At 44.0% G+C, this 72089-nt stretch overlaps 1 protein-coding gene across 1 annotated transcript; it reads right to left on the bottom strand.

The window, feature by feature from the left end:
* Positions 1–60859: 60859 nt before the first annotated feature.
* Positions 60860–68791, bottom strand: LOC133424383 (endogenous retrovirus group 3 member 1 Env polyprotein-like). The gene is made up of 2 exons (XM_061714943.1): positions 68713–68791; positions 60860–63170 (listed from the first exon to the last, which is right to left on the bottom strand). Exon 2 carries the CDS (start codon positions 62968–62970, stop codon positions 61444–61446), a length of 1527 nt encoding a protein of 508 aa, XP_061570927.1. The 5' UTR covers positions 62971–63170; positions 68713–68791; the 3' UTR covers positions 60860–61443.
* Between the last annotated feature and the right edge of the window lie 3298 nt (positions 68792–72089).

Here is a 72089-nt window from a genome sequence, read left to right as displayed (position 1 = left end):
TTGCCTCATTATAGCCGGAGTCAGTGGCGTCCTCCATTGTTGTTTAATTAGCCAGCTAATGTTGTTAGTCTGTGCTGCAAACCCGTCATTTGTCTTGCTTAAGGATGCTCTCTTTTTCCATTAGAATGAGTAAATTGAGTTTGGTATTTATTATAAGAGGCAGACTGCGCAACAGTTGTGTACATAACCTATTAGATCTTAATAAACTCCTTTTTTTTAATAATGGGATGGTTTTCAGTAGTGACTTTATTATGGCTCCTCATTATTTGTGGTATATGATGAAGGTGCTGCAGCATGCAAAATGCATGTCTGTTTGAAGTCGGTCTGTGAAATAGAAACTACGAAGTCCCACAAGCCTCCTGTGGCATTTCTTATGTGACTTCAGTGATGGTGGACCATACGTGAAGTTACAGACAATTATTGATCTTTCCGATATTCTCCAGCACTTAACCTTTACACTAGCCGAACAGGGTATGAAGTCCCTTATTGAATGTGTACTTTTATGTTCTTCTCTGGTGACAGGTCTAATCAATAGCCTCCCTCCTCACTCTCATTAGAAGCAGGAGATTCCAATACTATCTTTGCCCTGGAAATCTATCTGCATATGTGCCCCAGGACCTTTTTCCTTGGTGGGCTAATCCAGCAATGTGGAGTTGAAGACTTTACACACTGTCCAACTTGAATATGTGAACTCAAAGTATAGTGTTTTAATAAAAACACTTTTTTTTCTATGTTAATGTGAAAGGTTAAACTGTATTGAAGGAAACCAGTTTTTTTCAGAGATATTTACTGAAATATTATGTAAAAAAGAGGTGTTTCTTATTTATTTCTCAGTTTAGTTCTGCTCAGTCTCAAGTATGAGAAGTAGGGACATTTAGCAGAAAATTGTCAGTTTTTTAACACTTTGTGTTTTGTTAATGGCAGAGGTCAGGGAATGTGATAACAATATCTACCATGCGTTTATGAATATTCACAGTACCCCAAATAATACATTTTCTTGCCTGGAAAGTAACACTGTCACTTCGACAAGCCATCCTCCGTTCTGGAGTGAGCATGAAGTAAACATAAAAGATTGGCATTTACTTCACAGACTTCAAGCCAAGAGTATTCTCTGTGGCACCGACTGATGGATAAATGAGATTGATGTCAATATCTGCCCCTTAAGGATGTAATGATGGGGTCCTGCCTCAGTGTCCCGTCCAACCTGGCTGAAGAAGATTGAAGAGAGCCTCCCTCCCACACCGAGGAGCGATCGTTCAGGGTGACTGATAGGCGAGGAGGCCTCCACAGCTCTCTGCTGCTCTTCAAGGGGACAAGGATGGAGGCTTTCGGAAAAGACTTTTAGTCCAATCCAATCAGCTGTAGACTGATTTTTCAACCAGGTCGTCCTTCTTTTGAAACTCCTCTTGTGCAGATTTAGTAAGTGTATGTCACGCATCAGTGGCAAAGTAAAAAGATGCTGTAAAAAGATCTCAGAGGTGAAAAAAATCACTTTTGTCACTTTTGCTGTAACAAACACTTTCCTTGTAGTCTAGAAATGAAAAATAGGAATCAATTGAGCAGCAAAAAATTTGCATGAATATGCGTTTGAGCTCCTGCCACATGACGATGCTCGTCCCGCGGTGTGACTGTGATCTACATGCACTTTGGAGCACCTGTGCTGAGGCGATAGATCTTATCCTGGTCTATATGATAAAGCAGTCACGAAAGACATATACTTTTACCGTCCTGATCTCTATTTCCCCCTATGTCGGCAAGATGTTTCCAGATAAGCACAATTAATCACTCTCCCGCATCTGTTCACTCGCGTACACTTTCACCTGAAAAGTCTTCACACTCGGAAAATAGCGCTTCTCCTCGCAATTGCCTGACCCATTATCTCATTAAAATGTACAAAGAAAACTCCTTCTCTTTATCTCTGATAATCTAATTAGCATCAGCCAGATGGTTTAATAAGGGATATCGGCGCCGTTTAGCCTCCCAAACGGCCCACTGGAGGAGAACAGTGGAGGAGGCTCCTCTCCACTCTCCTCTTCACTCTGAATAGCTCTCCAGGGTTCACATTATTGCTTCCTCTGCCTGAGGCGAACCACTCCAACTCAGGAGTTTAGGGAGGATGAATGCATCCAGGAGAGAGACGTGCTCAAAGTGAATCAAATAGGCAGAGATGTTGGATACTGCTGGGAATGTTTTAAACCAAATAATGGCAGATAACCGACTTCACCTTTAACCCCCCAAAGGAGCGGGATACATTTCTGATTAGACTTTAAATCTTTCGGAGATAAATCACTCTATTTAGCGTGTGTTTAGGTAATATTCTCGTTATAAGATCTTAGATCTAATGACTGCGGTTAGGTGATGTCAATTTTACGTAATAAAAGCCCCCCAAAGTCTTGCAAATAAAGCAGTTTAGGATGAAATCTGTGCAGGGAGAGCCACGGTCCTGTAACTTGGAGCTGTTAGGCCTGACAAGGCACCAGTTCAAATGAAGTCAGGTTTCATATCATTAAGGAGAAGAAAAAAGTTCTGCTTCCAGATTACAGCGGAGGAGTCTTAGCCATCTGCTCCATCCAGTTCTGACACTTCTCTCTCCGTAATGAGCGGATGCTGCCGGAGCCGAGACGTGAATGCTCAAGTGAAGTCCGGCCGACAAGACATCCTCGGCCAGGCCCCTGCATCGGCAATCTAGGCAAATACGTCGAGCAGAAAGAGACTAGCCGGCAAGCCGAGCAGCCAAGACGGGGGAGCCGGCTCGCCGCAGCCCTCAGAGCCAGCAGTTAGAGAGACATGCTCAATTAACTCCCCAACTTCAGCGGGGCTTTTCCCGCTGGCCAGTGGAGAGGAACAATAATGACTGGATTTAGAATAAAAAGATGTGCACATCTACAAAGGAAAGGGGTGTGAGTTGGCGAGAGGGTGAGATAAGGGCCTCCCATTTAGATTGACGGTTGAAAATTGTGGAAGGTCAGTGTGGTCTGTGAAGCGTCGCCCGGGCAACTGCTGTGGCAAAAGAAAGAAAGAAAAATCAGTCCAGCCGGTCCAGCAAAGCCTGATCACGGGAAGAGATTGCTTCATTTTAACCCTCCATTCTTTCTTTTTTAAACTTCCAATTCCTCAGACTTCATAAATGTGGCCTGCAACATACTGTGCATCTCGACAATATAATGTTATTTGTTAAATTCAGGCCTTTGGTGCTGGATAAATGTTGCCTTCAGATCGCAGAGAGACGAGACGAACCGTAGAGCACCAGATTTTGAGATCTTTCAAAAGCGAGACATCTGTCGCGCTTCGTCCTGTAGACAAACAGGAAATCAGAGAATGAAGTGTTTATTACCGAGCTAACGAGGTTCCCGAATTTAAAGACGGTGGCTGAACGGATTGAGACGGATCCTCTCTCAATCAACAACATTTAAAAATTCATTAGGAACAGTTGTGCACAAGTGGCCTTGGGTAAGAGATTCTTAACAGCAAATGCCAAATCTGCACCGGTGCCGCCGCCGCGCGCTAATTGCACTCAGCTGCAAATTGAAAAATATCTAATTGTCGGGTAGATTAATTAGCCACATGTGCAGTTGTGCATTCCTAAACAAGAATCCACATAAATAACACCAGGTAGAGCCCAACAGATGGGAATACTCGAGCCCCTTGAGTTACTTCAGCACCAATTCATGCAGGAAAAATGAAAATGGCTTGTTTTCCCTCAATCTGTGCTTTTTTATTGATTGTTTCCAGCATTTACAGTATATACTTCTTAAAGAATAAAGATTGCTGGATGTGCAAAAAGCAGAAATTAGAGTTTAACTTCCCTTCTTTTGATATTTCCAGCCTCATCCCCGCTGTGTTTACACACAGTGTTTGACAGTTAAAAGAAATTTGTCGAGACAAATCTTTCCTCACATCATAACTAATTAAATCCCGCCAGAACTCGACACAACCTTTCAGTATTTCTGCACTTCAGGCACTTTTTAAACTGTTGTACAATCAATTAAAGCCCGCAGCCCCCTTCTTCATCTTCCCTGCTGATCAGCAGCTTCAAAGACGTTCATAACATTCAGACATACGGCGCGCTTTACAATTTTCCCAATGTGCGAGCGTTCGCTGTTTGTACGCCCCGCACCGGCGCCGCTATGCGTGTGGACTTACCTGTGCTCGAGTATTGAACTTTGCCAAGTGCCGAGCAAAGATCACACGCAGACGGGTCTTATTAAACTTTGAGCTCGCTACAGAACTTTTAGACACAGAACGCAGACGAGTTTGCATTAAGAATATTAATGCCCATGTTAATATTGTGTTGACCTTTTGCCATCCGCGAGGCTCGGAGCTGCAGTCCAAACAGTAAGAGGCTGTTTTTAATTCCTGGATCTCGGGGAGTAAAACACAGGCATTTGCATGCATTTATCAGTAGAGACACTCATTTTTTATTTGAAAATCTTCCTATTCCTACTAATGAGGAGGAAAAACGTGATGCTAGATATGCGTTATACCTCTGCAAAGAAGCAGGTACGTGTGTAAGAAGCAGATGTAGGAATGTTTTGGAAGTCATTTAGCTCAGGATCGCGCTGGAATGCCCCCGGACACAATTTTCCGATTGTTTACGGCTAATTTGCGTCCGTTTTCCACCCGCGTAAACACACCAGCTGAGTAAGCTGCGCCTCGTCACAGGGAGATGCCCCTTTTTTTCTCCCCCCCTCCTCCCGAGAGCGGCCGCGAGCTGGTTTTACCTCCAGGACGTTTGCAGGGTTTGGGGCCATAACAAGCGATAGGCAACGTGACAGGAACAAAGGAAACGCATTAGTCAGCCATGTTGTGTGTTTCTGGGAATCGGCTTCCGTGTAGCGTTCACTCAGGAGAAATTACATTTCTGCTTTGATTTAATTAAAGCTAAATATTGGGCAATCGTCAGGCACTTGGCAGAGTATGCTTGACACTGTAATTATCTCCCGAGGTGCTTTTGTCTTAAAGGCTGCGTTCATGCATGAAACCAATTCCAGCGTCGACTTGTCAGGGGCTCCAGCACTTTTTTAGAGGACTCTTGTTTGCTCGCGGTGCCTTTAGGCCGTGTACGAGTTGTCACGAGCCGACTTGACGGGGTGACTTTCAGATTCCCGCGACAAGAAGCTGTTGAAAACACAGACGTCAGCGTCGTTTCGTGTCGTTGCAAGGCAAGAAAAGTTTCCCCGGAAAAGATACATACGGGTACAGTTTAATGCGTCCATGTCATTTTATGGGTGTGATATTTATGCGATGCTCCACTGGTCTGTTTTGAGGTGTTAAAGCACCCCCCCCCCCCCCCCCCCCCCCCCCCCCTCCCCACCACTGCCGTCTTATTTACTGTATGCATATACGGTATATCAACCATATCTCTCAATTCCTTCTGTTCGTTCGCCGCGCTTCCGCCTTCCGCCTTCACTCACAGTTTTCTCTTGAATTATTCACCAGTGTCATCATGTTGACCTGTTCCTTGTCAGTGCAGTAGCAGTGTGTGTGTAAGCCAGCGGTGCATCCGTGTGTGTGTGTGTGTGTTAGGGCCAAGCGACGCGCTCCTCATGCAGTCCTCCGCTGTAATTTGTGTCACTGACTTGAGTTTGATGGGTGAGCAGCTTCGCGCAACACTGTGTCACAAGGGTGGGGTGTGTGTGTGTGTAAAAGTGTGTGTTCTTGGCTGTGTTTGTGTGTGTTTCCTTGTGCCACGTCTGCATGATTTTGTCTGTCTCCGTCTAGAGATGTGGACATGCAAACCTGCATCTCTGCGTGTGTGTGTGTGTGTGTGTGTGTGTACCTCCGAGGATGAACAACGGTGCGGCGCTCTCCTTCCGCCGCAGTGTCACAGTGAGGAGCCCGGAGGAGACATCCGAGGCCGCGGCGGCGAGGCGCTCACAGCTGCCACTTGTCACATTAGTCAGCTCAAATTTGGAGGAAATCAATTCTGAACCTTAATTTGCTCGACGACTCCCACGCCCGGTGCAGTCGGAGAGCCTCGGCCACCGACGGCAGCCACCACCCCCCTCCTCCTCCTCTTCCCCGGCTCCCTTCTTAAAGATAAGGAAGAGAATCCCGGGGGACACAAGTCATCAATCTTAAATCACCTCCTCCGAACTAATGGCAGTCCCAGCCCGGCCGGTCCTGCTAAATTGAATTATTACTGGATTGACAAAAAACTGCTGAGAATATTTTCGAAGGAAGGCCGGGAGGAGAGTGTGTGTGTCCTAATGACAGGGCGTGGGGGGGAACTGGTCGGAGCGAGTGGCAGGAGGTGGCCGGGTTCGGCTGGGAGTGCCCACTCCGCCGTGCACGCACCAGTCGGCCATTTAAAAACACACTTGCTTTCACCTTTCCCAAACTCTTCGACACGCACACGTATTTCTCCAGCTGCACACGGTATGCTAATGTTCATCATCAGTCAGGATGGATTAACGGGCCAGCTCTCAGCCAGGCAGATACAGTTAGCGCGCGGGCCACCCACTCATTGAGACACAATGCATGGAGACAGGAGTGTGGATAAGGGGATGCAGACCTGCCACTCCGGTGACGGAGCCTCCGGGAAATAGTTTGCGTGCTCGTCTGTCCTTGAGGTGTTGGGTAAGGGCAGAGAGCTCGGGTGGCGCTAAAGGATACCCAATTCGATCAGGTTGCAAAGGACTTAATCAGAGCAATTAAATGAAGATCGTCTCATAATAACCAAATTTAACGGCTTGACTAAAACATTAACTTGGTCACCTTTAGGGCCTCTGAGAATTCCTGCCCTTTGGATCAGAACAAGGGAGTCCAGTGGCTTATGTCTGCAGCGCTTACAGCAGCCACATTTTTATTTATTTATTTATTTTTAATCTTCCTTACCTTCCGTCTTTGGCAAATGTTGAATAGCTCACACAGCTATGCATTTGCAAAAAGCAACAAACCCTTTTGAGGCAGGTTTGTTGGAGCCGTTACATGTTCATTACAGCCGCTGCAGCCGTCCTGCAGGAGTTTTCCTCCTTCAACTCGGCTAATGAGTTTAAGCCGCTCCAATATTGACTCGCGTCTGGATTCTCGTTCAGTCGCTCTCTTTTTCTCTTCTTCTCCAATTCTGACAAAACCCAGTCTGCTTTTGGTTTGGAGGATGCAATGTTACACAGCTTCCTGTCACACGTTAGCTGCCTGATGACTTCACCCACCAGTAAATGTCACGTTTGCAGCAAAGCAAGGCCGAACTTAAGCGGGAAGTCTCGCCGGCGACGCAGACCCGTTCAGACTCAGACGGAAGTGCAGTTAGCCCGATTAAGAGTTGATTTACCACTAAATAAGTTTATAAGTAGGGATGACCCGATATGTTCACGTTGTTTCAGACTTGATCGAAGTCGGACTTTGCTCAGGGATCGGATATGTATTTTATTCTCATTATTTTGACCAGCGCATCAAACAGATGATGGAAAAATATTAACAACTGGTTTATCAACAAGCAACAGGTCCACAACAATGCTGCTAATATGAAGAAAGCTATAGGTGAGGTGGGTGCGGAGATTGTAAGTCACTTCAAACACAAACATTTTATTCTTTAAACCAGAAAAAGGCAGTAAGAACTAAGAGTACAGTCTAAAAAGCACATTACTGGCCTTACTTTATGACACTTTATGGCACTTTTATTTGCTTATTTGTTTACATGCCTGCTGGGTATTTTAAGTTGAGCTGCTGTTTTTATTTAATTCAAATTCATGTTTAAATTTGCACTATTTTTACTAGTTAATAGTTGCACTATTATTACTTGATTGTTCAAGCTACCTTGAAGAAAGACTGCACTGTTTAAATGCTAAATGATAAAATAAGAATAGAATAAAAATGAGGGACAACCTGGATTGTTTGATCATCTTTTTAATGTGTTACGAAAGTATCGGATCAGGATTCTGTATCGGCAGATACTCAAAATCAAATGACTCGTAATCGGATCGGGGCCAAAAAAGCCTGATCGTGACATCCCTATTTATAAGCTTTGTTGGTGTTGCTTTAAACAAATGAGCCACAAAAATGACGCGTACTCTGAAACATCTCTAAACATCAGCAGGAAGTACCTGCGGTTAAATCAACCACGACTCACTTTACTTACCACAACATATGATATAAAGTGTTTAAGCAACTCTTTAAAGCGAGCTCCTACCTCGCTGGCATGCACCTTACCCTTCAGCCGTACACAGGAAGCCGAGAGGCTTGATCATAGCGGGGACGTATCGCCCGGTGGGTGTCGTTTGCTGTCAAGTGCACGCTGCCGTAAACACTCAGGGTGTCAGCGGAGCTGCTTGTTGAGGCATATTTACTATTCCTCGCTGTCACCAACAGCAGCGCGCGCCCAGAGTTACAACTGCCTCGGCAAGGCACATGAAAGTGATGGATGAAAGTTTTCCTCTCCCGGGTCGCAGGGCTGAATTAAATTGAAAGCTACTGTTTATTCCCCCTGTGTGTCGTCGCACAATCAGGTTTGTTTGCAATTGATTTAAGCCGGGGGGGGGGGGGTCTTTTGTGTAGGAAAGGCTAAGGTTTTCCTCTTGATGGAAAAGATGATTGAATTTGTTTTGCCTCGCACGCCTCTCCGCCTGCGCTCTTTCTATCTTTTGCCTGTCGGTAAATCAGATCATTGCTCTCCCCTGTCAACACAGAGCTCCTCGTTGAGCAGTCATAGCCAATTTGCAAACATGTTCTTTGATTTTTCTTTTTTCTTTTTTTTTAGAACGTCTTCTATCATTTCTTTTTCATCCAGCACTTTTTTCAGAAATCCTCACCGACAGTTTGACTCGCGCAATCTCGGCGAGCTCGTCGACCGGATTTCCTTTTGTAGGACTCGTCTGCTGGTCCGCGGGCTTCCTGCGGGGAAATGGCTCCCGAATCATTATTCATCATCCGAAAGGCTTTTTTTTTCTCCTCGGGCCCGACAGGAACTCTCCCTCGGCAGCGGTCCATCTCCACAGCCATTCATCACGGCACAATGTATGTAGCCGAGAGTGGGGAAAAGAGCGAGACACTCAGGCCCTCAACTACTGAGGCCCTAATGAAGGCCCTCACTCTGCTCTCATGCAAACACCTCAGCGATATTAAGCTGGGTCAATTATCGGCGTGCTCTCAGCCAGCCATCAAGGTGCTGGCCCTACATTTGATTGCTAAGCGTTTTCAAGTCAAACTCTCAGAGGACAAGGACATGCATTACACAGAACTTAACACGGCTGCGTTGGACAAATTCCCACACTACCTCACGGAGGTGGCACTTAACCTAAATCAGACTATATGTATGAATTAAGCAGCTCCATATAAAGATTTTCCCTTTCTATGATTTTAAAAGGAGAAATGTGATGCATCTTTTATCATTTGTACATTTAGAGAGAAGTGGTGGCCAGTTAAAAAGGATCTGGCAGCTTTGCATATTTTCCTCAGATAGTTGCAGAAATAACTGGATTTGACCAGATTCAGCATTGTAGCTTGTTGTTTGTGCAGAAATGCCTGGTGTTTAGCCTTCTTTGCTTCAGCTTTGTCTCCACACTGTTCGGTCACAGCTCCAAGCGCAGCCGCAGGTGCATGTAGACTACATGTGTGATTATGCATCTCCTCCAGGCTAATCTGATGAAATGATCCAGTTTTGGGGAAGCATGTGCCTCTGGAAGCTGTTTTTTTCTTGTTTTTTTTTCGTCACCTTTTGTACTTAATTTTTCAACATTTGATGGTCCACAATGAACTTTTCAGCACACCAGAGCGGTATAGGCTGCGGCAGCCTCACTTGAGGGACAACATTTGCCTTGAAGTACCATCTTTCCTCATCTTCAATGTCAGCCCTGCGGCTCCAAGAAAACATATGTTCCCTGCATGTCCCCGAGACACGACAGCCGGCGCGCACCGTACGCTAGCTGGTTGCACAGACGCATCATCGCACGGCTACAGCCTTTCTCACAGCTTCACTTCCTTCTGTCCTCCCTCTCTCTGCTCTGGCACGTAAAAAAAAAAACAGATGGCCGCAAATTGCGCCTTTTAAAGAACTCTTAAGGAACTCGCAGCAGCGTCCCGCCGTCACTTAAAATGACAAAATCATTAATTGCCATTGCATAAGGGCTGACTGTCTTTGCAGCGTCGCGCACAGCGTGATCTCCTCTCTAAAACTCACAGATGTGAAAGATTAATCTTTTTGCCTTCAGGTAGGTGAGCTGAAAAAAAAGGGGGGGTTCAGCCCTGTGAGCTGTTTGGTTAGCAGGGAGAACAGAAAGGAGGGCACATCCACACAACTGCAGGAAGGATTTTATATTTTGTCCTTGAACACACGCCGTGTGACGGTTGCACTCTTCTGAAACAGTTGTGCAAGGAGCAAGAAAGTGAGTCGAATAATAATTCATGCTGGATAATTAACACTTGTTGTGTGGTGAAGGAGGTGTCTGGTCTGAATGGGATTATTTTAGGGTTCAGATATTTCAAAACTTTGGGTTTTTCTACCTTTCTCTGTCCATATGTGTTATTCATGTATTTGCAAGCTAGTGGGCATGTATGGATATGAATGACTTCTTATTGCTGTGGTTCTTGAATCACGCCATTTTGACATGATGAAGATTATAAAGTACTGATAATGTTAAGCGTGGTGTGGTGTGATTTGTCTTTATGTGATATGTTTTTGTCTGTTGATATGTCAATTTCTAAATATCCGACACCTTGAATACAGTATTTCTTCCAAAAGAGAGCAAATAAACACAGAAATGTGCGTGAGATCTCCGTGATCAACTTATCTCACCTCCAGGTCACAGGTCAGGTCATCTCCAAGACTCCATCCAAAAATGTATTCCAGACAAAAGCATTCCAAATGACGTCCACCGTGTTTTCTTACACTATACACTTGCATTGGAATTGAAAGGTTTTTCATGCGTTCCTGTATTCACAGTCAAGACTCAAGATGCCTGGGATAAATTACAGTGTTACATACACCTTAGGGACAAAACTGTTAAACCTGTACAGCCTCTTGAATTTTAAAAATCTTCCACTTTGGGACATACCTCTACCCTGAGTAAAATGATGAGTCCGAACACGACTTTATAGACTGTATAAGACGAACCGCACCAACCTTCAATGGGTTGTTTTTAAACCTGTTTTTCAGAAGTATAAAGGATGCAGTTTTGTCTGGAGTTGACTCTCCCAGCCTACATTCATCCACTAAAGGGCCAATGAGGAGAAACGCCCCTGATAGTCAGCCGGAACACTCACCTTACCTCCATTAACACAAGTTAGATATTTTATCCCAGCTTAGCTGATGCTACCTTACATTCATTCAGATTTGAATTTGTCTATCTGTCCTTGTTCCAGACGTCACCATTGAAATTACTTCTGAAATAAGAACTGTGGGAGTTCTGGCCAACCTTGGCCACCCGTCCCTTGTTGGATCTCTAAGTCTAACCGAGGTCTGGCTGGGTTTGTCTGGATCAGTGGTCAGACTGTTGTCTGTTTCCAAACCGGTGGCTCGCCAGGAGCAGAAGGATCAAAGTCGCTTACCAGTCACGGTGGCGTTGTGGAAGGCTGAGCTCCCATCTACCGATTCAAAGCTTACCCTCCAAACCTTCACCAGCCAGGTCGATCCTGATGGATCTGGAATCTAGACACCACAACTCTTTTTTCTTTTCTCTTTGGTACTGGGTTATTGTGTTACTGTAAAAAAAGACATTTTGACATAGGAAGAATTTTTGGAGCCAACCCCTAGTGGTCAATCATGGAACTGCACACTTAACACCATGGTTGTCAAGCCGGATGTCATCCCTTGCATGACTTGGCTTCTTTGAAAGATAAAATCTTTCAAAGAAATGTTAGGTCATTAACATGTTAGATTTTTTTGTAAGATTATTTGATAACACAGATTCAGACAATACTGTTGCTTCACCATTATATAAAAGATATTACCCTCAGATGGGTACAAGAAAGTAGAAAAACAGCCTTGATAGTATACTAGATTTTGCCATCACCTCAGTGGATTTCTAATTTGCCTTGACGATAAAATAATTCATAAGGTTTCACAAAAGTTGGTTTCAAATAATGGAAACATCTGGTCGACAGTTGTCCTCGCAGTGGCAGCAGATTTCCCTCTTTCCTTCTTTACACTTTTATCATGTTGTCAATCCATCAGTTTCTTCACTGTACACATTCCCTTACATCCCCTTTCTTTTTCAATCTCCCATTTTTCTTTGCCTCTTCTTTTTTGTGTGTGTTTTTATTATCATTAATCTTTTTCGAGGGCACCGTGTAATCCATCTCCCCAGTCGAGAGGTATTCCCAGAGGGTAAATTACTCCAGAGGCCTTCCTGGCCTCGCACCGCATCAGATTGACCCTCAGCTTGTTTGCCATTTTGTATACTGCACTGTTTATTTAACAAGGAGCAGAGTGAGTGTGATTTCCAGGGACGGGTCCCTGTGATAGTAGCTTTGACACCCTGCCTGAGTAATGACCCTCATTATGGAGCCTCTGACAGCTCCCTGAAAGGCCTGATTTATGAATATGCTGGGACTGTAGCCCCACAAGCCTCCACACATCAGCTCCCGAGCACGGTCTCCCCTCTTCCTGGAAACACCCGCGGACTGTACGTACACGAGCGTGGGAGTCCGCGAGCAGATAGTGCCTACACATGCACCAGAAAGTAAATGACATTTACGGTAAATATGTGAAAAGATGTAGCTTCTTCTTCCCTTCTCTGGCCCGGCTTTTTGTTCTCCCTCCTGAAAACACAGAAAAAACACACAAGCTCTCCCTGGTGGTCTCGGAAACATGTAGAGTCTCTGATTTTAGAGCAAATATGAATCCCTGTTTAGCTAATTCCATTCCCTTATTCAGGTTTTTGATATGTAACGCAGGAACAACCTGCAGAGACCGATGTGTGCCACAACTTCCAACTTTCATTTTATTTCATTTCATCTCATCTTATTGGTCAATCCTTCATGAAAATTTCACAACTCTGACTCCTCAAGGATTAACCCTATTCATATTAACCCTTCTTAAATATCACACATATCAAAGGGCAGCATAAATAAGTAATGAGGTATATATATTACTTCTTCTTTTTTTTTTCCCCAGCAGAATCAATTAAACAGACCGAGGAAGGAAAATAGAGTCTTTGGGAGGCTCTGGGCTTGGCCAGGCCTTGGGAAGACCAGGCCTACTGGAGGGGAGAGGAAGGGGGGGACAAGAGAGAGGTGGATGCACAAATACAAAAAGAGGAGATAGGAAGGGAGAGGAGAGAGTGGGAGGGCTATCCGAGGAGAGGAGAGAAGAGGTGGGATGTCCACTGGATCTGCATAAACAGGAGACGGAGCAGGCAGGCGGGCGTGAGCGCCAACAGCAGCAGCAGATAAAGCTATACGGGCTTGTCAGGATCCAGCAGCTAGGCCGGTGATTTATGAGGATCCCCAGTCAAGACTTCCCTTCAAATCCTCCGTCCGGCAGTCTTTTGTTCACAGCGGAGGCACCACCTCCTAGACACGCGCCTCCGTCCGACCCGGCTCTCAGACAAGCGCGTACTCGCTCATTCATTTACATGTGCGTTACTCTGAAGGTGGTGTTGATTCTCGAGACAGATATCGATATTTGACATCTGAAATAGATTTATACTGGTCAGTATTTTGGGAAAGATACTCATGGAGGAACAGCTTTTCAAAGTTAAGAAATATCATTGTTTCTTTTTCTGCTCCAAAAGTAAAGTAATTGTAAATTAAAATCAAAACTTTCAAAACATGACTTGCATCCTCATCTATTATATGTGAAAGTATCGGTGACTGAGAAAATTAGGACATGGTTGTTTCTATATTCTAAGAAAAACTACAGATGAAGATTTAACATCAAGAAAAAAAAGTTAGTTAGATCCTAAACAACAGAAAACAAGCTGTGACTGAGTAAAACTGATACTATAGCAGGGAGAACAGAAAATCAATAATACTATTAAAATTAAACTACATTCTCTCTTAAGACCTTGGCAAAGTTTTTTCTTCTTGTTTTATATGCATATTTTTATCCTTTTGTTTTTATGAACATCTTTAAAATTAGCAAAACAGAAAAGAAATCTCTGTCATGGCCACATGGTTTGTGGATGACATGTTTCAAAGTAAAATTTAGCAACATTATTGCACATTTTTCAAATGATACTGATAGATTTTTATTGATACTGTCTTTTTTTATTTATTTATTTTTTTAAGTTTAAGCACCTGGTATTGACTGTGCTATTAGTGGAAGAAATGAACGTTGTGTTCAGAGCTCCAACTAATGGATAGTGTGTCAAACTAAAAGTCTAAAACTCAAAGATAGTAAAGAGCACAAAGGTTTTTTTCATGTTGATAAAAAGTTTCCTTTTTTTTTTTTTGGAAAGAATACTTTATTATTTCAGTCAGTCAACTTTTGAAACACTTGACTTAAGACATACTTGGCTTTGGTGTTTAGGTCCCGTTCAAGCGTTGTATCAGGCTTACAGAATAATACAAGGGTGTACTGTAGAACTAACCCCTCTTTGAATTGGAGCCCACAGCTGCCGGGGAGGAGCTGGGATTGGCATTTTGAGAGTAACAGCGAGCTTGGTTGGTGAGACATCCGACAGCATCTAAAAACACATACTTCCAGTTCATTTTAGGTCAAAATACAAATGGAGTCATTGGAATGTACCATTCAGAGGTTAAATGTAAGCAGGCGCACGCACTGCACATATTGCCTACCTGAAATATCTCAAATAATTCTTAGAAATGTTTTCTTTAGCTGTTTTTTTTTTGTTAAAAAAAAAAAAAAAAACTGTTATCCCGGTTTTTTCCCCCATTTTATCACCCAGTGCTCCTACCTAGACAGTCCTGGGCATTGCCATCCTCTACCAACCCCGGGAGGGCCCTGCACTGAGCTCAGGTCTCCTCCTTAACCTGAGGAGTGAGCAGGCCACATCTTTTCACCAGACAGGATGGGGTTTCTCTGGCCGGACGTAGCGCGTGGAAGGATCATGTTTTTGTGAGGGTATCTCACATTAGCTACCCAAGGGAACACGGGGAGAACATGCAAACTCCACACAGAAAGGCCCTTTCTCCAACCCCACCCAGGGTGTGGACACTGAAGTCATGGGAGAACTAACACGCACTTCAGCGCCCACAGCGTCCCCGGCGGGAATCAAACCCAGGACCTTCGTCACACTATTAACAATAATCAAACTAGTACACTGATACAACACCGATAAAACTGGCGAGGGAGGAGTCCAGGAGGCATCCTAAGCACATGCCTGAACCACCTCAACTGCTTCCTCTCAGTGTAGAAGAGCAGCAACCATGAGTCCCCCTGAATGGTGGAACTTCTCATCCTATCTTGAAAGGAGAGTCCAGCCATCCTCTGTAGGAAACTCATTTCAGCTGCTTGTATTCACAATCACATTCTTTTGGTCACTACCCTATCGGTGAAGTTTGAAACATGAATCGATAGGTAAACAGAGCCTTGCCTTTTGGCTAAATTCTGTATTGATCTTAACAGATCAGTAAAAAGAGATACTTATCTCCTCCACCTGAGGCAGCAGCTCATCCTAAACCTGAAAACGGCATTTCCACTCTTTTCCAAGAACCATGACCTTCACTGAACTGTTCCTGTTGCCACGTCCACTTATGAACACCCATACATAAAACCCTGCTCACCCATTGGGGACAATGGGCTGTTTTACAACGCGCCTTCATCACACCTTAAACAACAATTGATTGATTTCATTGGTCAGCAGTAGCTCTGTTGCCGTAATTTGATTGGCTGAAATTCACGCTGAGGTGTGACGATTATTCAGTTCAGCAACACTTGACTGCAAAACCAATGACCCCGTCAACATATATGCGTGAGTGAGGGGTAAGAGACCAAACAAGTAAAAGCAATCTGACCTCCATGTCTATTTGAGGAACCTCTGAGGTATATTTAAAAAAAATAGTTCCTTTGTGGTGTTTTAAACTGCACAATGGAGGAATAAAGTCTGTGAGTCACAAGTCAACCACAATTGCTGCTAGTCTATTTATTTTGTCTGTTGAAATGACTCTAAACGCCGTTGTTTTAGATTCCCCACCTATAATTTATGACTAATCATTAATCTGCTTCTAGTGCCACCTCGGCGGCACAGCTTGACTTATTCATGATTTCTCCTTGGACTGGATTTCTCATGGATTCTTTGCACTCTGATGGGTTGTGAGGCCACAAATAGATCACTGCACCTACGCTACGGTTTGTCCCAATTTGCCAAATAACTCCATGTAACCTCGGAGTTTGGGATCAAGGTCATGAAATCACAGAGGAACGGCTACAATTTGTGGTGCTGCTCTCCTGGATCTGATTTGTCTTATGCACAGCTCGGGTCACTAACTGATTTGACACACCGATATATGCGTGCACACACATATACCGCTTTCTGGTTTTATGCCCCGCATTAAAAAGCCCAGGATAAAAGGTAAGGAATGTGCTTTATTAACTTTAAATATGCATGATATTTCAGAGGGAAAGTGCAGCACAGCATCAGGAATGTCCAAAAGCTTGACTACTTATTTCTCTCCTTTTTCCTTCAAAAACTGTAAATAATTAAAAGCGGGGAGAAGGGGAGAGAGAGCAAGTAGAGGAAAGAGAGGAGAAGTCAAAGATACTTGTGCGCTCTCTGCATAAACAGTTTTATCACTGACCTCAGATGCCCCGAGACATCAAATCATAGTTGCAATGTGAAACTTTGTTCAGTTCGTCATTTCTTTTAATCCTCGGTGATTCATCCCGCAGAGACGACAACAGCTGCACAAGGAAAATGGTCCTCGTTGTTATAAAGAAGTGGATTCATCAGTCTTGGTCTCATCACCAGGAGTTCAGGGCCAAACTGTGTATGTATTTTTTTTTATTTTGCTGGACATTGAAAGCAAATTAAGTTCAATCTTGTTTGGACATGCAGCTTTAACCAGAACTATCCCATCCTGAAAACAAAAAATCAACAGAAAAAACATCCTCAGACGCTGACACTGTGAAACCTTCCCATATAAATACATTGATTTCCTTTCAAGTCCATAGTTTCAACCAGAGACTGAAAAAGGCTCTTTGGCTCCAGACTCGCTGGAAAAGGCTTAGCCTTATTAGCACATGAAGAGTCTGTAAACATGACAACCACGCATTCGCCACGGCTCCCTGGGTGATATAAATAGATAAATACATAAACAGGCTGCATAAAGCTGATTTCATTAGTCCCGTCTGATTTAGAGAAATCCGCGTCTGAAAATGAAATAAGTCATGCTTCTGCTGCCGAGCGCCGCCACAACAGTCTGTGTCAAATGATATTTCCCTTTTGTAAATGAGCAACGCAAAATTGTTTTTATATCATTGCATGTTATTTGGGCCCTTTAATCTTTGGCGGCGGCGGCGGCGGCGGCAGTTGTTTGTCATGATTATTTCAGCCAGCTGAATGATATTTAAATGAATAAGCACAGAGTATTTACCCAGCATCATTGCCTTGTCATGTTGCCTGCATCGTGCCTAATGACCTTCTAGACTCCGGCTCTATTTATTGGAGTTATTTCATTCGCTGTTATTTACACCCCCCCCCCCCCCCCCCCCAACCCCTTCCCCAATGCTCTCCACTCTCCTTTTTTTCTTCCTTCCTCCCCTCAACTCCTGCAACTGCTTCACTTCACTGTCCTCTGATGCATCGTCTGTGTGAATTTTAATTTGAAGAATGTGCTATTTGAAGGGGATGTAATCCCATCACTGCCTGTCCTTCATGCCTCTCACACAATGATGTATTAACAGCATCGCCCACTAATGAATGGGAGACACCAAGTCTCTTTAAAAAAGGTATGATTTCTGCTAATTCGTTTCTTTAAGGCTCTGTTGATTTTTTTTTTTCCTTTTAATTGCCTTTTTCCTTTTTTTCCTATCCACACTTAAGCAGTCTAATTTAGGTTTAGCACCATGGCACATTTGAGAATATAATTTTAAATATATTTTCATGATGCAAGCCCTTAAAATAATAAAGAAAAAAAACCCTGTATGGGATAAATTACCCAAATGCAACCTGGGAGAAGGTTTATCGTTTGTGTTTCACGCCATGGCGGCAAAAGAACGTGCTGCCAATCTTTGCTGCTTGACTGGGCAGATTATGCTCAGGTATCAGCCGCAGCCAAGAAATCGGATTACTTGTGTCCAAATAGAGTTGTCAGTTTAGAAACATGAGATGGAATCATTTCCACAGGAACGGTAATTATAGAGGATCAAACCCACCTGACTGTCAGGCGGTGGTGAAGGATGAGACAATCACTCACTAATGAAGGATTTTACACGTATGAGGTGAACAAGGGTAACCTCTCCCAGCTCTGCAACCGTCTCCTTTTTTATTTCACATGGTGTTCTTACAGAATGTGCAGTCTTTTGATTCACCGATCGAAGGAAATTCTATGCTTTCACTTCCAGTTACTCCTTTTTGTAAAGACTTGACTGCCAACTTCAATTTTTTTAAATAAAAAATAAACATAATTCATCAGCTCATGTAAAACACTGTGTCAAATGTCATTCACCTTTCTCAGGGAAGGCTCTTTCAGATAGGAACCAAGTACTTGACTCTCATGTGGAAGTTTAAAGAGGTACCTTTGGAGAAAGAAAGGTCATCAAACCCTGTGTATATATAAGATAATCACTTATCTTAGATATATACACCACATGTTTTGCAAGGTCAATCGGAGATAAAGCCTGAAAATTAAGGTTTGAAAGGAATGCATTTGGAAAATAAATACTTTATCTATGTTAGGGAGCGTATAGTTGTGTGTTTGAAGTGTCTACCAAATCCTAAACTCTCATATAACATGATATACACATAACTCAGTCATGTTGATTTAAAGTATGGCTTTGGGGAGTCATATGTCAATCATTCATTGAGCTGTTCAGATGTTCATGTTTCTGTGACATCACAGAGGAATTCTCCAGCTTCTGCATCGTTTCCTCCACCCAGCTGGAGTCCGTGTATCCTGGAGGTTGATGGCACACATCTGTGACACCAACTCAAAAAGATGCACACCAAACACAACCCTGTTTCCTCCACTTGATTCAGATGTCATTTCAGTGGTGACAGATGCACAAATACAGCTGGATAGATTACATATGAATGAGATTAAGAAAACATTAGTTAGCATCACAGGTTAGGATGACTAAGGTCAATTAGCTGTAGCTTATGGTAACAAGTTAAATGGTTATGCCCCAACGAACAGCCTGGCTTGGTTGTTCTGGAAAGCGTCTAGAGACAACTTTTGTTGTATTAGACGCTATATAAATAAAATTGAATTGAACTGAATTGAATTCTGCCAGGTTTGGGCAGCGCTGGCTCCTGCCAATATGGCTTGGGTCAGAGCTCAGAAAAATGGGCTTCGAAATCACTCTTCGAAAAACGAATGGGTGACATCACAGAGAGTTTTATCCATGATTTTTAATCTTTCATTAAGACTTTCCGTTTCCGTTTGAAACTGAATAAAAACGCATAACGTGTCCTTCCATGCAATCATTCAGTTCAGGTTTTCTGTCTCTTGTGTCCGTATCAACACCAGTTTTATGTACAGTAGATGCCATCATACGTTGCTGCTGTTATTAACCAAAGCGGACATTTCTCAACATGCTGAGTTTCATTTCTGTGTTTGATAATGTTGTGCCACACAGGTAGCTAAGCTGATCAGTTATCGAAGGCTAATGATAATTCTATTAAAGAATTATTAATAATTAATAAAGTCGACTATTTATCAAATTGAATTATCAAAATGATAATAATTCTCGTAGGGGCACCACCCCAGGGCCTTACTCCGGGGAACAATTATAAATAAACAGCAGAAAATCAGTCTCATATGATTTGAATTATCCTGCATATCAGCAAATCTTACTATCACTTACAGAATAACAATTGAAGGCGTGATATCCGAGCACTGGTTCTGCTTAAACAAATCAATTTGTGACCAAATCTTGTATGAAATAACAACAACCACTCAAAACAACCACTTAAAAATCAATCGGAATTTATTTACATACGGGTATCAAAGATGATAAACAAATACCCAATAAATCCCGATGGCAGAACTTAAGTATCATAAAACCATTAACTAACTAGAAAAACAACAATCAATACAAATGAAATGACAGTTAAATGCATGGCATGAAAAGAAGAAATCAAAGCAATAACCAAGATGATAAAGAACATCTACGGTGTAAAACATTGTGGCTGCATAAAGATGGCTGCGGTTTTTAAAGACGGCGGGACTGTAACCACGCCACGTGCAATTAGAACGGATGGTGATCCCGGTGTTTAAACCGTGATCAACTGGCGAAACGGCGCTTTAAAGCATGAATGACTAGCAGAAAGTAGTGACTACAAATTAATGACAACAGTCATGATAATGATGCTGATGTAATCTCAGCTCTGAACACAGATTTAGCTCTGTAACACTCCCAGTTAAACTCATACACCCAGGTCTCAAAACCTCACGCCTCCTCGGGTCTCCGGGTGCCGATCAGGGGTTCCTGCCGGGTCTTTTGGTCGGAGTCCGATCCAAGAGTTCTCCCGCCTCTACCGTTCCTCCTCCTGACTCTGGAATCACAAGGGGACGGTGGTACAGCTTGAAGCAGCCGGCGCTCCCCCCCCGGTCCGGAGGCTATCACGTCGTCTCGGGTGCGCGCGGGGCCGGTCCACTTCTGGGACGTGCGGGTTACCGTCGGGCTGGTGAGCACGTGGCCCCGGGACGGGGCGGCGGGATGCGTCTTGGTTCTGCGCGGGGCGGGCTGGCCACAGGTCCTTTCAGGTGAAGCTCAAGAGCAGAGAGAGAGGTTAGAAAAAGAGGAACGGGTCTCACCCTGAATCGGGGCCGAGCTTCGAAGCGGCTCTCCCCCCCTTTCCAGCTCCCAGGGACCGGGGACACGTGAAGCAGGAGTCGGAGCTCCGGATGAAAAGTTGAGACCGAGAGTTGATGGGAGCGGCTCCGCGCACCGCGGCTTCAACGGGCTGCAGGTCCAACGGAGCGGCCGGATCCGATGGGGGCCTTACACCTCCCCCCAGCCGGGGGGAGAAAAGGAGATGGGACCTTTGGCCCGGAGCCAAAGATCCAGCTGTTCACCGAATGGAAGTTGGAGAGAAGAGAAGTAAAAAGGGAGGGAGGGATGCAGCGCCGTGGATCCTCGCTGATCCTCCGGCCGGACCACGCTGCAGACCTCTCCTCTTATCCCCCCCCTTTGGGGGGGGGGGGAAGGTCGTGGTTCCTTTGGCCCGGAGCCAAAAAGACGTGCTGACCCGCCAGTTGAATGAAGGAAAAAAAAAAAAGATGAACGAGCAGCGCGGCGTTTTGATCCTACGCGCGCTGCGGTGACGTCATCGGTGCCTCGTTGCGGTTGGATGCACGCCGCTTGTAGGCGCCGCCCCCCCCACGCAAGGCATGCTGGGGGTTGTAGTTCATGGCGAGGCGGCCATTTTTGGAGGCAGATTACAGCCGATTTTCAGCTGAGCAGTTTCAAAGTTGAATATACACATTCACAAAATGTTCATATACATTTATAAGTTCAGAGTTCACATGGGCATATGGGCGACCCCAACAATAAACTTGATGACATTGTTTATTATAAACGAGTTCAGTAAATTGTGTAGCTTACAAACAAAGACGTGGAAAAACTTGCTTTCAAAAGGTGCTCTTAAACCTGGATATGAACATTATAAGTCTTCTGACTCTCTTCCATTAAACCTTTTTGTGACGAAACTTGTTTGTTTAGAAGTAACCGCGAATGAATGATGTCTAATGCCTTCGCTGTCTGTGTCTTATGTCGTCAAGACTGATGCCAAAGAGCGGCGTGTTGCTATATCAGATAATACGTTTTTAAAAACTCAGTGGTGTAAAATCATGGTGATGGCCGCCGGTGCAAATATTTTTTTTTTGTGCCTTCCCTAAACAAAAGCGCACACTGCAGGCACACACACACATGCACAGCCACTATAGAAAATCGTTATTGTCGCTATGTAGAATAACGACTGGTCACGACTGGTCACACTCAAGTCTCCTCCTGGCCCCCCGACGGTCGGCTCAATGCCAATTCATGGTGGGACGCTGGCTTTTTTTGGTTGCAGTAAAAAAAACGTATCTAATTTAGTCGTTTTTGCTTCAACATCATCCTGGCTCTTTTTGTCTTTTCCCTTTTGTGCGCTGCTTGTTTTGTTTGGGCTGGCTAAACACGATGCTACGCTATTTTTGTCGTCTATTTTCTTGTTTACTTTTTTTCAAGCTGAAATCTCACGTCATGTCATTGAGTCATCATGCACTTAACATACCTGACAGGTAGCCTATTAAAGTGACTGGACTATTCCATTCACAAAAAACTATTTTTTTTTCTCCCTCCCTCCTTTTTCGCCCCACCTGCACCAGTTGCACCACAGATATTTACGCCTGTTCTGTTACCTCAAAAGATGTAACTGTTTCTAAACTAACACTGAGTCTATTTGATGTAGATTCCTCACCTAGCCTGTTTTGTCCTCGCCATGTGGGATACGTGTCAGCGGCAGTAAAAACCTACAATGAATACTGTTGTTTTGAGTGGAGCATAATGAATGTAATCAGTCCCCTTTTTATCATCCCATTTTCACTAAAAAACTAAAGTTCAACAACTGTACTCTAATGTGCAAAGTTTGTCTTATTGCTCCCATCAGCAGTTTTCCCAGCTGTTCTGGAATTTGCATTTACGTCATCGTGTTAACCCTCAGATTTGCAGCATCCTAGGGAAATGGAAAGGAATTTCCAAAAATAATAGCTCTAATTTTTTATAATTTTTTCTATATCTGTCATATTTGACCAAGTTCCTCCAGGTTCACTGATAAGAGGAATATTCATGTGGTTCACTGATGACTCACGGAGAGAATCCAGCTGCATCAGAACCAAGATGATCATCCGTCATTACGAATGATCCCAGCTGTTGTCTCAGTGACCTCAGGCATCAACCTTGACCGCGAGGGATCCCACACCTTCATAAAAATGTAGCATGAACCCCACGATCAAGCTACCGTAACACCGACTACTCCTCTGCAAACACCGTTTGCATGCACACACACACACACAGCCGTTGCAGAACAAGTGAATGTGTCTTTTTCTCTTTTTCTTTTTATGACGAGCTTGTGCATTGTTCATCCCGCCAATACCCAATCACTCATTTTCCCACTAAATACCTCTCCCTCCCGATGGCTTCACTTGGTGCTCGGTCGAAAAGGTCACACAATTAAATGGCTAAGGCCTTCTGTTCTTGTCAGAGAATGGTGATGTATCACTCCAGGCTGGCTGTACGCATACCTGACACACTGTGTGCATGAATATGATTTCAGAGATCATTAAAAATTTAACAGCGTGACCTAATTACCCGAGCTCCCTATTCAGATTCCGAGCAGTAAGTGAGATGGAGAGGAGAGAAAGGAGGAGGAGTAGGAGGAGGATCTGTGTATGGCAGGCCGAGACTCATCTGGAATCAATTATAATTACTTTATGTTGCTACTTTGTCAATCTATATGAAACGATCCGGGATAGATCGCTCAGGTTTGCCATACTGTAGCCGCGCCGGCCAGGGGACTGTTGTTTGCACGTTTGCATTGGTGGTGGAGGTCTCCGAAGAAATAGCTGTAATTAGAGGGTTAGTTTAGTGTGGTACATTTAAGTGGATAAGGTTTGTGAGCACTATCATTTATCTTGAAGTGGGTTGATTAAAATTTTAAAGTAGCTCTACTGTGCCCCATAAAGGCATTCAGAGAGAACAGCACGCGCATTTCTAATGATTTCGGATCAGTTGAGAAAACAGACTCGGTAGAAAAGAAAAAAAGAAAAAGGGAAAGAAATACTATATTGTTTTCATTCAAATCAACTTCCTCTTAGGCTTCATAACTTTTTTTTCTCCCCCCTTTTTACCATATTGATTTCTCAGTACTGAGTCACAAACAAGGCAGATTACCATTATCTGCTGTTACAAAGCGTTGGGAGAATCTTCGACAGAAGTCATAAAAACCCGGGGCTTTTCATGTCTTTTCTGCATTGATTTAACGCTTGTGAGAATGAATTGCAGATCAATTGGCTTACCTCCAGGCAGACTTAATGAGCAAGCAAAACACCGACGCCTGTTGTTGGCCACTTCTCGCTCCGTGCGTTTCACTTCCAACACAAGAGTGATGAGGAGGGAGAGGAGCGGGAGGAAACAGTGCAATGATTTCCAGTTTCCTGCCCTCTCTGCACTTTCAGATAATGCTCAGCCAGAGTGTCCTTTAACCAATGATGATTTAAAGGCACTAATTTTTCACTCTTGACTTGCATTTGCATGATAACAACAAAGCATCATTGCGAAATTTTGTTCTGTAATGTGTGACTAATAACTTTCTTAGCAATTTTGTGCTCAATGAGCGTGCCTCATTACTCATCTTCTTGAACTGTCTTAAAAAAACTTTTGGCATTTGGAAAGGGACAGCTCTTGCACTCCAGTGATTCCACTGCAAGGAAATCATGTTGTAGTGAAGGCCATTACCGTTTGTTTATCCGATTGCATCATTCCTGTTTCTTCTCCAACTGGTTGTCACTACCACATTGGCTCAGATTTCAACTATAAATCCCACTTTGTCCCTGGCCAGATCTTAATATGTTTAAATCACTTTCCCATGCCTTTCAACCAAGCGATTTTGCGTAAACATTTACCCTCTGCCCACCTGGGATCAATAAAGCTTGTTGCCATGTGGTCATCAGATGGCACAGTGAATCTTCTAATCACTGTCTAGTACCAAGAGAAGAGGCCGGGAGTGTGCGGCTGATGGTTCCCTGACTCTCATCCCTGTCTCGCTGGCTCCCTATCACGAGGCTCTGTTTATATCCATAGGACCTGATCCCGGGACACGGCCTCTGCTTGGCCCTTCCCGGGCCTTCACGTAACTGAAAGTTCACCCAAGAGTCACAAGGGATTGATGGGACTATGGATTTCTGTCAAGTTACTGTTGAGTTTAATGGTCATGGTAAAGCAGTGCCTCATTGTGGCTGGAGAGAAATAGATGCATTGAGTTGTAGGAGTATTTTGGAGGCAGACTGGATTGACATAGAAAAAAATGGGAATAAGTGAAGGAGAGAAGGAGGTTTTGCTTTTTGTTGGTATGTGCTTTAATTAAACCCTAATATTGAAGGCCTGAGGCTGAAAGCACAACAGCAACACAAAAAACAAAAACTAAACATATTTCAGAATAAATAACAGCATTTCAGCAAATATAAGACTTTACAAAATACAAAACTGAAACAAACAACAAACCACAACAACAAAGTCAAAACTACATTTTGCATTAGCATCTTTTGTAGTACCACATTACAACAGAATCAGATGGCAAATCATTTCAGCAATAAAAACAAAGTAGTTCTGAAAACAAATCTGTGAAAACAAACAGGACAAGAAGATTTCAAAGAACAAATCTAAACATAAACATGACATTATAGAATCAAAAAAACGCTCACAAAACAATAATAGAACGCTATAAAAATTGTTTTAACTGTTGTAACATTCTTACAGTTAGAACATAGGAAAATGGTTTAGTGTTTTTTTGTTTTTTTTTTCTATTTTTTTCCGTTATTTGTTTAATTCTCTTCCAAGAAGGTTTTTAGTTTACTCTGTTGGTCCTGAATTTAAACATAATTTGATGTAACCAGTTTACAAATATAAAAAAGAAATCCCCTTGTTAACCTTGGTAATTTCTGTGCAGTAACGATACCTTTGCAGCGCAGGTGAGGTTCTGGATATTGTGTGGATACTCTTAACATGTACAAAATAACAAATGTGTTGACACGTTTTTATTTATTTCATTATTTTTTTGCATCACTTTCTTCTCAATCCTTGTCCCAAACTTTAATCAATCAATTAATCAGTGTAACTTGTGTAGCACTTTTCATACAACTTGTGCAACACAAAGCGCTTTACATAGTAACCAAAGCCCATCAAAAAAACCTCCTGGCTTCGACCACCACAACACATTATCACAATCGTACACATGAAAACAGCAACGCACGTGTAGACCCGTGGTTTTTCCTGGCTATTTCTGTGTCTCGTATCTCAGGGACGCTGGCATTTAGTGACTAAAAACAAGTTCAGCATCAGATCCGTCTTTATTGTCACAAACAGATGAGATGAGCGCCTTCTGTCAACTGCAGTTACATTTAAATATAAGGAGAGTTTCCAGAGTTCACCTTGCCAGGTGCTTATGGACTTGGTTCCATCTTTCTTCTGTCCTTTTGAGATGTTTTCTCAGTCTCCATCCAACCCCTTCCGCGGATCCTTCTTTACCACAGTTCAGCAGTGACCGAGCCTCAGGTCGCTACACCGCATCGCAGCAGGTGCCTACAGGAGTCCGAGAAGCCGTTTCGAGCCTGTTGTCTTCCGGTGGCTCGGACCCGACTCCTGCGAGATGAGAGGTCTGATGTGAAAAGAACCTCACAGCTGGAGCAATGGGAGCAGGGAGCAGAGTCGTGTTGAGCAGGAATAGGCTGAGCTCCTATAATTGCCCCACGATGTTTTAGACCGCGTGGCGAACGCGTTTCTCTATTGTTCATCGAGATTTTATTGAACCTCAGGGCAGGGGGAAGAAAAAAAAAGAAAAAAAGTCATGCTCATTGTACAAATTGCGACCATTCAAAGGCACACGGTTCTGAATATGCAGGAAGCACGTCAACAACTCGCTCATACCCTACCATTAGTCTCGCCATCGCCTGCTCTTATCCTGCTTTTCTCCCTCTTTAGAGAGAATAGAAAGCAGCTCTGGAGGGGATTGCAATTCATCGGTGTTTCATTGTATGTAGTAATATACACTATTAAGTGGCAGCATATAGAAACAAACCTTTGATTAAATGGATTTGAATCACAAAGAAACAGCAAGACCCCATCCTCAAGCTTTCAGTTAATAAGGATAGCTTTTTTGACTTGGTACCTGCACATGCTGACTTTTGACACCCGTGGTTTTCAAGAGGGGCATTTCTGAGGACTCTCGTATGGCAGCAACCCCAGATTAAATCAAGTCGGCTGTAATAAAATATAATGTTATATTCATTTTGTCGTCATTACTGATTCCAGTGCACTAAAAGGCTTGTGGATTATAATGAATTTCAAATAAGTTCAATGCGCTAATGGGAGAAGACGGAGACTTGTGTGGATTACTAATATTAGTTAAGGCTCAGTGTTTCATTAGTTTTTTTAGGGGGTTTTTGTGCAAATGTGAGGCTGTTCTTTGATTGTCAGACATTGTTTTTTCTGGATATTTACTGCCGATGCTGTTGTTGACAATTGACAGTTTGTTCTATATGTGTTTACTTATTGTGTAGCCTGCAGCATAAAGGACTAAAACTACAAATAAAATGTTTGTTTTTTTTTCACCACAGCTCAAAAAGAAACCCTGAATTGAAGCCAAAATAAGATAAATAACAATGGCGCCGACTGCTTAAGAAATCCAGTCATTCTATACATAGAATTCAAGAGCTGTATTTATCTGAGAAAGGCGTGCAAATCTCTGTAAGTATCTCCACTGTTTGCATAATAGATTAGAAATTTGCATTTTTGTTCATTTTCCATGTATCCACAGTGCCTGGAAGAATAACACTCCATGCATATCAGATCAGCCTGCCTACAATTTTGCGCAGTATATTATTTGACAATCTAAAATGTGTAATTTGCATGAAATTGCTTAATTAAAACACAGTCACTGGGGGTATTAATTTCTTTGTCTGACAGTGGAGTGTAGTAAGGGGAGAGCAGGGGAGATGTAAAACGCTGTCAGATAGCGCTGTCACAGAGGCAGGGAGGAAATTCTGCCACTTTTTTTTTTCTTTTTCTTTTTTTTTTTCTCCCACCCTCTCCTAACGGCACTGAGCGATGAGAGAGGATAACGCCTGCCCAGCTAATTTGGGTTACAGTGGTAAACGGAGGCCATTGCACTAGAAAGATACCGAGGGGAGGGAGGGGGTTTGAGTGTTTTGGGAGGAGGAGGGGGGGGGGGGTTGGACTATCATCGGGACTAGCGCGCCTGTCTTTGTGCCGCGGCATCATTCTTGTCCTCAGGGTGGAAATATCCCAGGCAGATGATTCCATCATGTCAGATACTATGGAAGCGTTCCCCAATCCCCGTCCTCGAGGGCGGCTGCCCTTCATGTTTTGAGATGTTTCCCTGCTCCAACACACCTGGTCCAGATGAACGAATCACCTTCAGCTTGTCATCAGGGTCTGTGGAAGACTGTTAATGATAAGTTAAGGAGCAGGGAAACGTCTAAGGCGCGTAAATCCGCGGCCTTCGAGGACCTGGACTGAAAGGTGCACCCCGGTTGTGTTTCCCATGGTTTTGAGCGTGACGTCATCGTTCCACAGGTTTTCCTTTAATATACAACTGTTTAAACGGTTATCTTGGAAGTCTTTCTTCATTTTTTCCTCCTCCTTTTCCTCTGTCACAGAAATGTAACCCCTCTTATTATGGTTTTGTTTCGGAGATTAAATCAATAGCAGATAAAACCACAAAAACCGTTCGCAGCGGATCGAAAGCATCCGCTCATTAATTGTAGCCCAGCCTTTGCTGCTGCTGCTTCTGGTGCTTGCGCTAGTGCCATTACAATTGTGGGAATTGTGGGTTGGAAAAAGGGCAGAGAAGGAAGACGGAGGATGAACCAGAGAGATTCAGAAAAATACACAGGGAGGAGGAAGTCTTTGGAGCGTGACAAAGAGCGAGATTAAAGCTTCTTTTCCCATTTCCAGTTGGCCCCGTGTCTGCGTGCGTGCAGCCTGCGCATCTGTACCCTTTTGTCTTAAATATCAAAGGAAGCAAAGGCACGTTAACATTTCAGTAATTCAGAAGTTACATGAAGAGGACATGGGAGGGCGAACGATGCAACGAGGAAGTTATCACACTCAAAGAGAGGGTGCACGTCTCCTGTTTTCCGGTGATGCTCAGCACCGAGGAGGCGGTTTGGCAGCCCTGCTGCTGCTATGCTGAGAGGTGGCGCTCTACAACAATTACATATAAAGCATTTAACAAAGAGTAATATCGTAGATTCAGATGATTTTAATAAAAAGTAAAAGAAAGAGAACTTCAGAGGAGAAATTAAAGCAAAAGAGCGACTCAAAAAGAGTAAAAGATGCTGCCAAGCCAGGGAGAGAAATGCATACATTAGGTAGGTGGAATTGAGGCCGACAGGCGGGTAGGCAGCCCGGTTCAGTCAGGGGTCCTTGTCACGAGTGTCAGCAGTGAGGCTGAGACAGAGACAGCAGCACCGAGGGCAGCCCAACACTGACAGGACCTCCACTGCAGCCTTGACGGCCGGCATCACTGGGACCTTAATTGGTCCTTTGATGTTGCTGGAAAAGGTGGTGAAGGCAATGGAAATAGAATCGGTCCCTCTGTTGGCATGTCATTATATCACAATGTACTCTGGTGTTTATTTATGAGTCAAAACCTTTTTTTTTGTTTTTTTAGTACTCCTGGAGGGCACTGTATTTACTGTAGCGTTAGCCTTTTTCCCCACTCTATCCATCACTTTGTTTCTTTTTTCATCTGCCTTTCCAAATTCAAACTTTCAGATAAATGACAGTTTTCAAAAATTCGAAAACTCGGCACAAACATGCCGCCGAAAACCGTTCAGACAAATACGAAGCGCATCAGATGCTCCGATGTCCTGTGTTAATTCCAGCATGACATTTAAGTTAAATGTTCCCTTTTCCCACCCTGGTTTTAGTATCACTCAATGTTCAGTTATCTTAAAGTACCAACACCTCTTGGTTATGGTTAAGCAGTTTTAGGAACCAGCACTAATTACAAGCCCAATTCAAACTTTGTAAATAATCACAGAATGCAAAGATGCACATTTGGCATAAACTCAGATTATTTGATTCTTATTATGAAATGTGTAAATTTAAGAATAAAGATGAGACCGTTTTTCAACGTCATGGGTGACCATCAGGGTGATGTTTACCACTGCAGCATCTGCGTATACGTCTGGGAACTGAGGAGACTGGTAGTTGGATATTTGGGAGAGGAATATTGTCCCATTCTCAACAGTCCATGCTCTCTCCGGTGTTATTTATTTGTGTCACGATGCACCACAATGCTTTTTATCGATGAAACGCCCAAGCCTCGCGTCCCCGTACTTTTAAGCCATGCTTTTGGAGTGGGGATTCATTCCATGGTTTAGCATTGTTTTGCTCAAAGATGAAAGCCCTACCCTGAAAAACACGCCGTCCAGGTGGGAGCATGTTTCTCTAAAAATAAGAGCACAGATTCCAATAAATCTTGCTTTTTGTACATGTAAGGATTTCCTATTGCTAAACCATGTCTGCTTGTAATGCAGTGACACCTGAAGACCCAAACATCACTGGCAAATTGTTTTTTTTTTGCCTTGTCCTGAGTGCACAGAGATTTCTCCAGATTCTCCAGACTCTACCCCTTGAATGATCTTTTTTACCCAATTAATCAAGTTAAAAGTTAAATATTCATCGAGTTTCTTCTTTGTAGTAGTCTTTTCTTGTCCACATCCATTTGTGTATGAAATAGTACAATGTCTCATGACACATCTGCTGTGCATAAAATATGTGTTTATGAGGTTTACAAATGATTGCATTCTGTTTTTATATATAATAAATACACTGTCCCATCTGCTTTTGGAATTGGGAATAGAAAATAAGGGTTTGGTTTTAACATTGTAACTGTGGCACAAAATGTTCCTCTACTTTAGAAATGTGATGGAGACACTCAAAGAATGCAAATGTGATGCAAAATATCGTGACAAAAAGCTTGCGATGTTGCCAGAGTGACGACAACTGTGAGATAATGGTTTGAAAACTGTAACTCTCAAATTCGCGGATGATTTCGTTAGAAAAGCCCAAAACTGACGTCAGTCCCTTCCACAGCTGCACTCCCTTGTTTTTGAGTTTGGGATTCCCAAAGAAGGTTGTTGTCATCGTTTCTGCTAATTTCATCTGTAAAATTACCCCAAATGAAATCTGCAGTTGAATGAATTTGATACTTCTTTATTTCCTGTGCATGTGTTGCCATCAATGCGGCGTAAAGGGTGTGCACTGTTAACAAGGAGAGGGTTGGTGTGGCCATGTGTGTGCGTCACCACCCCTGCTGTCTCCGCTGATCAAATGGTGCAGCAAGGGTAAGTCCTGCTAATGTGGGAAGCTGTTTAGAGCCAGGGACTTCTTTTGAAATGATGATGATAATGGATTCAGTCCTCTCATTAATGGAGTCCGAGAGCTCATTAGGCACCAACAAACAAGCTGGTGCAGGAAATGCCAAGTACCCCCATCTGCCTCGGTCTCCCATTTCATCCATGGATGTGGCCACGTTACTGTCATTTACCTCAAACCCTCCCATTCCTCTCCACAGGCGCACACAAACACACACACACACACACACACACAGCAGTATTTTCCAGTCCTTAGCTGATGTGCTGTATCAGCCATCCAGACCCGACTTCAAAGTCGCCCAGCCTTAATGCACTCTGCTGGGACTCCCTGAGTGACTCTGGGCTGTGGGGTCATGGGATCAAGAAGATTGAAATTGATCTTGCCTCTTTGGTCTTCCTCAGCCCTCTTTAGCCTCTTGTCATCACACTCAGCTTCCCTCTTCCAAGGCCTGGGATTGCTGCACCTGCATAACATCAAAACTCTTATTTCTGTCACTCTTTTCTCCCGTTCAGACCAGATTAGAATTTTTACATCTAATTCAGGGACACAGTGACAGTTAAAAAGCACGTTTCGGAGCTGGCTGTCCTTTCTCCAATATGTGATGGCTACTTGTCGTATACCAAATGGGGAAAGGCAGAGATCGGTTACCGTTGACAAGTAAATTAAGTCCAGACACATTTGGAGTCTACCATACTTTACGTGTGACAGCTCAGACTGAATCATATAGGTAATTTTTAATCCCCATCTCAGTCAAGTACTTCAGCTGTGAGAGCGAGTCACTGTTGCTCAACAGGTTGTCAGACAGATTAACCAATTTCAGTGAAACTACAATGTAAAAGTGCAAATGTCATAGTTTCATGTCGAATGTGATGTCACGTCCTGATGCTTGTTCTGGTTTTAATCTGGATTGGAGCAGGTTTAATGTGCTCTGGTTTGGTTTGCATGAGATTATCGAGCTTCCCTCCACAGTGATGGCTGTAATGGGGGATTCTCATCCTGATCTTACCCAAAAAACGACTTTAAAAGCCATCTCAAAGTCACCGATCATTGTCCACCATCAGAAGAACGTAATGGGGAGTTTTGCCTCAGTTTGGACCACTGTGGTGATCTTGTCATTGAAGGTTGCCACTGGAGAAAATCAACACAGTCAAACTTATTTAAAGGTATTGTGACATGAAAAACACATTTTTCTTGATTTTTTGTGTTTTGTTGGGTGTCTTGACATCAATTACACCCAAAAAACAACGAACTTTTAACATCCAGTGTATTGTGTGCTTTCTGGGATTTTCCGCATAACTATGCAAAAACGGCGCATGTGGTTTGGTGGCGGAACGTGACGACACGCCCCGCTAAATCACCGCCCCCTCCACCCAGCTCCCTGCCTCCGCTCCTCTCCAGCGCACCATAAAGGCTGATTTATGGTTCCGCGTTACACCGACGCAGAGCCTACGGCGTAGGGTTACGCGGCGACGCGCACCATACGCTGAACCCTGCGGCGTAGGCTCTGCGTCGATTTAACGCGGAACCATAAATCAGGCTTAACACGGAGCTAGAACCTCTTTTGGTCTAATCACCGGAGGACAACTGCTAAGAAGACCCGCGGCCACTGACTGGACTTAAGACAAGGGGACACTGCTGCTTACATGGCTTTATTTTTATGATTGTTTGCTGTGGTTCGCCGTGCAGCTTTTCCGTGCATGCTTCGCCTGTCGCTCCCGACGCCGCTGTGAGCGTATGGCTGGAGGAGGAGGTTGGGAGGAGGAGCGGAGCAATGATTGACAGGAAAGGGAGAAAAGGAAGCATTTTTCACGGCGCAAAAAAACACTGTAATAAAAAGCCAGGAATGGAGTTCTGGAGTGAAGTTTTTCTTGTTACACCCTTTTAGACACATTTGAGGGATGTTGGCCAAGACTTTTAATAGTGTTAAAAGCATGTTAAAAATGATGTCACAATACCTTTAATATTATCGCAAGCTTGAAATCATGACTCAAACTGTCGTTCCTTGATGTAATCACTGTCACTATCTACATGCAGATTCATGAAGGAATCTCCATAGATGTGTAAATAGTGTCCCTGCAATAGACCTCATCTCTGCAAAGTCTTTAGTCATCCACTTAAAACTTTAGTTGTGTCAGTTCAATTTAGCCTTGTTTATACCGAACCACGTCATGAGTAATGTCATCTCAAGGCACCTGGAGAATACAATCCTCTCCAAAATAGTCAGATTCATAAAAAGCCAATTAAAGAGAAAAAAAAAGTTAAGGAAACCAGCTTTTTTCGAAATAATCTCCCATCCTGAACAAGCACGAGGCGACAGGAGAAAGAAAATAATCTGTCTAAAGCTTTTCTTTAGTGGTTTAGTGCATGGTCGGGATAAATTGAACAGTGAGGTTCAATTCAATTTAATTTTATTTATATAGCCTCTATTACAACAGAAGTTGTCTCTGCGCTTTCCAGAGACCCAGAAACATGACTCCCGAGCAATTATTACATAAACAATGGCAGGAAAAAAACTCTTTTAGTGGGAGAAAAACAGGGGCGAGGAAAAACTTTAGCAGGGAAGAAACCTTGAGCAGGACCTGGATCATAAGAGGGCACCCTCCTGCCAAAATCCAGGAAAAGGGAGATCAGAAAGAGAGAATGAAAAACAGAGAAAGGAGAGACAAAGACTCAATGGCTAGTCTGTGTACTACAGGGACGAGTACATATACAGATTTAGACAGCAGTGGTCAGTGTACATGTTTGTTGAGCGTTTAGTCCCTGTGTAGCCCTGTGATGGTCTGGGGAAATGTCCAGGGTGATGCCGGGGCCCATTACAGTTGACATCCGTGACCCTCGTGAGTGTAGAAAATAGATGCAATCTACGATACAAGACACAAAGACTTTGTAAAATGGAAATATTATGGAGAAATTTTGAAAGTCTGGAGTGCAAAAAAACTAAACCTTTAACTTTTTCTGGGCTACCTACGTCTGAAAACATCTTACTCAGTTCCATTCTGCATTAGCATCCAGCCTTACTGTATTAATACCAACCCAACTTAAACTTTGCTGCATCTCAGCAGTGAGGAGATCAACTATTTTGCTGTTGTTTTCAGCTTTACCAGCAAACCAGTGTGCTCCTCACTCTTTCATAGCCCAAATAGGAGTTCTGGGTCTTTATTTGTGTTGGAAGTTAGAAGTTGAAACTTGAGGTTTCGGATTTGTGCTGGATGCACTTTCAGTGAAGGAATTGGTTTTGGTGCTGTGTGTTTTCTCACAGAGCAATAATACGGCTCAACGGGTTCCTAATACAGTTGCCTAAATAGGTGCATCTTATGGAAGAGAGGGGTGGAGCCAGATGGAGACAGGCGCACGCCACGTCCACGTATTACGTTAAAACCTCAGGAAATTGTGCCAACGTGTGAAAAAAAGTGCAATAAATGTCTACTTCAATGCCTTGTTTAATTAACCACCTTTCAGAGTCCAAAAAGCACCTACAGTGTGTCATTAAAAGACATACTGAGTCTTATCTGTGCTCCATTTGCTCTCCTTTGTGGAATGAAGTGATAGCTCTTGTGATGGAGGAAGGAGGAGCGATCACAGTAGGAGCTCCCCGAGACTGAAACTCACAAGGGTCCACTCGAGCGTCACAAGGATGCTGTTATCCAACATAATGATACACAGCAAAATTATCAGTCGAAACTTGAGATCCGTTTGCTAAAATGCCTCGCCAACTTTACCTCTCTTCCATTCCTGACTTATTTGCCATTAAGTTTTCATTCATTAAAAAAAAATAAAAGAGGTGAAATGGCATGGCTGTGATAGAGCAATGTGTTTCCTTTCCCGTTCTTCTGCGCATTATAATTATGGGCTTGAGGGATATCAATTAAATGTGTCCAATTACAGAATGCTTCAAAACTAGAATATAAAGTTGCGCCTCATTTTTTTTTGATCTATTTACTCGCAGCCGAGGCAACAGAGGGAAAGATGGAGCAGGAAGTTTCAAAAACAGCCTCTGTTCCACATGAAAGGGGCATTTGATCATATTTTTTATTTTTGTCTTAAAGAGAAAAGCTTGCCAATGAGGAGTCATTCCCCATTAAAGTCAAGCAAAATTATCAGGCCTGCATTAAGAAGCTTTAAAAAAAAGAGAGAGAGAGATATGTATCATGCATGTGGATATGCATAAACATGATGGAGGAGCTTAAGTAGAAAATGAGATCTGATGCTGTAGTCAAGAAGAGAAAACCGGCGTGCTCGGAATGCATTTAAATTTAAATATTCATGTCATTATAATTCTGAGGAATGTGGAGCGACCGTATGATATTTTATTGAGGAGGTTTTAAAAAATGAATGCTGTCCCTACTCCTTAATAAAAATCCCTGGCTTTCAGTGGAAGTAGTCAGTCACAGACTACCGTGGGTCTTCGGTTATGTGGCAGGATGCGACGAGTGGATGGAGCCGACCGCTTCTGAAATCGATGGACGGGGCCGCGGCGGTGACTCCTGATGGACTGGCGCCTATTAAACGACCGTACCCTTCAGTTTTTAGCCTCACTGGAAGGGAATGGTGAATACGACCGTGCAATAAAGCCCGCTCACAAGTTTTCTTTTACCGTTTGATTCCTTTCTTTTGTCTTGTTCGGTTCTGATAGTCATCTAGAAGCCCAAAGCCCTGAATGCAGAAGATGTAAATGTAATGAGGCCGCTTTAAAGTTGTCATTTATTCAACACTGCGCGGCGAAATCAGTGTCTTTCCAATCTTGGCCCAACTTCCTTATTTCACACGATCCGAACTCGGCTCCTGTCCAGCCTCAGCTAAGTAAGAATAGAAACTCCGACAATGGAGGAGATGGAGACCTCGACTGAAAGGTGAAAACACGGCACTCGATAATGATGATGTCTGACTGAAGGGGAGCGACAACCACGCGCTTTAGTAGCCATTTTTGAGGAAGGATGGGTGGATATAACCCCTCTGCATCCATTTTTTCCCTGTTAATTATCTTTTGTTTGCCCTTGATAATCCAGACCCCTGCCGTGCTGCCTGTAATGAAAACCCTGAATCACAAGGTTTACATTTAAGGAAAGTTTAAAAGAAAAAAGAAATGTGGGAGGAAGAGAATAAAATAAAAAAAAACAATGCCGTTGTCATTACCACATCATCAGGGCATCATCAATAATGAATGAAAAGCACATTAAGCAGGGAGACGCAGGAGTTTATGAAAATGACTTGTGTGAATAGATTAAATTACAACTATTATTACTCTGCTTTTGATGTAGTGCATCGCAGTAATTACAAAATATTTAAAAAAAAAAAGAGAGCAAAGACAGGAGGGAGAAGTGGAGACTCCTCCCGTCTGCTGTTATAAAACTGAATTTATGTTGCCGGGAAAGTAATGTCTCAAGTCCTCTTAATGTATCGCTCCAAATAATAATTTCTTAATTTCATTCCTTTTGTGAAGCGAGACCATTAGAATTTGAATAAAACGTGGACATGATGAAATGGTAATGCCCCCCCTCTCTTTGTGAGCGCCTGTACGTGTGTCTGTGTTTGGGGTGGTGTCAGATCTCGTGTGGTAACCTCGGCGTGAGTCGCGACGGCTCACATTCCCGCTCTTCTTTGTCCCTGACGTAGCTTTTTTTACGATCGCCATAAATCTCTCCCCCCAAAAGTGTTGAAACCTGCTGGTCCATTAGTTTACAACTCCACCCCGGCTTTTTTCCCCGTGAAAAATACACAAGGAGAGGCATTGGTTATGGATTACACCCTCATAAATCATCGCCTCCTTCATCTCGCCCTGTTAGAAGCATGTCATGGTGAATAAGCCAAACAAGATGGCCTCCTAAGAGCTGTGTCAACGTGGTGTTTTCTGATAGAGCCACTCAAAGGCTTTGTCGGGGGATTAGGGTGTTGAAGGCAGGGCCGCGGGTCGGAGCAGCTAATTATCTATATGTTAATGGGACGTCACAACATTCTTCATTCTCGGCGCGCTGTGTGTTTTGTGTGTGCGGGATCGAGCGCGCGAGCGGCCGCCGGGAGGAAGGAGAGGAGTTTTTTGCTCAAATGACATGTGCGGCGGTGATTCTCATTTGTTCGGGGGGAAGTTTTCAAACTGTGGAAACGATGTTATTACACTTTGCCACAATCGCGCCTGTGTAATGTGCTATTTGCCATGCCGGCCCCGGATTTCGCAGATGGAAATTAGGGGAGAAAATTGCCACTAACTACTCAATTACAGCGCTTGATGGTAAGGCTGACCCCGGTTGGCAGCAGTGGCAAAACAGAGCCAATCACCTTCCCCAGATGGCATTAAATTAGAATAGGGAAAGAGGACAATTGCACATATTCATCGGAGAAAGACATTTGAATTACCTCTGATGCTTTGGCTTCATATTGAACAATTAAGTGCAGCGATGGGATTTTATGGGATGGTTTGGAGGCAAGGCGCTGTGTTGGTGTGATGGAAGCGTTGTAAGAGGACCCTGTCCTTGGATTTTCAATCTGACAATTAAAGGAGGCGTTTGTAATTTGAAAATTGTGAGAGAGCCCGTATCGTGCATTAATCCTTCAACGATTAGGGAAACAGTTAGTCCTCGACCCGCTGCAAAATGTTTGGTACGAGATATTCATTAAGCTTTACATGTCTTATTGGAGTCAGATGAGTTACGTCTCCGTTGTTTGTGGGGAATCTAATTGGATTTGATTGAGCTGTTATTCCCGATCCCAAATGTTTGGGGTTTGTCTCCCACTGCTGGCTTCAGAGGCAGAGTTTTGAACTCCTGTCCTGCTCTTTTTCACAGTGTTTATGCTAAACTTGGGACGGATAAACCGAAGTATCGCGCTCTCGATCGGTGTAATATTTCAAAATTTAAGGTCATGTTTGTGCTGCGTGGGATGCGTTTATCCAGCTGGGAAAGATGATCTCCGTACGGCACCGGGGAGCGTAATGCAATTACCTGATTCGTTTTCCAGAGATCGCTCCCTGAGTGGAAGGCAGACATCGAAAAACCACAGCGCACAACCCCCGACCGGCCTGCCAACGCAACTCTTAGACATGAAAAGTTTGTTCAATTCCACTAATGCACACACAAAAAAAAAGAAATGTAGGAACCGACTGCGTCTGGAGTTTAATCTCCAAACTTTTAAACTGAGCGGAGAAAGTAAAAACAACAGATCCCAGCTTTCCCCCTTTTCGGCAGAGCCAACCCTAACCGAAGCCAGCAGCGCCGGCAGCGGGCCGCTGCGGTTTCACCTGACAACTGGAAGTTAGAGGATCCCTCCTCATGTGATGTTTTCCTCTGACAGAATCTGCAGCATCTGCAAGTCTGTAATCAGTGCAAACCACAGTTTAGCTAAGATGTGTTTTCCCCTGCCAAGGGTTCGCATGTGTTTACACTGCGGTGGCGTAAAAAAGCTTTGACTAACTGTACTCGGGAACGGCGTTCTTGGCAGCCTCTGAAACCACTGGCAGCCCCCCCCCCGCTCATTTTATTTAATCTTTATCGCTAAATCAATGGCAGCTCTCATGTAAGGAAAGGGGAGGGGGGTTTGTCTTCGGGGGTTGCTCTTTCCCCATCTTGAGGCCTTTTATGTTTGCGTGTTCTGAGTAACGCAGGAGCTGGCTTCCCTCTGTAACCTGTGGAGCTTTATTGTACACTGTGCACGTGTGCATGTGTGTGTGTGTGTGTGTATTTTGTGCACGCTATGCTTAAGAAGTGACAGAAATGCTGATGGGATTCTAATTCTTATTCTCAACACTTCAGGCGAAATGGCTGCAGCGAGCGGTAGCAGCGGATTTAGCCAAGGAGGGCACTTTTGGCGTGGAAGTTACCCCCCCGACCGCCCCACCTTTCCAGCTCCCTTCTATAATAACACTGATTCAGTAACTTTTTTTTTGCTCCAGCCGTTTCATCTGCGCCAGGCTGTTTGCTTATGCATCGTCACTAGAGGGGCAAAAAACACACACACACCCGTCCTCCTTCCATATTCAGAAGGTGTAACACATCAAAACAGTTTCATCATTAAAATGCTTACCATTTTTTAGCCTTTGTAGCGCCAGAATACATACAATAGTTTTAAATCTCCCCATCCTCCCGGAGAGCAAAACAAAGAGGGCTATTAGTTCTTTATAGTAATGGAGCGGCATCCCAAGGTTCTGTGCGGGGACATACCTTTTGGGATCAATTATGTGGCCATGGGCTCTTTTTAAAAGAGCTGCACCTGATTAAAAACTCCGCCGCTTTCCCAAGGTCCCTTTGTGTGGAGTGCTGAGACCCTCGCCATGGCTATTTATTAGCATATTGTCTTTTAAAGGTCATTGTCTGTTTAGCACGGGCCCACTCCATCTGGAGCGGGTTGCTGTCAGAGTCGCCTGCCATTGTTCTGCAGGAGCCAAGAAGAGAAAAGTTGGGTGTTCTTTGCTACTTCACCGACAATAGTGGACTGTACTGATGCAGGCCTTCTGGAAGGATGTGTTTCCTCCCTTTTTTTTTTCTTTTTCTCCAGCAGCCTCCGCCATCCCGGTGTGAGCTGTTATCTCCGTCTCGATCGCTTGTCTCAGAAGTGCCCTGACAAAAGGAGGCGGCGTGTTGAACATCGCCGCGCATCAAAGAGGAGCCGAGGAAAAAAACTCGGGCCCCGACAAAGTTGGCTCGGTGGGGGTTTGGACGCCCGGGCGTCCGTCCAGGGCTTTCCAAAGCCCCACGTCGGAGAGGAGCATGTAGGGGAGCGAGAGCGAAGCCGCTCTGAGGTGCGGAAAGCCAAAAAAAGAAGCTGCCTGTTTGCTTCAGATACTTGAAAACGCTCGCTCCCTGCAGACTCGATTAGGGCTTCACCTCGAAGACGAAGAGGAGGACAGAAAGATGATGGGAAGGAGTTGAGAAACGGGGAGGGTGGCAGTTTAACTACCTTAAAATAATTCCCATGAAATCCAGCCATGAAGGTGAACAGGTTACCCAAACATGTTCAAATAGTTTTCCGTGTGCTGTAATTGATGTCCATAAATACTAACCCAACAATAAAGTCCTCTCGTATCACTGCATTCAATTATTTTGGGTATAAAGGCCAAATCAACACGTGTTTTAACTTTAACTTACTTTTTTTCTGATATCTGGCCTTTATAAGACCCTTGATAGTTGGAAATGAGAAATATGCCATAAAGAAGTTAGCATGTTTTAGAAGCAGCTCACAGCGTAACAAGGAGACTGGGCATCACTGACAGAGGGGTCTACATGGTATTCGCCTTGTCCTGGTGCTCTTTCCACTAACCTTTCTGGTGCCTATTACAACACTGTTCCACCACCTACCGCGTGTACCTGGCTGTATTATTAAACTTGAGTGGCGAGACATGGAAGCACAAGCTCCAAAACATTCGACCTGCCCCCCTAATTAACACACAAACTTAAGGGGTGCTGTCTGATAATGTCCCAGCATCTCTTAAAGGAACATGCCACTGTTTTCCCTCTCGTGAAGGTTTCATTGGTGCAAAAACAGAAAGATACTGACAAATGAAATGACTCTGGGATTTCTGTAGCTCATGGGAGCTTATTCAAGGATGGGAATTCTTGTTTTTCTTTTTCTTTTCTTTCTATCGTCCGGAATCCAAAAAAGGTGCAAAAACGGCACTTCTTAACTTGTCTCAGTTGTTTAAGTCTGTGTTCTTTCGGAAAGAAAACAGATGTTTACACTTGTATTTCTGTAATTTGCTCATAGGATTTAAAAGGCACCGCTTTGCGAACCAGTTTGCGAACCGAATCTTTTCAACTTGTTTACTTGAGGAAAAAATAAAAACACCATGACATTTTGAGGGAAACTGATGGCTTGATACTGTACAAGTTTTGCTTCGATGACTTATAAGAGAAAAATCATCTGGCCCAAGTTAACATCGCTCACTCCACAAGTATAAAAAACCCTTTAACCACACAAAAATGGTGTACCAAATCAGATCATGACTGCTTAAGGCCTAGCGGAGAGAGAGAGTGGGCTTGTGAAGGTGCATGGGACTCAGCAGAAGACACGTGTCTGCAGTAATAGTTGCAACTATAGCTGCTGGGAGCTTTAGAAAATAAATGAATTAAAAAAAAAACCTCCAACTGAGTCAGTTCTTGTTGTACTGACAAGGTTAAAAGTGTTTTTAATTTAAGCAAAGGAAACTGTAATTAGTCTAACATATGTCGACACAAATGTACCGTAACCCACAAAAGAAAAACATTTCTTTCTCTTTTTTTCTTCATGAAAATTGCAGCGTCCTTCTGTTGTCATGCCAATGAAAATCACGTGTAGACAAAAAAAGCAACGTGGAAAGGTGAGCAAGACATGTGACGCCTCGGCTGTAAACCGTCTTCTCCTCCAGGTCACTCCCGAGCAAAAGTGCCGCTTTGACAAATTCAGGGAGAAGCGGAGGAGATGATCTGTTCATTCTGAGGTCATGCGGGAATGAGGTGCTCGATGGTGGGATGACTTCACTTTTGCGCGATGAGGATGGGTGGGTTGTGTGTGTGTGTACGAGACCAGATGTCTACCGCAACGCAGAGATGAGTAAAACCCTTAAACGTGAGGACCTTGTGCTGATCTTTGCTTCTTAAAAGGGCTATTTGAAGGTTAATGCTTCAGTTTATGGTCAATAGACGAACGGCGTGCATCGAGGGGGTTCCCAGACGAGCGGTAATAAAATATTTGCATGTCATGCAGCGGGGAGACGCTGTCCGTATGTGCTTGAGGGTGGAAGCGGGTGAGATGTGTGTGTACGCACACGTGTTCTTGAAACACTCTCCACCTTTGAGCCAGACAGAATTAGAGACGAGTGTGTGTGTGTGTGTGTGTGTTGTGGTTGGTGGGTGGAGGGGAGGGGCAGGACGGGGATCATGAGTGACTCCAGGCATCCAGCCACATCTGACTTTGATTAATTGGCCTGGCGTTCTTCTGTCTCTCTGCTGACAGAAAGGTAGAGCACGGAGAAGTGCAGCACCACCGGGGATGATCCGTCTTTCTGCTTTTCTTTGCGTGTGTGTGTGTCTCTCTCTCTTTCTCTGTCCTTATCATTGCCCCCCCTCCCCATCTTTATGCTTGCTGTCAGCAGGTGAAGAAGACACACTCCACAGAGCATTGCCAAGTTAGCTTAAATCAGTGGGACACAAAAACTACTTCCCAGAGAGAGAGAGGAGGGGGAGGGGGGGGGGTACAAAACACTTCATTGTTTCCCGACAGAGACTTTTTCTACAGGAGACGAAAATTAGATTTAAGACAAGTTCCCAAAGAAGAGCGCTATTATTTTTAGGCCGTAAAACTACACTGTCGCTTCTCTGTTAAATGTAGCCGGGTCAAACGTGCGCTCGCACGTCGTTTGTCACAAACGCACATCGGCCTCCCGATGCCTGCTGTACAAATGACCTGCAGATCCTTAAACAGTTTGTTCCCGGGGTTTTAGCCTTCAAGAGGCCTCGCTGGAACTGGACGACAAGACCGATGGCGAACATCACCCCGCCACTTTCGGAAGACCTCCGTCATAACCGCCTGCCGACACGTTAAATCAAAGGGAGACGTGCGCACTCGTCACGAGGGAAGCGTGGCTTTTCTCCACATTCTTATGTTTACGTTACGTGCATTCGTCATTTGCAGACTGCTATGTTTGTGTGATGCCTAATGCGAATATGAGACAGCCTGAGAAGACAAAAAAAAACGATGATCATTTCCCTCCTGTGCACATGATTCCACTTAAAGACATGATCTCTCTCTCTGATAAACGTGTGGGAGACGTTCAGGTAAAATGTGGCTTGTTGGAGATTTTTGCAAGAGTTGTAATTACTGCAAAATGGATTGTTGAAGGATATATTTGCATCTTTCCGACCTAACTTGACCTAACCTAACCTTGTAGCACTGTTGCCTCACATCAAGAAGGTTCGACTCCCTGGCCCGGCGGGGGTCTTTCTGTGTGGAGTTTGCATGTTCTCCCCGTGCTTGCATGGGTTTCCTCCGGGTACTCCGGCTTCCTCCCACAGTCCAAAAACATATATACTAGATTAATTGATGATTCTAAATTGTGTAGGTGTGAGTGTGATTATGCCTGGTTGTGTGTGTGTGTTTATATGTGTCCCTGTGATGGACTGGTGACCTGTCCAGGGTGTAACCCCTGCCTCTCGCCTGTAATTAGCTGGGATAGGCTCCAGCAGACCCCCGTGACCCTGCAAAGGAAACAGCCGGTTTAGAAAATGGATGGATGATGAAGTGCATGGAGGATGAATCTGATTTGATTAGTTATTCTTGATGTTTATGTGACCAGGTGTGAGCTGCTTTTATTGATAATGAATAACTGACTATGATGTTGCTACTCAACTCTGCAGAAAGCCAACACTTTTAAAATAAAAACAGCTACATGACTGAAAAAAACTGGTTTGAAAATTTGCATTTGAACAAGGCCAAAGTTGACATGCATGATGTATGGCGCCTGACGCAGCAAATCAGTTGTACAAACTGCTGAGCATGGCGGTGGAGGGCTGATGGTCTGGGCTTGTGCTGGAGCCTGAGGACCCGGACAGGTGGTGTATTCAAACGGGAGGCCATCCATCTCACACGATTGTCCAAAAAAAATAACCTGGTGAAACGGGTACTTGTTGGTTGGCACTGTTGCCTCATAGCAAGAAGGTTTCTGGTTCAAATCCCTTATCAGGTCCTTACATATCTAAAGGCAATTTTACAAAGTTTTTTGAAAACTGGTTTATCACATGTTGAACAACAAGGAACATTACGATCCTGGCCACATGAATTACCCCATGAGCTCTTTTTCTTTTTTTTTTTATTGCATCATTCAATAGAAATCCATGCTTTATTATCCTCATTTTGGTATTCTCATTTGTATTTAGCGCAATATAGTATAATTGGAGGAATATTGCTGCGGCTTGGAAGCTCCTGCAAACGCTGATAAAGGTTATGGCTGATTTTTTTTTAATTAGACATGATAATTTGAAATGGACTTTTATTTGCATTTGCAAAATCACTGTGTCAAACTTTAAATTGCAGGAACTTTACATTCCAAAACAGCTCCGGGGTCGCTGATATACTGGTGATTTCCAGTATATTATCCTTTCCACTATCCGACAGGGGATACATCGTGTTAACATGCAGGAACGAGTGGCATGAACGGCTGCCAAGTCCCCCCCCCACCCCCCCCGAAACCACCTCTTTCCCCTTTTCTTCTACCATCAGTGTTTAACCCCGCTCAATTTGCCCGTCTGGATGAAACAATACTTGTGATCAGCGCGTGTAATGGCACCTTATTAACCCCAATTACCACAATTAAAACCCTGCTGCCACTGGGCCCCTTTCAAGTCTTAATTAATCAGATGGCAGCCAAGAGGCCGCCCGGTGCCAGCCCGTACACGAGGCGCGCTCGCAACGCTGGCACCCCGCGCACACCTTCTCTCCCCAGCCCTGACCGACCATGTGGCCCTGCCGCGGAAGCACATCTGGCGGAACAAAAACGTCTCCGCGCTGGCAGACAAATGCCTCGACTCCACAAATGAAAAGACGAGCTTCCCTCTCTTTCACTCTCTCTCCCTTCCCATCTCTGTGATGTGGGTATAATGAACATTACAAGCCCCCTTGGCACAGTGCCTTATTGGGAGGGTTTGGAAAGCTGCCCAGTTTGTTCCTCGCTAATTGCTTAATTGATGCATTGTTTTTACTGATGATACGGATTTGCCCCCCCCAACCCCCCCCCCCCACCATACCGCTGCACATGGATACAGATACAAAAGGAATTACACCCTATTAGCAAGTCATGGTCCCTTTCAGCAGACTGTATTAGAGACTTAAAGCCATTGTGATGGCTTCCCTAATTGAGTGCAACCACTTGATATAACACAATGCCATGTAAATAAAACCGCTTCCCCCCCTCCCGCTCGCGTTTCATAAGCAGCCGCAAGAGACAAATGAATACGGAGCTGCCATAGGACTAACAAGAGAGTCTTTTATAGCCACTGCAGGAATCACTTAAAGATTACTTCCAAAGAGGCCTTTATTTGCTGCCTGGCAGATTAACTTGCATTGCTCTTCACCAGGGCAATAAAATGCATGATGTGTCGTCGCAGATATGCCCAGTCGGGGTAAATAAGCCTCATTTGGCCGGTGTGAGTTCCTGTGGCATGAAATTACACGGCTAAGAGTTGATTAAAACATCTTATTGGTAAGAGGTTGGAGCCTCGTGATTGTGTCTCCTAGGAGAACAGTCTTTTTCCTCGCGATGGCTCTATTTCCTCTAAATCTTTGACTAACTTGGAATCTTGCCGGCGTGCACACGCACCGGTTTCTGCATATTCCCACTGATGTCTGGGATAAAGCGGATGTTTCCCCCTGCATCTGTGTGTTTGTCCCTTGCTCCGTCAGAGAGCGATCCCTCTCGGAGGACTCGCTGCCAAGAGGAGGCCACGAATCAGCCAGATGAAGGGGAGCCGGGTCCGCTGAGAGATGCTGAAGGCACAAACACACACACACACATGCTGAGAAGCACATGGTCGCAGACGGGAATGCGTGCACACAAACTTGCAAGCGCTGCTGCAGTACCCGCGATGAGACACCCGCACACACACACACACACACCGACGCGCACAAACTTCAAGGCCTCAGAGAGGGTGAGCTAGAGAGACTAGGATGTTATTTATTCATCAGTCTTCCTTGTAGTCAGGAGGCAACAAACCCCCAGAGCTGTAAACACACAGAGACATCGGCCTCAGTGAGCTCCAACCCTGGGAATTACTGTATACAAGCATGCACACACTGACGTGGGATGCCTGCACAAACACATACACAGATTTGGGGATGTCAGAGCCCTGACAGAGCACAGACAAGGCAACATCCTCCCTGGGACTGAAGAAAGGCGAAAAAAACAACAACAACCAAAAAACAAACCCAGACTCCACTGCAGGACCGGGCCTCGACAAGCTAACGGGCATACAGTACGTAGACGTCCGTTACAGAACCAGAGAAGAAGAGCCAACTGGATTCTGGAGCATGATGAATTGATTTTAGTACTTCCATAGCCACTTTGACGGAATAATAATTGAGTCGGGCGGGCAGGACTGGATGGAGGGGTAGACGGGCGGGAAATAATCAGAGTCTGAGAGAGAAAAGGAGACAGAATGTGCTGAAGGAGAGGGATCTGGCATCCCCGCTTAAAAATAGCATCCCCTGAAATCACATTTGCCATTATCTCCACGCTGCAGCGCAGAGTTGTGCAGGCAACTGCGGCCCCCCCGCCGGAGCCAGGCGGCAGCGTTTACACGAGGGCTGAGCAGGAGAGGGGAAATTACAACTTGTGTGACTTGCTTCTCTGCGAGGTTTATTGCATTACCATAAAGTGGTAGGAGACAGCATGTCGGCTGCGGCGTCATGCGGTATCGCCGGCGTGAACGGCCGTGTCTGGTGTCTTTGCTTGTTTTGTACATGTATAGTGCCATGTATAGTGTATAGCCTTTGCCTCAACTCGCTAAATATCTGGAGCTCTAAGCAGCTCCACATCTGAGCGACAGCCAATGAGAGAGCAGGACATCAGGTGAGGTCACAGTAAGGATGGGAAACCCGCGAAGCAAAGCGGAGACTGTAAAGTCAGACACGGGTACAGCAGCAACATTCTGGTGGTGTTTTTGTGTAAAGTGGACCGGAGGATTTGTCACTTCAGAGGGGAAAGTGGTGGAAGAAAAAGAAAAGAGCAATCCTCTGTGACAGCCCTGGACAGGAGTCTGGACCTGCACCCTGTAGAGAGCTTTTTGGAAAAAAGTGAAAATGGCTGTGAAGTGACCCCGGTCACGCAGCCAGATTAAGCTCGGTTTTTCCGCCAAGAAAAACGGGAGAAAATTCCAAAAGCAGAGGTGTGCCAAGCTGGGCGGCTCGCTCCCCGGGAAGACCTGAGTCTGCCATTGTTGTCTCAGTGAAAGGCCTGGATATAATCTTTTATTGTTAATAAAGTCACAAAACATCCCTGAAAACATTATGTATTTCGTGTCGACCGATGACTCAGAAACATGCAAAAGTGGGACAAACGTGAAAGGTTCAAAGAACTTTCTAAATGCACTGATTTTTTATTTGTGTGCCCTTACACACGGGGCTGGGGCGGGTTTCATTCTTCTACACCACCGTAAAATGCAAAAAATGACTGCGGTTGGACGGTAATCCCCTTGGTTATACTGATGGAGTTACGGTGAAACACACACACACAGCGAGGATGCAGAGGGAACAAGAATCTACGGAGAAAGAGACTTTTAAGCTGTGTGTCCACCTGATTGCAGCGGACAGCGACAGGAGGAACGGTAGGCACAGGGGACGTGGGTTTGCCGGGTGTTTGTAATGTTTGTGCATGAAACAGGCACAATTTTTTGACAAAGATTGCAAATCTTTGTGCAAAGGATCATCTTTCATTGGGCTCAAAGCCAAAATGTGCCCAAATAAATAATATTCGGCTTCGCCACCAAGTTATCGGCCTATCAGCCATCGCGCTACGCTCATCCACATGTGAGAATGCCGTTAATGCGCATGACATTAAAGAGAACCTCCTGTTTAGGCCTTCTGACGTGCCTGATTGATTTATCTGCCTGATTATTGTAACTTTAAGTCTATGTTGCCAGTATTTTATGTTTTTTTATGCTTTTTTGGGGCGTTACCGTGGTAACGAGGTCATAAGGTCAGTACGTGTCCTGTGACCGCGGTGTGGCGGTATTCGGTCACCGCGACCAGCCCAACTTCCATACCACAATATTATTTCTTGGGTCAGTGTCCATATTCTCATTCTTCTTCACATAGATCGATTATGATCCACATTGTGAGTTCTGCCACTTCAAGCATCCCAAGGAGCACAAGGAGGAATTCTTCATGAGCCCTTTTTTTCCCTTCCACCTTTCTCTCTATGCCATGTTTAAAAGCTTGACACTGTTTCGAGTTGCCGAAATGTGCCGGGCTTTGAATAGCATCCTACTCTGCAGGTGGGAAATGAACGTGGTGCGTTAGGAAGAAACATCCAAACGTGTCCCGGCAGCGTACATGAGTGGTGTAATTTCAATTTTTCTCACAGAACCAACAGGAGAGGAAACAAATAGGTGTCCTCTGTGGCATACTGGGGAGAGAGGGAACATCATCCCTGCTCTCTTTTTGTTGTTTCCAGAGCTTCTTTCCTCAGTATTACTCAGCTGTTTAAGTGCATCTTCTTCAGAGCAAGTGCATGCAGAGAGACGAGTGTGTGTGTGTGTGTTTTTGGGTAGTTCTCACACTGAGCAGCGAGGAAGTGATTTGTAACAGGGGTCTTGGCTACAAGATTCACTTCAAAAGCTCCTCCAGGAGCTCCTCGGTCGGACTCGGCCCACATCAGCGGGCCAGTTCCTGCTTGGCACGGCGTTAACTTACCGCGCCGCTCGTCCTGCTCATACATTATGTTCTTTGAAATCGTGTACTTGATGAAACCTTTGGGTTTGCACAAGCTGCCTCTCTAATTTATTTGGAACATTTCCACTGAAGTACATGTTCTCCACCCCCCCACCCCCCTACGTGTCATTTAAATGCTTGGCTGTAACTTTGATAAATCGGGGGGAGGGGCTTCATCCGTTTCTTCTTCATCAGAAATAAAGAAACTTTTGTTTTCTTTCCACCTGCGCCTAAAACCAGCCCGCTCTTGCTTTGAAATCTCTGTTTTAACTCTGCAAGCGCTTCTTCGTGAAGCTTCAGCAGAAGTACGGTTTCGGTGCGCCACATCTTTTCCTCCGGTTTGTAATTTCTTTGACACTGAAAAGACTTCAGACTGACGCGTTCAGTGAGCGCACGCCTGATACTCTGAAGGCTGATCAAATGGGCTGATTTTATTTGTACATACACCATTAAAAGCCTCGGCGGAGATGTTTTCTCTCTGAAAGGATCGTCTGGCTGGTGGGGTGGGGATGAGCGCTGCGTCCCACTAGTCCAATTTTCACAAACAGTCACAATCAATTAGAAAGCCGGATCAGGCTAAAATCCCATTTATTTCCAGACGAGGATTTAACCGTACTCAAACGAGGAAGTTTTATGAATTGTGAAATATTGATGATGTTTGTGTAAATGAATTTGCTTATGTCTCCTTTTAAACTATTTATAAATTCTAATGCGAGGCCTTTTGGATCACCCGCTGTTTGGGTTTGTTACCATTTAATGCAGGAGGGCGCGGTAGCGATGAGCAAATAAGCAAAAGGCCTGCCGAGATTGCTAAGTTGAGCTCTGAAGTGCAAATGAGCTTCTTCCGCTCTTGGTTCTGGATGTTTTTTCACGCACAGACACTAAGAGATATTACACGGATAACATGTTTATTTCCGCCGCATTGCATTTGCATACACATCAGAAAAGTATCCTCTATAAACACCCCCCCTCTTCCCCCCTATATAAAGCTGAGGTCCTTAATGAAATTAGACTTCACTCCTGCAAAATTTCTGTGGTACCATTAGCGCTGTGTGATACTCCAGGGCTCCGTAGCTCACTAATGACTTGAAAACTCAAGTCCAGATAGAAAAGTCAGACAACTATATGTCACGAGACAATTATATGTATATATATGTAAAAACATCGCTCCCGGCTGACTAACACACTGTGCGACGTTTCAATTAACAGACCGTCGGTGTTTATATTTTGCCAAAACTTTGTCGGAGCCGTTCACCTTCTGAAAGCCGCCGGCACAGCTGGACCGTCTTTCTCCTCTTCGCCGGAACAGCGTGAGTCGAGGCCTGATTAAAAAAAAAAAAAAGAAGCAGAGACTTTAGCTGTGCCTTCCTGGGAGGTAAGAGCCGGGCTAGGAGGCTGGCCGCTTCCTCTGGGAAATAAAGATTTGGATCGGGCTGATTTGAGTAGATGAAGATAGAGCGGTAATTACAGACATCCCAGATCTCAGCAGTAGATACAGCAACTCGGAGCCGCGGCTTACGCCAGTGTGATAAAGACGGAGCCCCGTGTATTGGCAGGGAGGCGTGCTGGATGATGAAGGAAGTGGGGAGTCATTTTGTCACTGATCCATAAAATCACATGAAAAAGGGAACCTGGGGTAAGTCACTAACTGCGTGACATCTCTCGTCATGGTACCAAAATAAATGAATGCCATTTGAAACAGCAGAATGTGGCTGTTCTGTATGCGTTACTAATGTGATTATGATTTCACTATTCCTTTCTTTTTCTCCCACTGACGTTATTAAAACCACATTAGACAAGCCATGTGAGGGAAACCCCTTTATTTACATCTCACCTGATCATTCTCCGCGCTCCGTGTGCTTCTTTTTTTTTTTTTTTACAACACAAATAACATTAACCTGCCCTGATTGCCGTGTTTTTCGCAGCTGCATCCTTAGAATCCGTCTCCATCCCGGCAAAACCTAACAGGCCCCTCCATCCTTCCTCACGGGTGACATTTCACACGGGGCCCTGGGGGCATTCGGAGGGGAGGCATGGAGCAAGGTAATTGCGGTGAGGTTTCCCCTCACTAAATTAACCTCTGCTCGGAAATTTATTGACCAGCCGCTCTCCAGAATTATTTAAACTTGCCGTTATCTCTATATTGAGCAGAGAAAAGACTCTGGCTTTTTTTTTTGGGAGGCCGGGGGGGGGGGGGGGGGGGCGGTTATTTATTTATATATCTTTTTTTTTTTCATTTCACATCTTTTCACCTCTTTACTCAGAGGCTTGATTGTGCTGGGGCGGTGGAAGATGTTTTGGGAATGTGGCGGCAGCCGCTAATTCATCACAGACGCAGGCCCGAGCTTTTTGAAACATTTTTAACTGTTCACCTGTGGAAATATAAATGAGGTTTCATAGTCTTCACGGTTGGGTGAAGTCAGTACGGGTCAAAACCAGGCCACGTTACAGTGCCTGCTCTGTTGCTATGCAGGCTGCTTTCGGGAAGAAATCCAAGGAAATCTGTACTTTTTTTTTCGCCATCCTTTTTCGCGCTTCCTTGTCCTTTTCCTATTTTGCACATTTGAACCTGACCTCTGACTTTGCTTTAATGGTTGTAATAATAAAGCTCATTATGGTATGACATTGTACAGTTTAGCCCTGCTTTTTTTACGGAGGCTGGCAGGCTCTAATAAGAGAAGGAACGCGGTTTGCGAGTACGCGGAGGTTCGGCCAGGATTGAATTCCTGCCAGATTTTCATAAGTGGCATTACTGCACACCTCAGGAGTCCGACCCCACGCATGCAGCCTGTAAGGTCTGAATGAGTGCCCTTTATGGCACATTAGAGCAACTGTGTGGAAATCAAACGTGCACAATATTAATATTTCAAAAGAATATTAAAGGATGTTAAAACCATTACGACCCATGAACTCGACCCTCTCTAAACTTTCCTGGTCACTGTTAGAGGAGGGAAACGAGATGAATGAATTTGCGTGGACCCCTTATTTTTTTTTCCTTCTCCTTGTGTCCTCAGTACGGGACATTAAATCGTCCGGGGGTTCATTTAGCTGGGGCCGGCCAAATGTTTAAGTGTCTCTCCTCTTGCTGGTTGTGTAACTGAAATATGTCGGCCAGCTCTGAATAAACATCAATCTCCGCGCCGCCGTTGCCTCCTTGATGAGATGATTGGCCGAGTCGTAAAGCGGAGACAGCTGGTTGGGGGTAATGTCAGCCCGGCCGGGATGGACAGTCAGCGCATCGTGATTTACATTGCATCTGGCATTTTGGCCGAGCGGAGGGGGAGAATATCATTCAGATTTATTTGACTTCTCTTTCCTCTGTTCCTGCTCTCCCCAGCTCTTTTTCTCAGCTTTTCTGACAGGCCCTCAAGTCATCCTAGTGTGTCTACACGTGTAAAAGGCTCCTTTAAGGGGGAAGTTAGGAGGGTACGCAATACTTTTTCTTTTTTTATCTTTCTCATTGGACTGCTACCAATTTACCCATGCGGTCCATGACGGGGGGGAGACAGGAAAATTGGCAGCGTCGGACAGCTCGCACCGAAGTTGGCTTGTTGTACGTGAATGCTGCATCGCTATTTTCTCATTTCCTTTCACTACCCTCTATCAGGCGTTCACCCATCAAGCACCTCATGGCTCACGTCCCATCATCCCTTACTGTGCCAATTTGTGAATGAGCTTAGGATAATGGGCCGATCATAACGGGGCAGGCCCTCGTTGAAATGAGATTGGCTGCGACAGTGCTGACCTTTCAGCGGAGGCAGAAGCGCTGGAGCTGCCACCATAACAGGGTCTGTTGAGCAAGCAACTTACAAGGCAAGGTTACCATTCCTGGGAAAAATAAATTAAAAAATGTATATGAGATAGAGGAAGAAGTGTGTGTCCGTGTGTGTGTGTGTGTGTGACAGAATAAGACAATGTTCTCGTTGTGATTTTGCAAGTCGATTAACTTTGTGAGCATGTGTTACAGATGTTCTGCTGATGCGTGTGGTTTTACTGTCGGACGCTGCAGGACAGTGACGGGCGGGGCGCGTCGATGTGGATGATCTTGCCGCGTCAAATGGAGAGGCATCAATCTCAAGCGAAGGGGCTGCGGTCCCTTCTGCTGGAATCCGTGCTTTTATCCACTCGAGTGAAAGGGGGGGGGCGGGGGGGGGGGGGACGGCCCACGTTCAGTAAAGCATACACTGACGTTAAGGTCAGTCATGCACGAGCCATGCATTTTGCCGCGGTGTGTTTGTATATGAGGGCGTTTGCACGTGTGCGTTGGCGAGACGGCGCGAGACGCACCTCTGGATTTGAAGGCTCACACGCACGGTGGCTGCAGCTATCTCGGATGTGTTACCCCTCTATGAATAATACAGCCTTCTTCGGCCCTGCTGACAGGACCTGTAATGGAGTCTGCATCATCAGTTCGAGTGACTGACCAGGTGACTATCCACTTGACTGACTGTTTTATCTACCTGGTAGAGCCTGAAGCAGCCGGATCACTTTCACCCGGAGCCTGACAACTGTCACTGTCACCGTCTTCTTGTTTGGGTCCGGGCTCATCTTCCCCCGCCTCACCGTTTCTCTGCTTGTAGGTTGATAAATAAAAAAAAAAAAGGGTGAGAGATGTGTGCGATCAATCTTCATTTTGTAATTTATGAAGGCGTCCGGTTGTCAGGCGCCCAGCGGCGTCTAGTACGACTCATTCTGCTGTGCCGGGAGGGGGGTCGACCCCGGGATATCTGCGCCTCCTGTCACCTCCCCGCCGTCCTCGCCGGCCTCTCGCGCCGCGCCTGCTGCCGTCAGCAACCCAGAGGCGTAGCAGAAAAACAGAGAAGTCGAGAGAGAGAGAGACAGAGAGAGGGAGGGAGCCAGGTGGGATTAACCCCGTGGCCACCCACAGCAGGTGCTGATGCAGCCACGCGTCCAGCCTCATTAAGGGAAGGGAGAGAGGGCAGGATGGCAACAAACACATGCTGCAGGCTGAGAACATACTGTACCGAACACAAACACACTTGCATCCATTACGTCTCTGGCACTTGTGTGAGGAAACGGTGACACTTTGGAGGCTGCCTGTCCCTTGTTCTTCCCTCTAACACCATCTCCCTCTCCTGAACCCTATAATTTCTCCACCCACTGTTTTATTTTGTCTGTTTTGACCACCTCTCTCAGCCACTCCTCTCTCCAGACTGGACTTTCAGTGGCAGGTGTGTGTGTTGGGTCACGGCTGTGATAAATGATGACAGCCCATGAGCACCCAGGAGGAAGCAGAAGAAGTTATTTTGGCTTGGAACATTGACAGTACATCATAAAATTGTAGACTGTGGTGATCAGGCAACAATTAGACGCCTCCATTAGCCTAAACTCCCGGGACGGTGTGTAATGTTCTGTTTATGCTTGACATGTCGGTCTCTCCGTCGGGTGGCGACGTCACCTGCGGTTCACTACGCGCGTGAAAGAGAAACTCTTTTTCTGTCTCCTGCTTGGTCACTCTCTCGTTTTACTTCCTTGGCCTCCGCGGCGTCCAAGACAACTTTGTTTTAAAGTGACAGACGTTCCTCGATAGAAACACCTCGTGAGAGAAATTGGGAGTTTCAGGAGAAGTCGAGGCGAGAGCTTGATGGCGTTTCTTAAAAAATGATCCAAAAAAGTCCTTAAAATTAAACTGAAACTATAACTTTAAATCGAAAACACTCCTTTGGACCACTTTGGCGGCTCGCTTCCACAAACTCTCGCTGTAAGTCTGACTATTAAGACGTATTTAAACCCTGAAGATTCAGCGTAGGGACTTGCACTTTAGCGCCGATGGATGGAAACTTTGATTTAATAAAGTTCATTTAGTCCATGGCTTTACAATTTAACTTGCTGATTCTTTTCGTAAGACAAGAATATTTCGTTTTTTTTAAATACGGTGGACTCTGATGAAGGCAGAAGTAATCGCCAAAACATGTCAAGTATTTAAAAAAACCTTAAAAAAATATTTTTGTCAGATGGAAACTTTGGCGCCACCATGGAAGAGAAGCTGTTTTTTGACTCTATGTGCAAACAGCGCTTAGAAAAATGCTTAGAAGTATGTGAATAAGATGTGATTAGTCATATCTACCGACATAAAAGTTTTCCAAATAGTTGCATTCGCACACTTTGACTGAATTAGGGCATTGGCTGTTTCCAACAGCCAATGGCTGGTTTTGTGTCCGTGCAGCATCCCTGTAAGTTATAATCTGGGGTTCACGTGTGTTTTGAGGTCTGTGCACGCTTTTTTTGTCAAGTTCACGCTTAGATGAAAGTATCTACAAAGTGCATTGCTGCAAAAAACCTAGTTAACTCTATTACGACTTGTTTCAACATAAGTCTCCTTACATCATCCTGATTTAACTTGAGAGCGCCATTAAAGCTGCAGAACTGCCCTCAATCATTAATCATGTGAAAATTGGAGAATCCAGGAAGAATTCACTTTGATCCTTCACTTGGAATTTTTCCTATTTGCTCATCTCCAAACCCCATTTCTTTGTAATTAATTTTATGAGTTTATTAAAGATTGAAATTTGGTTTAAATTTAAGGAAAAGAAAAACTAGCTTTGTCAGGACTAGAGCAACGTTGGGCTCCAAGTTTCTTTTTCCCTTTTTAATTTCCCCGGATCTTCCTTCCAGAGTGACGACATTCTGGGTGGTGAATTATTCAAGCTGCTAAGCACCACTTTGGGCCAGTTTCCCCCCCCCAGTCGGTATCTTTGATTGAGAAAACGGGGCCTGATTTCAGAACGATAGCCCCAGGGCTGTTGGCCCTGGGCGAGCTTCGGGGGGGACAGCGGCCTCCGAGCCAGTCCTGGCCCCAGGGAGGGAAGGTCCGGCGATGGCCGCCAGGCCTTCCGGTCTCCTTTCAGAGAAAAAGCCGGTCCTTGCCTGCCTGCCTCTATCAGCCTGGAAGTGAGGTGCGTTACTGGAGTAGCTCCGCAGAGAGTATCAGACGAGCGAGACACTTTTCTCTGCAGCGGCTCTCCCCTCAGCCAGAGCCTCCGTCTCCTGCGGCTGCCTGGGCAATTTGTCGGTCGACCTGCCAGGAGCAGAATGCAAATCCTCACCGGAGGAGGTGCGCGAGGGCCTCGCTGCCTGCCAGCTCTGTGTGTGTGTGTGTGCTCCCGTGTGTGTGTGTGTGTGTGTTGCCCAGCAGTCTTTTCTATAGCAGACTAAAAGGATAACTGTCATCAAGAACTCAGTGTATCATTGTGAGGATGTGGAAGTGTGTAATGCATCATCCTGCTGGTAAAGCAGCACCATCGCTTTCTCTCCCCTCCGTCTCTGAGCTAAGACACGACTCTCCTTCACTGCTCATCAACCCACCACTCCTAATTTATAGATAGCCATAAAAAGTCTTTATTTTCTCACCTGCCTACCATCCACCTACCCGTGCGCGGCGCCAGCATGACAAAATAGGACACAATACATTAACCATGTCAAACTTTTCCCTTTTTTTCCCCCCCTTTTTTCCTCAATTTTTCTCCGTCCCGTGTGGAAGTTTCTCCCAGACACATCATCTCCAGCTAATAAAGGATGACCACACCACTCCCGCTCGATTTCGACGCGTCGAACTCTGCAAACAGCGAAGGATAAATGACTCTTTCAGACGTGCAACACGGTGCTCTTCAGCCCAGAGTTCAGGAAAGTTTTTCAAGGACATTTCCATGTGCGAGATGAAAGCGAGCTTATGAGCTCTCATCTTCACTGCTCATATCCAAATACCACCTGGCTCATTCTGTGCTGTCAGCATTTTTTATTGGAAAAAAAAAATGAATATTCCTTTTTCTTTTTTCTTTTTTTTTTTTTTTCTCGGCCAGATAGAGATACTTTATTCGTTGCGGTTTGCCTGGAGTCCTCCGCATCTTTAGAATGTGAAAGATTTGAAGTCCTGGATAAAAGGCACTTTTCTAATCAACATTTTTTTTTCCTTAAGCGCTTCTTTCGTTTTAAAAGATGTTTTTCATTATTTATAAGTATTCTGAAGGTGCTACTGAGCTGATTTCTTTCACAGGACCTGATATGAGGCCGATGGAGCTTGCAGAATTGATTAGATAAGCTTGGAAATTACAATGTCGAGCACGCAGCGCTCTGAAATGTTCTCGAAAATACAGCCGTCAGGAATATTAATACCCAGGGCTTATAAGCACATATTTGAATGCGTAGGGGAAGTTGATACATGGAGTTTCATGGACTGTCCAGTATGCATTGCCATCTATTACTGATCAAATAGAAAATTACCCCTCTTTCCTGAATGCTACTGGCCTGATAGTGATGGGAGGGTGATCGCAATTTCATCATTAGCACTTGAACATTCATAGCTAATCTCTGTTTGAGTGAATAATTCTGAAAGATGTTAATCAAGCATATGAAAGTGTATTTGAAATATTTAACCAAACGATATTAATGAAGATCAAAAGGGGGAGCTGTTTTTGGTGGATGCTGTGTGAATGGCTTGGGTAATAGCCGGGTCCAAAGGAGCACATGAAACACTTTGTCTTCTTCTAAATATTTCATGCCAAGTACCTGTTGTATATGGCTTAATGAGCTATGGGGAGAAAATGGTGATTTATCATGCAAAGTTTTCAAAGGAAATGCTAATTTGGATATGAACACACTCACACACACACACAAAAATGAAGAAAATGTATTCCTTGCAGATCTCTGATATACGTTCCTTGGTTTTTTCTTCTTTTTTTTTTCACGTGTAGCCACAAACGCACCACATTTCCAGGGTGAATATTTTAGCCTGGGAGAAAAGCTAGCTCAAGTGAGAGCAGGAATCAGGGGTCAATGGGTGTTTCTTTAAAGAAACTTTGCCTCCCCGCTCAGCTCCTGAATACTAATATCAGCAGAGCGCGGGAAAAGGAGAGATGACAGGAGCGTTGTGGATGCATGTGTCAGGGAGATGGGGTCAGCTCCGGATGCAGTCATGTTAACGCTGGCCCAATATTAAAAATAATCCTCCTGCATGCTGATTCCTTCCAGTATAAGTGTAGGTTTCTAAATTCCGTAGCTTATGTGTAAGATTAAGTGTATATGAATGTATAAGTGAGTGTGGGTAAAGGGTGGTTTCTCCACGGGCAAATGGAAGGGAGAGTGAGAAGAAGGACCGCAACACTTACATCTCTTCCGGTGCTTCAATAGCGCCGGGTTCTTGGAGAAGGGCAAGGCAACAGTGGGAGGGTAACGATCGTCAGGTGATTAGAAAAACTCGCAGGCTAGGTAGACCTACAAAATGAATAACGGCGCACCCCAAACTGCGCCATGAGGCGCAATGGTTTGCGATTTGCAAGTTGATAAGACAAGAAGATTAATAATGCCGCATGATAATGGCGCGCTGAAGCTCAGCTGGGGAGATGGTAATGATGGGATATTGCTGTAGGAGCAGTTCACTGAGCCACAGTGGAGTGAGGGGAAGACGGAGAGAGGAGACGGACTGATGGAGAGGGAGAAGTTGCAGCTGCATGGGAGGAGGGGGGGTAGAGCACTCATCCCAATTGGCCCTTAGGATATGAGAGTTTGAAAAATGAGAATGCAGTTATCATTTTAATTAGATACAAAGTGTGTGTGTGTGTCTACACACACACACACACACACACACACACACGATTCTATGTATTCTATATATGTATGTATATATATATGTGTGTGTATATAGATATATATATATATGTGTGTATATATATATATATATATATTAGGGGTGTCACGGTACACACAAGTCACGGTTCGGTACGTACCTCGGTACAGGGGTCACGGTTCGGTACGGGTTCGGTACGGGTTCGGTACAACGGGAAAAAAAATACAAAAAGTCCCAAATGTATAAGACAAGTTTTTTCTTCCTTTATTTTGATCATAGCATTTGAAAGTTAAAGTTTGTTCAATTGGCTACAAAACTAAAAAGCATCTCTTATTAAAGTGTAAAATAAATAGAATAATGGGCAGAGCCGTCTGGGGGCGGAGCATTCTCCATGGGCCCTTATGATAGTAATTTTAACGTTCAACAACATCATCCTACCCATCAAACTACATTTATTCTCACTTTTATTGAGCTAAGCCTATAGGCCTATGCTGCAGAAAGCAGAGGAAAGTCACAAACTTGTTCAGAAGAACACACACACACACACACACACACACACACACACACACACACACACACACACACACACACACACACACACACACACACACACACACACACACACACACACACACAGACTCAGTTCCATCTTTGATACAGCTTAAACACAAAAAAAAACATAACTGGTCTAAATTACACATCTATTTAGATAGATAGACACAGCGATCTATAACATCATTTCTGAGCTCTATAACAGAGAATAGACTCGGCGGTCTAGTTGAAAACAACACAAGCACATTCAAATAAGCAGGTGGTCAAGAATACCACAACATTCTGATAAATAAATTATTTAAGAAGGTTACACTGACTCACCAATGACAGTTGACTCTTCCATAACCCAAAATAATCCAGGTAACGTGGAAAACGGGGTAACATTCAAAACTTTGTAGGTTTTAAACTTTAGCGCTAATCTCCTTCACGGCAAATTTGCTGTGACTGTTAAGGCTGATTTATGGTACCGCGTTACACCAACGCAGCGCCTACGGCGAAGGTTGCGCGTCGCGGCATAACCTCGCCGTAGACTGCGCCGTACCCTACGGCGTATGCTCTGCGTCGATTTAACGCAGAACCATAAATCAGGCTTTACACCCAACTGTCCCGATGCGTTCAGGACAGTTGTAAATTAAGAATTAGAACATTCTGTCGTTATTATAGCCTACAATTTATGATGATATATGAATTGCACATATATTTATTGATATGCACAGACTAGCACACATTTAGGTCTGTAATGGAACGTGACTGTTGATATTTATAAGGGAAAAAAAAACGATTGATTTTTTTTTTTTTTTTTTTTTAACTCAGTCAGACGTATTCGCCGTATGACTGCGTGAACCGAACTGTGACCCCCGTACCGTGACGGGACGGGACGAATACAAATACCGTTACACCCCTAATATATATATATATATATATATATATATACACACATATATATATACATATATATATATAATATGTATGTATAACCAAATAAATACATTTTGCTTGGTCAATATTGATACCAATAGCTTCATATTTGTATATTTGATATGATCTTAATACATGCCACTGTTTGTGCATCCAGAAAGGGACATTTTAGTAGCTCGAGTTAAATTATAAGAGCAAACAGTCCTGGCTCTTCAAATTATCAATAATTTTAAAGTTAAAGTTAAAGTTTAAAACAACACTTCATAACGGATCATTTGGACTTGATAAACAAAATCTGCTGGCTGACCACAGTGAACTTGTGTGCACTCAGTATGTGTGTGTATGTGTGTGTATACATATATGTGCATATATATATATATATATATATATATATATATATATATATATATATGTAGCTCTGAATGTCCCATATAGGTGTGGATGTCAAGTAGGTTTTGTACTGTCCACGATTTATTCTTATTTGGTCTCAGCTTCCTGTTTTCTCTTCTGTTGCTACTTTCGAGCTCACTCGTCACCCCTGCCATGCTGTTCACTGCAGCTCAAGTTAGAAGAGCTAGAAGACACTAACTACAAGACATCAAATACTTCAAATAAACTTAAACTTATCTTCTTATTGATTGGACAGCAAGAGCAGGGTGCAGCCAAGAAGCACATGGGGTCCAGCTCCCTTTTGTGGATGATGTAGTTCGGCGTCATTGAGCAAGAATCTTCAGCTCTGACTTGAGAAGTTTGCAAGTTATTGTGAGGAGGTGGGGATGAGAATTGGGACGTCTGAATCTGAGACTGTGATTGACAGTTGGAAAAGTGTCACCTGAGGCGGTTGGGAGTGAGGTACTGCCTTGAGTGGAAGGTTTAAGTATCTCAGACAGATTTGTGTTGCATCAGTAGGTGTGTATTCTGTATTGGTCTCTGGTAGAGAAGAGAGAGCTGAGTGGAAAGGCTGTGTTCACCTATGGAAACACATTGTTGATAGTGATAGTGACAAGATGTCCTCCACATGAAGAGGAGCCAGTTGAAGTAGTTCAGTCATGTGTCGATGCTTCTCGGCTCCTCCTTGGGCTAGTGCTTCAGGCACATCCAGCTCTCCCAACTGGCCAGGTGTCCTTCCAGAACAGTTGGAGGACGTGGACAGGAACAGGTGGTCTTGGCCTCTCCGCTGATGCTGATGCTCCTTCTAACTGTTGAAGAATATTACAAAGTCCAGTTCAAGAGTCCGCTGTGGTATTGAGAGATTTTATTCTAGCCGGCGTTCAGCTGACAGATACAGACAGTGTCTGGTTCGGTGGCTGACACCGAGTGAAATTGGAACAAGCTTCTTATACAAGAAGTTAAAGCAAGAATACACCAATCAGGCGAGAGACAAAAAGTAATTTACAGTCGGATGTGACTCGGGCCAAATGTCATTATCAGACATTTGTCATGACTGTCACAGACCTCCAAATCACCCCATAGGGTGCTCTCGTTGATTCAAATCTGTTTGAACCAACTTCTGAGGTGTCGGGACCTTCACATGGGGTAGGAAATTGGAGTCTCAACAAAAGTTGTTGAGTCCAGTTGTCTGTTTGAGCCAACTTCCGAGGTGTCGGGACCTTCACATGGGGTAGGAAATTGGAGTCTCAACAAAAGTTGTTGAGTCCAGTTGTCTGTTTGAGCCAACTTCCGAGGTGTCGGGACCTTCACATGGGGTAGGAAATTGGAGTCTCAACAAAAGTTCTTGAGTCCAGTTCAAAGCCCTGTAGGGGGTAGGGGCTGGAGCTTCCCATGACAATGTGGCTCGACAATTCACAATTTTTTTTTTTTTTTTTTTTTTTTTTTTTTTCACTTAAGTACAGTCAATCCCAATTTTGAACAGAAAGTCTGAATTTTCCTCCTCCACTGACGGTAGAGGTGGAATTACAGTGGAGTACATGATTGTAGTAGTAGTTTGAGCCATACATATTTTGCAAGTGAACCTTAGACATGTAATCAGAAGCCAAATAACAATTAGGAGTACAAACCCCAATAAAGCAAATTCAAATATCAAGTAACCAACGTGTCCTAACTGTTCTCTAAACCAACCAAACAAACTAGTCGTGACAGGTGTATGTAATGTGTTAGCAATGTTTTTCAAGTGATCTGTTATTTCTTGGATGGTGGCATTGTGGTTAGGTATAAAGGTACAGCATTCAGTTTTAATCACAGCACAAGTTCCCCCTTGAGAAGCTAATAAGTAGTCCAATGCAGCACGATTTTGCAAGGCCATCATCCTTACAGCAGTCATCTCTTGTGAAAGCATAGACATGCCCTTTGCTGTGGTATTTGCTAAGTCTTCAACTGCATGAGATAGGTCCCTTATCTGATCCAAAGCTGCCATGACTCCGTAATTTGGAACGAGGGCACCAAAAAATCTTGTCCATGGTGTTTGGGTGTGAGTGTACAATTCTCTTTTAACAATGCGAACTTTCGGTGGTACAGCGACGATTCTCATGGCTGGTACCACATGGCCCAGACCACATATACCAGACCAATCGTTTGGAAGATATTCGTAAGCCTTCATGCCACAAATCCAGTAAACACCTTTTGGTAGAGGTATGGAACAGCGATTAACCATTGTAGCAAGGTAGTTATAATCTTTAATGGAATCGGGCAGTGGATTTTGGCTTGTTTTAGGCTTAACAAGCGGTTCTTCAGAAGGAGAGTATGTGGAGTCACAGTTTGATATTCCTAGGTGGATAGTTCCTTTGCCTTCAACACACCACTTTAATGTCTTTGGGATCATGGTGAGGGTGAGAGGAATCGGTGTGCTGCAGGAATAACAGCTAGTGTGAATTTTATCACAATACATTTGTCTCATTTGGGGGGGTTTGTGACATTTGCAATGCCCATAAGAGGAATTGAGGTTCAAAATGTAACAGGTGTCACATGAAGTAATGGGCAGAGTCATTAATGGGAGTCCTTCTTTTGTGCTGTGTGGAATGAACCCACACACATAACAGTTATCAGGGTGTGGGCTATTTTCAGCAACCATTTTTGCCAGTTGGAGGTATGTGTTTGTTGAGGGTTGTGTTTCATATATTTTAGGAGTTATTTTCTCCTGGTAAACGGTTAGGTCTCGTTTGTGGTGTTTGCAAGGGTGTCTGTTTTGTTCCTGCGACAGATGTGAGTGTTTTGGCGTGTATAATGCATCTGCTTCTGGGCCTCTGTGGCCTGCGCTGCTCCCCTGCTCCTCTGCCAGTCGTCGAAGTCTGGGGTGTTGAAGTTCATCTACTTCTGGGCTGTCCGAGCCTGCGTGGTTTCTTTCACTGGCTCCGACGGTGGTGAGGACGAAGACCCCCAGGAAGAAGATGGTACCAGCTGGTTTCCGGTGCATGGCGGAGGAGTTGTTTTCTTGCAGTGGGATGCGTGGATCCAGATTAGACGCCCCTCACACTTGACGGCGGTGTTGGTGGTGAGCAGGACGTGTTGAGGTTTAGACCAGCGAGGTTTCAGGGCGTTTTTCCGTCGGAACTCCCTGACACAGACCCAGTCGCCGGGTTGGAGGTTATGGCACGGTTTGTCACTAGGAGGAGACTGGACAGCTTTTACTTGTCTGTGGATTGACTGGACAGCAAAAGTTAGAGCAGAACAGAATGATATCATGGATTCATCCATGGCATGGAGGTCCATCTTTTTCATACATAGAACTGAATTACTTGGTATAGTCATAGGTCTACCCGTAATAATTTCATGAGGTGTGAGTTTATGCTTCCTAACGGGTGTTGACCTCATCGACATTAGGGCCAAAGGCAACAACATTGTCCATTTTAGCCCAGTTTCAGCACACAGTTTGGCTAGTTTGTTTTTCAAGATGCCATTTTGTCTTTCAACTAGCCCTGCAGACTGCGGGTGGTATGGGCAATGCAGTCTCTGTTTAATACCCAGTGATTTACAGAGTTCAGTCATTATTTGTCCAGTGAAATGAGTACCTCGGTCTGAGTTGATGCTGTGTGGAATGCCGAACCGTGGAACAATGTCTTTTAATAGGCATTTCACTACAGCAGTAGAGTCCGCCTTCCTGCAAGCCCAGGCTTCAGGCCAGTTTGAAAACATATCCACGCATACAAGAACATTTTCATATCCCTCACATTTTGGCATATGAATAAAGTCTATTTGCAGAGCTTCAAAGGGTCCCCGTGGGGGGGGGTGTGTTGACAATGTTGTTTGTACTGTTTTCCCTGGGTTATGTTGTTGACAGATTAGGCATTGTTCACAATATTTTCTTGCATAGGATGTGAATCCTGGAGCATACCAGTCTTTCAACACTATCTGACACATTCCCCCTTTGCTTACATGTGACAAACTATGTGACATGCGTGCTAGCCACGGGTACAAAGATGTGGGTGCAACAACGCGGCCGTCGTTGCTGACCCACAAATTATTTACATTTTTACAACCATGGGAAAGCCACAATCTGTGCTCCTTCGCATCAGCAGTCTCTTGTAAGAGGGCTACATCATTAGGAGAAGCCAGATCGTTAGCGGGTATAGAAGGGCAGAGCTTTACATGGACAGGTAAGCCAAATTTGGCGGCTTCTTTTGCTGCATGGTCAGCCGAAGCATTGCCTAGTGAAACAGGGTCCTTGAATTTGGTGTGGGCTTCACATTTAACAACAGCAATAGATGAAGGTAGTTGACACGCTTCTAACAGTTCACCAATCAATTGACCATGTTTAACGGGTGTCCCCGAAGATGTGATAAATCCTCGGTTCGCCCACAATATACCAAAATCATGTACACAACCAAAAGCATATCTGGAATCTGTATAGATCGTAACAGTTTTACCTTTTGCTAGTTGACAGGCTCTCATCAGTGCATATAGTTCAGCTACTTGGGCGGAGTTGGAGGAGGGCAGGGCGGCACTTTCAACAGTTGAGAAATTATCACAAATTGCATAACCTGCATATGGTATTCCATTTTCTCTATAAGCAGAGCCGTCAGTGAAGAAAACAAGATCAGAGTTAGAGAGTGGAGTTTCAGAAAGGTCGGGACGAGGTTTAGATGAACATGAGGTGACATCCATACAATTATGGGGTTCACCATCATCTTCGGTTGGAAGTAATGTAGCAGGGTTAAGGATAGAACATCTTTTTAGTGTAATGTGTGGAGCAGTGAGAGTTAGTACGTATTTTGCTTCTCTTGTCCCTGTCACATGTCTATGTGCCTCTCTGGTAATCAGGGTGAGTGCATCGTGTGGGACCATGACTGTTAGTGGTGACCCTAAAACAATATCAGCAGATTTGTTGATAGCAAGTGCTGCTGCGGCTACGGCTTTGAGACAAGGTGGAAGCCCTCTCTCGACGGGATCCAGTTTAGAGGAAAAGTACGCCACAGGTCTGTAAGCAGAGTTATGACGTTGAGTGAGAACAGATTGGGCAAATCCACATTTTTCATGTACAAAAAGAGTGAATGGTTGATTGTAGTCGGGAAGGCCGAGCGCAGGGGCAGATAGTAATGCCTGTTTTAACTTGTTAAAAGCATCGTCAGCTTGTTGTGACCAGGTTAAGGGCTGAGTGCAGTCTGAGGGTTTGCATATGTCTTGGAGTGGCATTGCAAGTGATGCATAATCCATTATCCATTGTCTGCAATAGCCCGTCATACCTAAAAATGTCTTCATCTGTGACATAGTTGTGGGTTTGGGCATTTCTATTATAGATTTTATTCTGGAGGGAGTAAGGACCCTTGTGGAGCCAGATAGTGTATGTCCCAAATACTGGACTTCATTCTGACACAGTTGAGCTTTCTTAAGTGAGGTTTTGTGGCCTTTGACAGCTAAAGCGTTGAGAAGGGTAACTGTGTCCATTTCGCATGCAGGGGCAGAGGGACTGGCTAAAAGTAAATCGTCAACATATTGAATCAGAGTGGAGCCTCCAGGAAATGACACGTCTTTGAGGTCATTATTTAGAGCACGAGAAAAAATTGTAGGTGACTCAGTATACCCTTGGGGTAATCTGGTGAATGTGTATTGTTGTCCATCATATGTAAATGCAAATAAATATTGGCTATCCTTATGTAGAGGGACAGAAAAGAATGCACTGCAAAGGTCCAACACAGTATAGTGGGTGGAATTGGCAGGTATTGACGACAAAACTGTAGTAGGATTTGGAACTAAAGGGAAACGTGGGAGTACCACTTCATTTATAGCTCGTAGGTCCTGTACAAATCTATATTCTGGTTTACCTGGTTTTTTAACAGGAAGTATAGGCGTGTTGCATGGACTATCACACGGCACTATTATTCCCTGGCTTAACAGAGATTGAACTATAGGGCGGATGCCCTCTCTCTTTTCCTGAGAAAGAGGATACTGTGAAATCTTTGGCAAAGAGACATTCTGTTTCAGCAATATCTGTACTGGTTCAGTAGATTTGATCAAACCAATGTCATTAGAAGAAGAAGACCATACTGATGGGGGCACGCTGGACACTATTCTATCCTGTGTTTTCCCTTTTTCCGCATCCATCAGCTGGTTCTGATCTATCAGAGCTGCTAGTACAGCGGTTGTGTTATCTTGGTTAGTCTCTAAAAAGATACCGTCTGGTGTGCAGTAAATGGTACAATTTAGTTTGCACAACAAGTCTCTCCCTAATAGATTTACAGGTGTGGTATCTGACAGCAGAAAGGAGTGAGAAGTTGTGAAGTTTGACATGCTTTCAGTAAACGGGCCTATAGATACTGTAGTAGGCTCAGAGACAGGTAAACACATGGGAATCCCTCCAACCCCCACAGCTCTGACAGTTTCTTTAGATGATTTCAAATTTGTAGAAGTGATTGGTCTTAAAGTTGAAAGAGAAGCTCCTGTATCTACCAGAAATGATGTAGATTTTCCATTTACATCTATTGTTAAGTTAGGCTCTTCATTTGTTTTTGCTAGTTTTATCAGTGGAGCTACTGTTAAAGTTATTTCTGTTTCAATTTGGGCACTGTCCTGACAGCTCTATGGATTGTGCTGTGGGGTTTGTTGGACCTCCATGTGATCACTTGATGGAGTTACCATAGGCAGGGTAAAATTAGGTTGGGATGTTCTATAGGGGCAATCTTTTATCCAATGATCTGGTTCACCACAACAGAAGCAGTTCCTATTGTTTTTGTTTGGGAAGTGCGACGTGTGACCTTTGTTGTGGTGTGAGTGATTCATTGGTCCACATCTTTGGTTGATCCCTCTGCCGCTGCGTCCTCCTCTCGGTACTCCGCCTGTGTAGTGAGACACTTGGGCAAGCATTAGCGTTTCATACATTTTAGATTCCTTTTGTTCTGTGTTGTCCCAGTGGTGTTGAGCTATTTCCACTAGTTCAGTCATTGCTTTCCCCGCCCACCCAACTGTCAGTACTACTTTAGCCTTAACCTTTGGTTGAAGGCAGCTAACAAATATATCTTGCAAGTAACCTGGAGGAAGTCCATTAATCTGATCTTGTGACAAACCACAATTTTCTTTTGCTGTCAACATCATTGTAGCATAGAGTTCCCTGGGATTCTCATCTTTTCCTTGTTTAAGTTTTGTGAGAGGAGTATAATCCACTTTTTGTACTACTTCCTTTTGAACTGCTAAAGTGATGAAGCTGTAAAGGGTCTGAGCTTCTTCTGGTGTGATTTTGGCAACAGCTGTAGGATCAGAGGAAATTCTACATGCATCAAGTACTCTGCTTTTCAAATCAGGTGGCAAAGTTAGCTTTAACAGTTGCATTATGTCAGGCATGTGAGGTGTGTATATTGTGCATACTGATTCCCATTCATCTAGCCATTTTTGTTTATTTTTTCTGACATCCTTGGGAAAATCTCCTACTATCGCTTTTAGTTCTCTTCGGCTCCAAGGTTTGTAGATAACATCTTTTCCCATTGTGATCAGTGGAGCTAATTTTACTGATTGTGTTTTCTTTGGTTTTCTGCCTCTTTTCACAACCCACTCCTCTTCACTGTTTTGGCTATTGTCTTCAGACTTGGGATGTTGTAAAATCCAGTCATCATCAGAAGTGTCATCGTCACTTGATTCTTTAATCTGTTTTACCGGATAAAGGTTTTTGATTTGATCATTTAAATGGTTTTCCACTTTCATTTTTGTCTGCGTTGTGTTTTTAAGTTCTTCCAATTCTTTCACAGGGTACATAGTTGTGGCATGATTGTTTTTGTTTATTTTAATGTTTGTGGAGGACCCGGTTAATGGGTCTAATTCCTTCTTTGTCTGCGTTGCGTTTTTACACTCTTCTAATTGAGCCATCAGCTTTTTGTTCTGATCCGTAAGCGAAGCTATTTGGGATTCTGCATTACGGCGTCTGCTTTCATCCCTCCAAAATCTGAAGGAGTTGAAGTGCTTTTGTCCATTTGTTTGAGAATTTAATTTTTCCTTTAAATTTTCTAATCTAGTCCGGTCAAAGGTCCCACTTGGGGGAAATTTTAAGAGACCGTCGTCTTTAGTTATCTTAACCCATGTTTTAACAAACTTAGTGCTATTGGTACCGTAGTTATCGTACATGTATTTAGAAGGACCAGTCAACTCTTCCTCTGACTCTTTACTGAGAAAACTTCCCATTTTTCCTTCTGTAAGATCCCTCCCAGAGAAAAAAACTTCAATTACACTTACTTTTACCCACAAATCACTTTCTGATTCTTCCAACCATCAGTCTACTTGAGCCTACAAATCATTCGGCTTAATGTAAGGAGAGCAAGTCGATTCTTACTGAAATGAAATATATCTCAAGTATTTGGGAGAGCTAGTCATCCCCATTTATAAAATAAAACCAGTTCTTCTACATATATGTCCGTTTTCCACAAATAACTCAGTGTTCCAACACTTTTATGGACCTCACGTCCTGCATATGCAAGTCCCACTGGACTTAGTTTTGGTACTCAGACCAACCGTTTCGTTCTGGCCATTTCTTTCTTTTTAATGTTACCCGAGATATTAAACCTTTTAGAAGAGCTAGTCAATTCTAAGGCAGGAGAAGCAGAACATTCTCACAACACAATCAGATTCAAGTGTTATGAAATTGTCAGCGTTCCTAAAAACATCTCTACAATAACCTTCCCAATAACACAAAATAATAACAAAAAATATAACCTTCACAACCACACAGCGGACTTACCTAAAATCTCAGGATGACGTCAACCATTCTCCGGCACTCCAATTCACAGACTTTCGACAACAACTCAGCAACAATAATTTGGGATTTTGTAAGTGGATCCCCTAACCTCTAAAATTTTAGATAGAGTCGCTGATTGCGCCGTTGTTCTGGAACAGGAGTTTCCATCGAAGGTCTATTGTCATCCGGGTCACAGCGCCAAATTGTTGAAGAATATTACAAAGTCCAGTTCAAGAGTCCGCTGTGGTATTGAGAGATTTTATTCTAGCCGGCGTTCAGCTGACAGATACAGACAGTGTCTGGTTCGGTGGCTGACACCGAGTGAAATTGGAACAAGCTTCTTATACAAGAAGTTAAAGCAAGAATACACCAATCAGGCGAGAGACAAAAAGTAATTTACAGTCGGATGTGACTCGGGCCAAATGTCATTATCAGACATTTGTCATGACTGTCACAGACCTCCAAATCACCCCATAGGGTGCTCTCGTTGATTCAAATCTGTTTGAACCAACTTCTGAGGTGTCGGGACCTTCACATGGGGTAGGAAATTGGAGTCTCAACAAAAGTTGTTGAGTCCAGTTGTCTGTTTGAGCCAACTTCCGAGGTGTCGGGACCTTCACATGGGGTAGGAAATTGGAGTCTCAACAAAAGTTGTTGAGTCCAGTTGTCTGTTTGAGCCAACTTCCGAGGTGTCGGGACCTTCACATGGGGTAGGAAATTGGAGTCTCAACAAAAGTTCTTGAGTCCAGTTCAAAGCCCTGTAGGGGGTAGGGGCTGGAGCTTCCCATGACAATGTGGCTCGACATAACCAAACCTGAATAAGCGGAAGTTGATGGTTGCATGGATGGATAGCAATTTTAGCAATAATATTGGTTAGGATTTCTTATGACTTTATTAGGTACACCTTCCTAGTACCGGGTTGGACGCCCTTTTGCCTTCAGAACTGCCTTAATCCTTCGTGGCATAGATTCAACAAGAATCATCCAGTTGCTGCAGATTCGTCGGCTGCACATCCATGATGTGAATCTCCTGTTCCACCATATCCCAAAGGTGCTCCATTGGGTTGAGGTCTGGTGACTGTGGAGGCTATTTGAGTAGTGAACTCATTATCATGTTCAAGAAACCAGCCTGAGATGATTCACGCTTTATGACATGGCGCATTATCCTGCTGCAAGTATCCATCAGAAGATGGTACACTGAGGTCATAAAGGGATGGACATGGTCAGCAACAACACTCAGGTAGGCTGTGGTGTTGACACAATGCTCATTTGGTACTAATTGGCCCTAGTGTGCCAGGAAAATACCCACCACCACCACCAGCCTGAACCGTTGACACAAGGCAGGATGGATCCATGCTTTCATGTTGTGGACGCCAAATTCTGACTCTACCATCCGAATGTCGTAGCAGAAATCATGACTCATCAGACCAGGCAACGTTTTTCCAATCTTCTGTTGTCCAGTTTTGTTGAGCCTGTGTGAATTCTAGCCTCAGTTTCCTGTTCTTGGCACCCGGTATGGTCTTCTGCTGCTGTAGCCCATCCGCCTCAAGGTTTGTTGTGTTGTGCGTTCAGAGATGCTCTTCTGCATACCTCGGTTGTAACGAGTGGTTATTTGAGTTACTGTTGCTTTTCCAGCAGCTCGACCAGTCTGGCCATTCTCCTCTGACCTCTGGCATCAACAAGGTATTTGCGCCCACAGAACTGCCGCTAACTGGATATTTTCTTTTTCAGACCATTCTCTGTAAACCCTAGAGATGGTTGTGCGTGAAAATCCCAGTAGGGGCCGCTCGGTGGCGCAGTGGGTTAAGCAAGCGTCTCATATACTGAGGCTACAGTCCTCCTGCAGCGGTCGCAGGTTCAAATCCCAGCCTGCGCACCTTTGCTGCATGTCATCCCCTTTCTCTCTCTACCCCCTTCCTGTCTGCAACTTCAATAAAGGGCCACTAGAGCCCAAAAAAAACCTTAAAAAAAAAAAATCCCAGTAGATCAGCAGTTTGAAATACTCAGACCAGCCTTTCTTGCACCAACAACCACGCCACGTTCAAAGTCACTTAAATCACCTTTCTTCCCCATTCTGATGCTCGGTTTGAACGGCAACAGATTGTCTTGACCATGTCTACATAGCTAACTGCATTGAGTTGCTGCCATGTGATTGGCTGAGTAGAAATTTGCGTTAACGAGCAGACTGGAAAATTAATATTGATAAAAATTAAAACTTGTATAACTGACCTTTGCACACCTTTGTGTTATATATAAATCATAACTCTGATATAAAGCAGACAATATCATGTTATTTATGTCGATACTTTTCTTACATTAAAGGTGGTTTTTATCTCTGTACCATCACTTACTGCTTTCTTTAAACATCTGATTTTTTTAATGATAGTTTATTAATAGTATTATTATTAAGGTTTTATTTATTTTATTATGAAGCCTCTTTAATCAGGTTTTATGAGCAATATACACCATTAACAAAATTAGCATCTCTTTGTCATCTTGAGGATATATGTGAATTTATTGTGACACTATGTTAGTCTTTTCTAGCACAAGATGCCAAGAATTATTTTTTTTCCTCTCATCAACTTGGTTGTCCAATTCCCCTTCATAACAACAGTCTAATCTCTTGTTGATATTTTTTTTTCTCCCATTTTTATAGATCTTGTTTGATTATGACAAGCCGTTAAATGCTGTGATCTATTTCCGCTGTTTGCTCGTTACATCTCCAGTCCTGTTGACTTGTGTGTTTACACCTCAGACAAACATTCTGTCAGATCCCAATTCATCTTAATTGCAGCACTTTGTCGGTGCCTGTTGATGATCTTTCAGCGCCGCCTCATTGCTTCAGAAGGCGCTCGCGCTCGGACGGCTTACAACACTGATCCAACCGCTTTTTATCTTCCAAAGGAACTTGTGATTACACAATCGCTTTATTTATTTTTTTTATTTATTTATCTTTTAGCTCTGCCAGTTTCCAGAAAGGGACAGACTTGAGAGTTGTTTTGCATATCCATAAAATGTTTTCATTGTTTGCTCGTACCCCAGAAACAACCTGGAGCAATAACTGTGTCTCAAAAATACAGGATCTGTGCTCTGCCAAGGCCTCTGAGCTCACTAAAAACAACACTTCAACTTGACAATATTTGGAAGAAAGAAGGTGGATACAATGATCTCATTTCATCTGAAAGTACGGTAATTATTCCCAAACATATTGAACTTGGCAGAAATGTGTTTTAATACAATCATAGGGGTGAATTCTATTAACAGCATGACATTTGATGTCTAGGACGCCAGCGCGATGCCGAACGATCCCCAAATGTGTGTTAATGAGTGAAAAATAGTCATCAAGACCCAATTAACGCTGCTGAGTGGGGTTATGGGAAA

This window comes from Cololabis saira, chromosome 23 (genome assembly GCF_033807715.1).
Source record: "Cololabis saira isolate AMF1-May2022 chromosome 23, fColSai1.1, whole genome shotgun sequence".
Taxonomy (NCBI): Eukaryota; Metazoa; Chordata; class Actinopteri; order Beloniformes; family Belonidae; genus Cololabis; species Cololabis saira.
The sequence above is the reverse complement of the archived record's forward strand: the minus strand, read 5'-3'. Positions and strand labels throughout refer to the sequence as shown.

Excerpts from the sequence above, each read along its gene's own strand:
- LOC133424383 (XM_061714943.1), bottom strand. The coding sequence starts at position 62,970 with ATGCACCGGAAACCAGCTGGTACCATCTTCTTCCTGGGGGTCTTCGTC.